Here is a 72,089-nt window from a genome sequence, read left to right on the forward strand (position 1 = left end):
GTTGATAATTTTAATCTTTAATTGATATTCAACTTAAATTTTTATTTTCAAATTTTCAAATTAAAATTCAATTTTTTCTAATTAATATTAAAACATAATGAAATTTTACCAATCATTTTGAAACTTCAACTTAATATTTAAATTTTTACTATTAATTTTTAAAGAAAAATTAAATTAATTTTTATAATCAGTAGTTTTTCATATTTCACTTTGTTGTCTTTGACTATACAATAATCCCTCCGGTCCATTTTAGAAAAAACAAAAGTATCAAATTTTTTGGTCTTTTTATAAGAAATTTTGACCAATTTTCAAATACATTGGATGTTCAATTTCAACGGTGCCCTTATTTATTATAAAAGAGAATATTAAAAGTAAATAAGTTGGTGTAATCAAGACAATTAATATAGGGGCACTAATGAAATAAATATAAATTTATATGAGTATTAAATGCAAATAACTAGTTTTAAAGTGTTTCCTTGATCTATGTGATTTATATACTTTGTTTCTTGTATAAAGGACTGGAGGGAGTATTATACAGTACCTACGTGTAGTTAGTTATTCTAATTAAGAAGTTTTCAACAAGACCAAAAGCAATTTGACAAAGACTCACTCTCTTTCTTTTCCCACTTTTAGATTCCTCACTTTGTTGTAAACATTCATATATAAATACACAAAGAAGAAGAAAAATCACAAATCCCTTCTCTAGCCACTCATAGAAAATACCATATAGTTCAATAATTTCATAGCATCAAATCTTATTAGTCTCTTCAAGACAACCTTACTATTATGGAAAAACAAATTGAAGTAGAAAATCAACAACAAAAACCATCACAACCATGTTCACACCAAAATTCACAATCCTCTTCCCCTTCTCATGAATTTTCCTTCACAATCTCACACAACTCCTTCAACACAACATTCCCTCATAATAACAATAAGTCCAAATTATCTTCACATAATTCCTTCACAGCACTTGATTTATCACCAGCTGATGATATTTTCTTCCATGGTCATTTACTTCCTCTCCAAATCTTCTCACACTTCCCTTCATCGATATCGCCTCGCTCTTCGACAAATTCCATGGATAGTTTCACCCTCCCTATAAGAGAATTATTCTCAGAAGATGATGATGAAAATCTCCCCACAAAAGACAGTAGCAGCAGCAGCAACAGCAACAATAGCAGCAAAAATATAGAATCATCAAAAAAGGTAGAGGGTAAGTCCAAGTTTTCATTTTTATCATTAAGTTCAAATAAAGGGACAAAAGGGTGTATTAAAGAGAAAGAAGATAAAGTGAAGAATAAGAAGAAGCTGAGATTTGATTTTGATGTGTTACATGCAGTGAAAAAGTACTTAAGAAAGGTGAAGCCATTTTTCAAAATAGAGAAAATTAGAGAACATAAAAAGTCTTATTCTTATTCAGGAAATGTAACACCTAGAACTAGAAATAAACAAGAATTGATGAAAGGTTGGAGTATGAAACTAGGACAATATTATTCAGCACCAGCATCAATGAGAACTTCTCCATCAAACAGTGGTGTTCTTTTTGCTACTGCACCTCTTACTCCTCCTAGTGATAGTAGTATGGAAGAGTTACAAGCTGCTATTCAATCTGCAATTGCTCATTGCAAAAATTCATATTCAAAAGAAGAGAAACTCAATTGCTGATTTCATGAATCCTCCTAGAGATTATTATTATTTTTGTCCCTAGAATTATAATTTCCTTAATATTATGTGATATTTAAATTATTGTGTACATAAAAATGTGTTATCATATAGACCAACTTGTATTTATTTAATTATTTTAATATATAGTATTTATGAATTCCTGGACTCTTCAGCTAGCTATGCATGTACTGTTTCTATTTAGACCAATGTGATAGAAGAATTGATATCAATCCAGAATGCATGGTCAAATAAGAGAGATATATCCGCAAGAAACAATTTTATTTTATTTTTTATTTGAAATAATCCTAGTGATTCTATATGTGGTAGTTTTGACATGATTAATGACATAGAAGTCAGATATGTGTCAGAATTTTTCATCTTTACCCTTTAATGTTATCTCTGACATTGTCTTTGGACATCCATCTACAAAAACCCGAGCATTTGTGCGGCTATGTTATTCATTTTCTTTCATTTTCCTTTGTGGTGAGATTTTGTTCATCTTCAAAACCATATCCAATGCTAGTCCCACTAAAACACATTTGGACCAGGTATACTAGATTGAGTAGATTCCTTTGCCAAATGATGTGTTCTTTTCTGTCACAATCATGTCTAGAAAAAATTTATATAGGTAAATACGATTTGGACATACACCACTCGGAATTTTGGATAAAGATCAAACAGCTCATATACAAACTCGGAATATTAGCTCCCAAACTTTTCTCTAATCATTAAATGCAGTGACTACATTATTTTGTCACTATGAAATTTAGATCTATAAAGTTATGACTGTTGGTGACAATTATATGCATAAAAGGTGTGAACAAGCTTCTGACATATTTAACAGTTCTGAAAGCTCAATCTATACCAACCAAATCATTTGTCCAGGGCAGTCTAAAAGTAGTCAAATAGGAGTATCATCTTTTTTTATTTTTTAAATGGAAATAAATGTTGTTTTCGGAATAAAATTATGTTTGAAAATGTTTATTTTATGAAGAAATTAGGTTGAGTCGCATGCTAAGTCGTTCTCTTTAAGAATTGTGTGGTCATTATCTAAAATTGTGCAAACAAATTATCAACCACGAGGTTTCAGGATAAAACAATTTAGTCCAAAAATTGTATCGAAGTCCCACTGCACTATAAGATCCGTTTTAGAAAAGTGATGGTTGAACACTTTATAAATGAGAGCATCCATAAATCCATTGTCTTAAGGTTTTGAGTGAGAGTGTGGTGTCTCTCTCATTTGTGTGGTTGCTATGGCCGAGATGTGCGCTGTCCCTCAGTGGTTGCTCTGGCGTAGATGTGGCCGGTTCCCCGAGCTCCCCTCGTGACTGAACACCCACTCCAATATTGTACTATGACCACCCAAACTTCTAAAGGGACATATTTTTTTTGAAGGAATAGATTCCGATGAAACAAAAAAGAAAATGGATGACTCAGACCGCATGAACATTGGGAAATGACAACTTGATTGAGATGGACGGACCCGAAAAAATCGAAGGACCAAATTCCAAAGGGACATTTTTTTCGAAGGAACAAATTTCGGAGGGACATATTTTTTTTTTCCGAAGGAATAGATTCCGATGAAACAAAAAAGAAAGTGGATGACTCAGACCACATGAACTTTGGGAAACGACGACCTGATTGAGATGGGCGGACCCTGAAAAATCGAAGGAGCAAATTCCAAAAGGACATTTTTTTCGAAGGAACAAATTTCGAAGGGACATTTTTTTTGAAGGAATAGATTCCGATGAAACAAAAAAGAAAGGTGCAAAGTGACTCCGAAATGTGTCCAGGAGAGAAGAGAAAATGTGGAAATTAGTCAAACTTTGATAGAGATTAGGGATTGTGAAATGACTTGAACACTCTATTTAAAGAGTTGAAAATCGTAATGGTAAAAAAAGTTGATGACTCAGATCGCATGAACTTTGGAAAATGACGACCTAATTGAGAAGGGCGGACCTTGAAAATTTCCATTCATGTGTGATTTTCTATATATTTAAGAAATCAATGACCAATTAAGTATAAGTCTTCCAATAGGAAAAAAATTGATTATGTCAATTCATAATTAATCTAACATTTTTTTTTATCTTTACCCTCCCGTTTTTAAAAGGAATATAGTAACATCGGTTATCTCGAACGAAGCTCGTTAACCATTTGAACATGATCATTTAGACTTTGTTCATGTTAGTTTTATTTTTAACAAGTTGTTTATGTTAGTTTTTGGTTTTGTTTCAAAGTTTTAAATAAAAAACAAAACAAGGGTTTAGTTTTGAGTTTCAAATCTTAATTTCATATCTGAATTGAGTTTTTTTTTGTTTTTTTAGTTAAATCACTATTTTTACTTCATTTCACTATGAATTGTCCTAATATAAAAAAAAATTAAAACATATAACTAGTTCCTTAAAAAAATATAACTAGTCAAAATTTTAGTTTTTCATTTCAACTAAATGTTAATTATTTGAGAAGGTTACTCTTCAGCCTTCTAAAATTTCTCCAATCCACCCCGAAATTACCATTTACCTTCAACGGCAATTAACTATCGTTCAAGATAGTTTTTAAATTGGTTAACCCGATTTAAAAAATGATTCATCTAATTTAAAAAGTATTAAACGATACTTAACCATTGTTGGAGAGGCAAACAACAATTGAGTGCTGTCCGACCAACAACAATTGCAAAAATAAGAAATTTTAAGAATAAATCAAGTAATTTTCATTTTTTAAGGGTTAATAGGAAACCCAGTGGCCCAACACACGTATGACTAAACTCACTGAGCTCTACAAGCCAATAATTTGATTTCATACCCCCATTTATACCTTACCTTACCCCCTAATTTACTTGAAGCCTTGACCTATCCAAAATTCCCATTATATTAACAAATTTAAACTTTTTTTTTTTGTCAAAATCACATATGCATATAATTCCAATTTCAGATGTTTTTTTTGTTTTCAAAACTTCCGGTTTGAATATTCAAATCGGATCTTTTAAGTTTTATGGTAAACTTAGATTTTTCCCGTCTTACGGACCACAAACGGAGTACATAATTTTTTTATAAGAAAACCATTTTTAATTTGTTTAAATTAATGGTACTTTTGGAATATCAAATATTTGGGAGGTATGTGTGTAAATTCAAATTTTGCCACAAGCGATGACTTAATTAAAAGTTTTTTAATACTATTGTTCAAGTTTTTTAATACTCATGTTCAGGTTTTTTTAACAGAGGTATGGGTATGCTTGTTTTTCCAACATTGCTCATGTAAGGTTCATCCTGCTCAGTATGACTTATAAGCAGTGTCAAGTGGGCAGTAGGCAGAGACGAGCAAACATAGCGAGCTAGAAATGAAAGAGTGTGGATGGTTATGAGAGTGCGAATATGTTAGTGGCGACAAGTTGAAAAACATAATAGAGTTGATTAATAGAAAGTGGATGCTCTTATCACATATGTCTAAAAGTGGAGCTAGGAAGGTGGAGCTGTTCACCTTAGAGACGATGAAGCGTGCAAGATTCGAGGTATATGTTCAATTCGTCTTAGGATGTTTTGACAATCTTGAGTTCCTTACAAGATTTAGGTATGTTCCTGAACTTAAGCGAAAATTTGTTATCCACACACAAGTTTTACGGATTAGGCTTTTGTACTAGAATTGAGCATGAGATGATGGAAATTTTGCATGATGCAAATACTATAGATAAAGGTACCAACATGTATGAGTTGTACATAGTATATGGTTCTCCTATTATTTTGTCATACATATTTAGCTAGTTAAGATTCACGTGGTAAAACCAAACTATGGGATATGGGGGTTATAACATGTCAATGAAAGTGGTTTATTTGAAACAGGAACTAAACTAAAAGTGTTAAAAGACTGAAAATGGTCTGTGAGTTTGTTTTAGAGCATTTTGATGAGTTTTGCACAAAGTATTAAGAGGTATAAATGATATACACTTTTGGGAGTTGTGTTGCCTAAGATTTTCTAGGGGTGAATGAAACTATGAGTATTGCGTCATACTTGATCAACAAATGTTTGTTAACATGGATAAACTTTCAAAACACCTGTGGAGGTTTGGAGTGGAAAACCGACATACCACTATAATTTCAAGCTTTTCATAGTTAGCATTTGCACATACCAAACTAGGCAAGCTTAATGCTTAAGCTGTGAAATTCTCGTCAAGAGTATCTATCAACGTGACATACCACTTGACCACCACTGTTAAGAAGACTTTCAACATAATGAATTGGTCAAACCAAACTTTGTTACCACCGTGTTAAGAAAAGACAAGATTTAATTATCTTTATAATGCAAAATATTTTTCCAACCAATGCAATTAAATAGACGATCAGAAAAATACAATAGCAAAGACCATCATCATCTACGGTAAAAATCAAACAATAAAACAATATTTCTACAAAAGTGAGTATACCAAAATAATTAACCTAAAGAGAAGAAACAACTACCGGTAAAATATATCTAATTACTAGCTCAGTGATAAAAATAAAAACAACATTTTTAGGGGAAACCAATCAATATTGCTCCACTACCAACCAACTATCACATGGAACCGGTTACTGGTGTTGCTCGGCAACACTTGCAATTTTGATTCCCTTTACTTTTTGCCACACACCTCCCATTTTTCTTCCTTTTTTTCCCTTCTTTTTTTTAAATTATTGGTGGGTCCCACTTAAGGAGTGATCTCACCCAACAAACAGAGAGTTCGTTCAACCGGATTGTGATAGGACTTGTTGGATAATGATGGTGGTTTAGGGGATAATCCGCATTGAATTTCGAACAACTTCATAAGTAAAATTTGGCATCATATTTTTGCGCAAAACCCTAAATTGGTGAGGGATGAGAGTGAGATCTTGGTGTTGGACCATTGTATCAAAAGTCTTTCTGACGGTAGAGTTATGAGGCGTGTTTCGTTGGTAATAACAGTGTTGCAAGTATAAAATATTAGAGATTCACATTTGAAGGGGGAGATTGCGAGGTTCAATGTCTTATACTTGGTTTAATATATTGTTAATCCCTAACAATATATAAGCGAGAAGACCTATCAATCTAATGATTGAATGTTTTGGGTTAAGATGTGATGTCTAACTCATTAATGTGGTTACTCTCGAGCCAATGTGATAATCCCTCAAGCTTCCTCACGGCTCAACAAATTCAAATTTGATTCGTCATATTGTGATAGTTTAGTCCTTTTCACTAGATCAAACTAACTTCTTCAGATACCCTAATCTATTTTCTATTTTCCTTCTTCAGATACCCTAATCTATTTTCTATTTTCTTTCGTCTATAGACAACGAATCAAAAACCACCTAAAATCCACAAACACGACTCCAAGAATTCGAATTTGAATTTAGAAGATGTCACATAACAATATCAATATCCTTAGTTGAGCCACACCTAATAATAATATTAAAACCATAGTTTGGATATTAATTTAATATCTCATCCAAAACATATATAACTCTTATGTAACAAAGAAAAAGACATGTTATAACTCTCTTTCGTGGTAGAAAAGAAACCTCTTTCAAAATCTCAAGGAGAAAAACCTATATGGTAAAATCTTCAATTGAAATTCCGCAACGGTGGTGGTAGCGGTGGTGATTGGTTGCACGCAAACAAACAAACAAAAGACAAAAGTGTCGTCGTTTTCCTCTTCGTGTTCCTGTTGCTTTCACCGACGTAGCTTCCTTCAAAGGTTGTTTGGTGGGTCCCACCATCTCCCACGGATATTATTTCCCACTTGTTCATCTCATCTCAAACAAATATTGACAATGATTGTTACTTGAAACCTTCCTTCATTTTCCATTATTAATCATTTATCAGTAAGTATTATTATTTATTCAAATTATTCAAATTTAATTGAATTGGATTAAGAATATTCTCACATGAATGAATTATTGTTGATCATTGTGTTTCGAACATTCGAATAATTCAAACAGAATATGCTTTCATCGTTGGTCCCTTTTCATGTCTTCAGATCTCTAATAATTCATTTTATGTTGTTTTCGAAATTTGGTTCTGTTTTGTTTTTTTAGGTTTTGAAGATTTTAACAATAATTAAGAAACAAAACAACGTTAATTTTAGAACAACATGCAAGCTTGGGGGAGATTAGGAGGTTACATAAGACGTGGTGTTAGCAGTTTTTCCGGGCCGTTTCTTCCGTTTGGCGGTGCGGTTGATATAATTGTTGTTCAACAGAAAGATGGGAGCTTTAAATCATCTCCTTGGTATGTTAGATTTGGGAAATTTCAAAGGGTTATGAAGGCGGCGAAAAGAGAAAAGGTTAAAGTTAGTGTTAGTGTTAATGGGGTTGAAACTGATTTTCATATGTGTTTGAATCCTAAAGGGGAAGTTTTTTTTCTTCATGCAAATAACCAACATGGAGAAGAAGAAGAAGAATTGGAAGAACTAGAGGAACGAGAATTAGCAGAAGAAGATGAAGGAGACAATTTGTGGTCTTGTGATGATATTCAACTTAGAGGTAGTAATAAGAGGCAATTCAAGTCAAAAAGTGCAAATTTTAGTTTAGAGGATCGTGTTATAGCTATGAATGATTCTCGGAATTCGAGAATAAATAGATTTGTATTGGGGCCAAGGTCCAGTGGTGATGCAGATTCAGCGGAGCGTGCTGAGGTTGCAGCCAAGTTGTTGGATTTAAGGTGGTCTACAAATCTCTCTTTTGATGAACTTTCCCATACGGAAAGAAAGAAAACTCAGGGTGTTAACTTGGACAAGGAGAAAGTCAAGTTTGAATCTGGCAAGGTTTTGCGCGCTACAACTGTGCAGCTACCTGAGGTAAATGATGTTTGATTTTATTCTTGGTATTGTTAGAGTATTTGCTTAATGAGAATAGGTACAAGACTGAAAAGTGTGTTCTGTTTTGGTTTTTGATACTGATATGTTATAGTTATTGTTTAGGGTGGAAAAATTGAGGGAGTGATTAAGGGTGTTGATCTAGAGATACCGGTAAAGGATTGTGGTAATTTTGATGTTGCGGATGTTGGAAACATAGCGAAGTTCCAAAAATCTCGAACTGTCAACATTGGTCGAAGGGATTGTTCTGTTAAGAAGGTTAGTGTAAATACTCCAACTTCTGAACAACTGTCATCCTTGAATCTGAAGGAAGGGAGAAACACAATAACCTTCTGTTTCTCTACACCTATGATGGGGATGCGGCAGGTTAGTAATGAATAAAATTCTTCATTTTTATTGTTGTTTGGCAAAAGTACTTCTCTTGGGAAATAAAAAAAATGAATATGTGAAGAAGAATGGCGTCACAGTTTAGAATGTGAAAAACTATCTTAATCAATGCGAATAAGAAAAATCAAGAGATCTTATAATTCAAACAAAAATCTCCACTGTATAAAGTAGGATTACAACGACACTCTTAATATGGGAGAATTGGCCTCGTTTTTATCTAACTAGGCTGGTTTACAATATCTCTCACCAAAAATGATGAAAATCTATATAATATTCCTGAATCCAAATTCAGTGTTGTCATGAAATCATTCAATCTCTGCAATCATTAAATTGGAGCTGTTGGATGAAGATCAGGCAACTCTAATTCCGAGTTTTGAATTCAATTTGTTGAAGTCTGAATTTGAGCAGTCCGACATTGATCTTACTTTTCTGGTTGACTGATTACAATGAGTGCATGGTTTTATGACTGTCATAAATCTTGTTCCAAGATTCACTTCGTTAATCTTACCTTTCTCTCGAAGAGGTTTACGAGAAATCACTGTCACTTCTATTATTTTTGGAGACAAACTTCGTTGCTTCTTTTAACTCCTTATAAGTCCATCATGTATTGTGGAGGGATGTGGTTTCATACTTTCATACAAAACTGAGATAGTAGACTTTTATTTGTTTTCACATTTCCTAGAAGCTTTGAAAGTGTAATCTTCATTTTTTAAGATAATGCGATAATCTTCAAAAATCTAGGATTAACTCCTAGACCTTGGAATTTTCTATCTTTTATTTCCCATACTTTGATATGATCAAGATTGTATATTTGCATTATGGAGGGATTTCCTATAACTTCTCTTTCATTTTCTTGTTGTTTATCTTATTGAAATCTCTTTTATTATTGTTTCTTTTATATTAGATTGATGCTCGGATATTTTTGTGGAAATGGAATACTCGTATAGTGATATCAGATGTGGATGGGACTATTACAAGGTGAGGATATATCTTATTGAAAAGGAATCTGTTTGCAAAATAGATTTTATATTCGGACAAGGCACTTGTTAATATTTATTCTTTAGATAGTCACTTGCTTTTTCATAGTTAGTTTGATCTTATCTTGTAATTTGTTAGATTGTTGAGATATCAATCTTTGAGATCATGAGAACAGGGTAAATAGGGAGAATTGAAGAGTAAAATTCTGAATTGTATTGATCAATTTGTTTCTCTTACAAGCACAATAGGGAAGAGTACAAAGCTAAGCTACTCACTACTCTGTCCTAGATGAGAGCTGTCAGTTAGGAAGTTACAGTAGATTCTAACAGAATCTAACTGACATAAAATAACTGAGTTACATTCTCTAATACAATTTATTCATGCTTTGAAAGTTGGTATATAAAGAAAAAAAAGTTCTACAGCAGTCTTGTTGAAATATTGACACCGAGTGGATCAATGGTTCCTTAGAGTGTGTCATGTCTATTTCAAACCCAACAAGGAATATCCATGCCATGATGAATCTCTCTAGAGCTTCCTGATTCATTTTTAATCAAAGACAGTGTATCTATCAACAGATACATTTTTCTCACATATGACACGGTTGAGTCTTAGAGAGAAGACCCGTAGACGCCGTGGTAAGAAGAGTAGATCAAATGGAGGAGAGTCAGGTTAAAAGAGGTAGAGGAAGACCTAAGAAAACTATTAGAGAAACCATTAGAAAAGATTTAGAGGTCAATGAGTTGGATCCAAATATGGTCTTTGATAGAACATTATGGCGGCATTTGATCCATGTAGCCGACCCCACTTAGTGGGATAAGGCGGTGTTGTTGTTGTTGTTGATGACACGGTTGAGTCTTAGTACTTCTCTTATCACTTGAAGAAAACTAGACATGGTTTCGACAGTCTGTGTCTAGTTTATAGTGCTAATGAGATACTGAGGTCTGAGCATCTGCGTGTTTAGTATTCCCTGCTCTTAAGAGAATCGGATATTCTTTATTAATTAGTTGCTTTTTTGTTTCACTTTCTGTCATGATTTTCTGTAATTGGATGGTCCTAATTGAGGAACTATGTAAGGTAAATACGGTACAAGCATAAGTGTGTTAAGCTTGGAGTATATATGCTTTTGGAAAACTGCACTTTGCTTTGTATTTTCACCATAGGATAGAGTATCAAACTTAGTCTGGAATTATCTTTGATATTAATGTAGCCTGTTTGCGCAGTGCTTGGTCTCATTCACTTATACGCCGACTTCTTTGTTTAATAAACTTATGTTCGAAATGAAGTTAGAGTTGCAGTAGTCACTTTCTTATAAAGATAAACTTTATGAGGCCATACTGATGTCAATTAGATTCTTGTAGATGGAGTTTAACCTTTATTCGTCTGTAATTATGTATTCCTGTTGATTTCTTTGCTAAACTATTAATTGAGCTATACAACCTAAACTAGCCAGTAGCATTCACTGATAATGATTGGACATGAAATATTTTTAGTGATAAAGAATCATCCTTTTATCGTTCCATTCTGGAGGTGATTAATGTAAAATTTGGCCAAAATTCACCTAATACTTCAACTATTATTGTCATACCTTTAAGATCGAATTGATTGACAATTTATGAAGTACTATTGTGGGAAATTCATGTTATTAGAAATGTCTTGGTCACTTTTAAGATGATAAGGTAGAGTTTGACATATGTAAGACTGGTTCCCCAGAATTCAATCTGCATGATGATAGATGAACTCCGGATAGTACACTTGTAGAATTTAAAATTTCTTTTCTTTCTTCCTGCAACCATTTTTAACATCCAGATATATGCCTTTGTTCTGGAGCTTAATTCTATGTCATGCTGCGATAATGTTAATTTTTCTCTCTTGTTTTATGTGTTGCAGGTCAGACGTTCTAGGTCAATTCATGCCTTTAGTTGGGATTGACTGGTCACAGACAGGAGTTGCTCATTTATTTTCAGAAATCAAGGTATGTTTATCTTACTTGCATCTTTAAATGTTTTGAGATTACTATAATATGTAATATTTTGTTCTGTTGTTGAATCTTGAATACATTGTTCATAAATCACTGCGTGTTCTTAAAACACGTGGTCTCAAAACAACTAATCAGTTGTTTTATCTGTTAAGGCAAAAAATTGTAAGACTTATATTTTGCATATTTGATCATTCTAATTATTAATTGATGTTCTAGGACTTTTAGATTGAAAACTGTCCTTTACCCTGCCCACACCAACAATCTTCTGGTTTTTATTTATATATCTTGTGCGTATTTATGGAATTTTTCCTTGCCTATTCCACACATCACAGGAAAATGGCTACCAGATACTTTTTCTCAGTGCTCGTGCAATTTCTCAGGCCCATCACACCAGACAATTCCTATTCAACCTTAACCAGGTGATACATAAATTTGAAATATATTTATATGTCAACATTGTACAAAACAAGAAGACAAAAGAAGGAAGTTTACATTCTCCTGTTTGTTTTGTTATGATGCAGGATGGGAAAGTCTTACCAGATGGTCCTGTTGTAATTTCCCCTGACGGACTTTTTCCTTCTCTATATAGAGAAGGTATTCAGTCAACTTTTCTTTCTATTAGTTTTCCTCACTCTTCCCCTTCTATAGTAGTTATGTTTTTTCAGCTCTAGCAATCTTTTCCTAAACATACTGATTATATATATTTTCTTTCTATTTTCAGTTATCCGCAGAGCTCCTCACGAATTCAAAATTGCATGTTTAGAGGTTTGGTTTCTATGTTCACATTTGACATGATTTAAATAATTTGAGTATCGTCATTGCTAGGTTAAAAAGTTGAATTTAATGCTTCCAGGACATCAGGGCACTTTTTCCTCCTGATTCAAATCCTTTTTATGCTGGTTTTGGAAATAGAGACACCGATGAAATCAGTTACCTTAAGGTTGGAATCGCTAAAGGAAAAATATTTATAATTAATCCCAAGGTAATGAGTCTCTCATATTATTTTACAACAAATAAATACTAAAATTTCTTGAATATGTTCTGCCAAACTTCCGTTCTCATGTAGTCATGTCTAAGGTTTCAGGGTGAGATTTCTGTAAACCGACGTTGCTTAGACACAAAATCATACACTTCTCTTCATGCTCTCGTGAACGGAATGTTCCCCCCTACAGACTCATCTGAGCAGGTCTCTCTCTCTCTCTCTCTCTCTCTCTCTCTCTCTCTCTCTCTCTCTCTCTCTCTCTCTCTCTCCATCTCTCTCCATATATATGACGTCACAAGGATTTGTTTATGATTTAACCCTTGTGCTTGCTGAACATTGGTTGCAGGAGGATTTCAATTCCTGGAATTTCTGGAAGTTGCCCTCTTTCTAATAAATTATAGGGATTTTTTTGTCATTAATTGCTCAATCATCTGTCTGGTGAAGGTGGAAGCATGCTGTGCTGTTCCTAGTAGAAATATATAGGTAAAACTGATTTTCTGCTTTACACTATGTCTAGACCCCAGCATAGGAGTTATTAAATGCCTGATAATTTTTAATGGGTTTTTCTTCCTTTGATTAATCAGAATATAGAAGCTCTGTTAGGACTTTTCTTCCCTTTAGGATTTTTGTAGGAAAGATGATTGAATCTAGACCTACGTGGTTTTAGTATGTGTGGAGGAAATTTGTAGATTCAGTAGTAATAATGAGTAACCGAGAGTAGATCAAATAGAGCGCAGCCCAATTGCTACAAAGGAAGGCTAATATGACAAACTATAGGCGAAATTAAGAAATATTTAGATACTAATGGCGTGGTTATCAACATAATTTATGAAAAAACATTATGGCGACGTTTTATCTTAACCATCTGACCTCACTTAGTAGGGTAAGGCATGATTGTTGTTGATATGTCTGTTTGGTGTGTCGTGTGCGACTCATCTTCAAATGCAATACAACAAAATATAACTTTGACCATCAAAGATTATTTTCAAGTATTGGTCTCAATGTCTTGGACTACCTCGTATTACCATTAGTATAATGTTAATGTATTTGTTTGTTGGTCTATGCGAGCTTTGCATCTGTGCGCATGTTTCTTCATTTTGATAAACATTGTTCATACAGGTAACGTGTTGCTACGCCCCATGAAAAGAGCAACATTCTGATGTTAACTTGTGTTGGTGGATTTATTTATTGGCAATTTGAATTGCATTACAAGGATAGAGAATTCATGGAAGTATAGGATAAATTTGTCTGCATATTGCTTCAACATTAGAGCTTCTTCTTTTTGATACAAACATTAGAGCTTCTTCAGAAAAGCTTGATGCTGTGAATATTAGATACAATATAACCTTTAGTTTTAGTTTTTTTCCTTTCTTTTCACCATGTAGTTTGTTAACCATGAAGAATATTTAAACAAGTCCAGTTGCACCGGATGATTACCACAAAAATCTATTGATGAGATTTCTACAAATTTAACACCACCTCATGATTACCAACGGTTCCAAGCTCTGTATAAATTTGTATAAATGCATCAAATCTTGAATGACACTTCTCTTCAGTTCCATTTTGCCAACATATAAAAATGCATCTGCTCCTATTCTTTAAATTACTTATATGTTTATTTTATGTGTCAATCCTTTATGAGGACTCCTCACGTGTAAAGGTTAGTTAATTAGATTGACCGTTGAAGTTCACTAATGTTTGTTTGCAGAGAAATAGGGAAGAGAGAAATAGGGGAGAGAGAAATAGGGAAGAGATAGTGTTTTTCTTTTGTTTGGTGGAGGAGAGAAGTTAAGGAGAGAAATTGGAGAGATCAAATATCACCTTTTTGCTTTCTCTCCTATGCAGCGAAGAAAAGGTGGACAAAGCTGATTAATTATGACAAATACAATTTTGCCCCTGCTTTCAATTGGAAAATAATGATGTTTTTAGTTTTTTTTTTTCAACGTGGAAATGAAAGAATGAAACAATTGGCAAGCTGCTTCACGTTGTGTTTTTTTTATAAGCAAGAAAATAATATACTTACGTTTATTAAAACAAAGATAATAATATATTTACCAAAAAGTAAATTAAATTTGACAAAAGACCTATTATTTAAGTTGAAATATATTTTTGATTAGATATGTTTTTAAACAAGGGCTTATTTGTCATTTCAAAAAAATACTATCTTTCTCTCTTCTCAATTTCTTCACTCTTTCTCTTATACCAAACCATACATCAAATCTACTCTATTTCTCATCTATTTCTCTATTCTTATACTCTCTCTTACCAATTTCTCTCTTCACAACTTTTCTTCTAAACCAAACACACCCTAAGAAACAATGTACAGTAGTTCTTTTTAGACAATAATATACAATAGTTTGAAAACATGCATTGCATTTTGTTTATATTAAAACAACAAGTTATACATGTTTAATAATCCAGTTAGATGCAGGCAGATAATGAACTAAAGTATGACTGACAAAAGTTAAAGAATTTCATCAAAAAATTAAAATATTTACTTTGTTTTTCTTAAACTGACAACCTTAAAGTGACACATAAAAGAAGTTGAGGATTTCCTCACCTTAACTGTGTCATGAAGTTATAGATTTTGACCGTTTGATCTAAATCAATAGTCAAGATTGTTTAAAATTGATTCGCTAATAGTGTAATAAGAACTATTAGATCTTGAATCAATGACTGATTGATTGCTGAGTGAATCTCTCTGGTGCTTTTACTGCGGTGAATCCGTTTCTAAATCGGATGAAATCTTTCTAAACATCGATTCTCTCCTCTAGTTAAAGAAAGTAAAAACCATGACAATATGGAAAGTTGGAAACAGACCAATTTTTTTTTTTTTTTTTTGAGAGAATATTTTTTTTTTTTGACAAAATGAAACAGACCAAATTATTCACATTTTCGGTCAGTTTAGTTTACCACTTAAGATAGATGATGTACGTTCAAGATTATGAATTAAATAATGAAATAAATATTCAACATATTTAAACAAACATTTTTCACCTTTGAGTAAATGTTGTACCAGCAAATAACAATCAATCAAATGAAATCATACATATCATCAAATGCATTTACAAGAAGACTTTAGACCCAAATAGTTCGGACAGATGTAAATAATTTAATGTAGTAGTATATTTACTAAAAAGAGCCATTTATAATGATTCAAAACTTGTAAAAACTTGTACAGTAATTAATCGAAGCTGAATTAAAACTCTTAATTGAGAGATTTGTTGCTCATGTTAACCTTTCTCAGGTTTGTACACACAAAATAATCTATTTTGTGATTCTTATGTTCAAGTGCTTCTCTGCAAAGTGTGCAAGGTTAATGAACTCTTTATCATCAATGTAACCGTCGTGGTTGGCATCGACAGATTTCAAGACCTTGTTACTCTTCCATGAAGCAAAGAGGCCGCCGGTGATTCTCAACACCTCGCGCAGCTCATCTTTGCTGATTCGACCGTCACCATTTGTGTCAAATGATGTCTTTAACCATTGTTTGAACTGTTGCAGAGTCATCACACGCTTTCCATCGCTCGACACATTACGCTCTATAAACGCCATAGAAACAACAGAGTTATTTTTCCTAGCTGCGTTTGAATGTTTATGTTGTCTTGTTGAATGAAAGTTCCAACAGTGACATTGGCATTTATAGTATTTCCTTCTCTTACTTTTAAGTTTTATGTATGATCTACACGCTTTGCTCAAAATAAGTATGATAAACATGCACCATTAGCAATATAATTATAATCACAGATACATACTCGGAAGGGAATAATTAACATGTCCATTTGCAAACAATATACTATATACTATTTTTACAAGCATCATAATTATTATAAACGTACAGTCGAATAACATGTCTAGTAGCAATGTAACATGCTTTGTGGGAAAACAAAGAATAATGCTTTGCATAAAGTTTGGTCGAAACATTAAATTTAAGTCATTATATCTTAGATAAATACAAAAGTTTTTTTTTTTTGTTTTTTGAGGAAATCTTAGATAAATACAAAAGTATTAAAAATAAGGTTTAAATTTGATACCAGTCTCATCAAATATGCCACTTTTTACTTTTAAACAATAAGAAAATATTTTTAATCCTTGCATATATACCCCCTTTTACTTTTGGTTCTAGTTTATTTTTAGCCCATGCATTATTTTTTTAGTTTGGAATTGATTTCTATAATATGTATCAAATTTATTTTAGTCGATCCAATCCATTCAATATGAGCTACATTGCCATCCAACGCGGTTCTACTTGGTTTGAAGGATTAACTTATGTAGTTGTGTGAGATGATATCCGATTAAAAAAAGAAGAGCATTACACATATTACATGAAAGGTTACACTTACGGGACACCACATTTAATATTGATACCTTAGAATGAAAGTAAAAAAATGGAATATTATGAAAATGAATCGGCTCTTCATAAAAAAAGAGAGAAAGGAATCGGCCCTTTCAAAAAACTAATATTGAAAAGTAATGCATGGATCAGCTAGGTTGATAGAGAATTTCTTTTTCTATCTTACAAGCTTTCGAGCAATTTATTTTTGGATTCTAAAATTCAAAAAAAAAGGGGTCCTGGACATATTTTACGTGTTTGGAAAATAAAATTTGAAAAGTCGTAAAGCGCACGAGAAGTTTGGATGGTGGGACAATAAAGCAATCCCATATTTATCGGTAGTTTATTTCCCATCCCTTTTTTTTGTTTATTTAAAAAAATGCAAAATGTATTAGAGTTTAATTTATATACATCGTCAGTGTAAAAAAAATGTTACACATACATTTAATGATGTGTTGTCACATCAATTAATGATGCATGACCAATTATGTGTTTTAATCCATTAAATAATATGACAACACATCATCAAATATATGTGTAGAACTCTTTTACACCGACAATATATATACAAATTAAACTCAATGTATTAATAGGTATTACAGGCTCATATTTTATGTTGCAAGTTTTTTTTTTTTTTTGAAAGAAAGAATTTTATGCTGCAAGTTACTTACCTATGCCTTTATATAAAGACAACTCCACATTTTTTTTAAGATAGACGAGATGACAAAGTCATCATAAACTTACACACATAAAGTGGAGGTACTGGGGTTTGAACCCCGATCATAACGTTCGGCCTAACAATTTCGATATTTTTTTCAGTTGAGTTAGGACTTATGAGATAGACAACTCCACATTTAAATATTGATTAACTATTTTTTTGGCCGAGCCTTTTGTTGGACAAAATTACCTTTAGTAACCTAATTATTTTTAAAATTTAAATCTAAATCTTTTTTTTTTTGGTGGTGGTCGGGGTTCGAACCCCGGACCTTGTATATTTTATGTATCGTCCATACCAACTGAGCTAAGCTCACGAGGACATTTAAATCTAAATCTACGTCAAAATTATAGGAAATTTGAAAGCTAACTACATTTTCCCTTAAACATTTTTCTACTACAAATTTGCCTTTAACAATCTCATCTTTATTTGAATTTAAAAAACATAAATTAAAATAAATATAACTAAATATATTAAAACATGATAAATATATACACACACAATGAAAAACATGTTAGTCTTTCCTCTAGTATTTTATAAAAGTTATTGGGTTCATATACTAAAACGAGATTATATTTGAACACCTCTAACTTTCTAAAGGGAATGGTTCCTCTCATGTGACATGAGAGTATATTGAAATCTCTACCATTCATTGCAAATGAGAAAGATATTTGAGGAGAAAAAAGTTTTAAAGGTGGAAAAAAATGGATAGAATCCATTCTCATTTCTAATATCCATTTAACACTTCATTTTATCTCTATCTTTCCTTTGTGTGACATCATCAACACATCACATCCCAACATATTTGTACACCTTTGATTTTCATACACCAATTCTACATCGCAATTTCTCCCTATATACCTATCTATTCCTATCCACATCACTTATCACATATATCACATCATTCTTTATTTCTATTTGTGACAATTATCTCTCTCATATTCACATTATATTTTTACTCTCTCTCTCTCTCTCTCTCTCTCATAAGTTGTCATGTAAATGTTTGTTCAAATAACACACATCTTTCTATTTCTTTCTCTTGATGTAGAATGGATAATGGGTGTACAAAAATAACTTTCCATCACATCCATTGTATCGTTCTCTCCATTTATATATCTCAAGGTGTTGATGAGGTCTTTGATGCCCAAATATAATTTTTCTTTACAAAATACTATCTTTCCATTAACTTTCTTTTCAATTCCATTCATTCTAAAGAAATAAAAAATTATCTTACTTTTCATTTACTTTCTAGTCACTTTCTTTCCTTTGACATTAATTTCTTTCATGTTCTAAGCGCTCCATCATTAGTATTAAGATGAAGAACACCATACAATGATAGAAGAAGGTATCGACAATCAAGTATCGACATTTGGATTATGGAGCTCGAAGAAAACACTTGTGTCCTTGTCTTAAAAATACAACAATATTAAAACTCTTAAGGTAGAATTTTGCCGCTCCTATGGTCCAATTTGACATGAGAGATCGGTCTTCCCTGTTTAATGTAAGGATACTTGTTTTATACCAAAATCATTTCCTCATTAAAAAAAGGGGGAGATTAGTCACTTTAGTCCCTGAATAGGAAAGGAATCGCCACTTTAGTCCCTGAATGCAGATAAATTGCAAAATAGTCCATGAATGTAGATCATATTAGTCAATTTAGTCCCTGAATGCAGACTCTGTTAGTCAATTTAGTCTCTGAATGTAGACTCTGTTAGTCAGTTTAGTCCCTGAAATTGACCAACAAAGTCTACATTCAGGGACTGTTTTGCAATTTCTCTACATTCAAGGACTAAAGTGACTACTCCTTTCGCATTCAGGGACTAAAGTGACTAATTCCCCTTAAAAAAAGAGAAATGTTAACGAGTGTCCTAAGCACACTTGTTAAGAAGACTAAATAAAAAATTTTGTTTTAAAAATGATGTATTCAATACATTGAACTTTAAAATGTAACTTTTTCTATTTAAAATTTATCAATTATTTTTATTTCTGTATCCTTAACAAGTGCTTTTAAGACACTTGTTAACAAGACCTTTAAAAAAACAACAAGGAAACGTTTCATATTTTATGAAAGAGTGGTGCATTGGGAAACTCGTGAAATTTGTGAGGAGACTATTCAGATCATATAACATAGCTGATACTTTAATTAGTTTATTAAGTACAAAAAATTAAAGACATTTACAATGAATCAAAACTTGTAGTAATCACAATAACAATGTTAAAATTCTTGAGGAAAAAACTACTTTGTAACTCTTATGTTCAAGTGCTTCTCTGCAAATCGTGCAAGATTAATAAATTCTTTATCATCAATGAAACCATCATGGTTTGAATCAACGGATTTCAAGACCTTATTGCTCTTCCATGAAGCAAAGAGGCCACTGGTGATCCTCATTGCCTCACGCAGTTCACCTTTGCTGATGCGACCATCACCATTTGCGTCAAATGATGTCTTTAACCATTGCTTGAACTGTTGCAGAGTCATCACACGCTTCCCGTCGCTTGAAATATTACGCTGTATAAACGCCATGCAAAACCCTAACAAACCCTAGTGTAATTAATTTCGCTAGCTGCGTATATGTGTTTGTTTATGTATTGTTGTTGAATGAATGCAAGTTCTAACAGTGACATTGGTGTTTATATAGTGCCCCCGTTTAGTTTTAAGTATGATAAGGATGGTTCTAAGAAAAGTGTATATGATAAACATGAACTGATATAATAATATTCACGTAGATACATACATTTAATGGAATAAGTAACATGTCCAGTTGCAATAGTATATAATATAGTATTTATAAGTATGTATATAGATATAAATGTACAATGGAATAACATGTCCAGTATCAATGTAACATGCTTTGTAGGAGAACAAAGAATATGTTCGTTACTATATTATTACAATTGGATAGCTTGTTAGGCTAATTGTTTGGTGTAGCAGACGGTGCATTCACACATAAATTCAGAGCAGCCACTTTTGGCTGGACAATGTATTATACTACCACAAAATATTCAGGAATTCTCCTCTTCTTCCAGTAAGTTTCCCTTGCGCCCAGCTGAAATACTCAAACTACCCCTGCGTTAGTTAACTAACGCAAGTGCAAAAATGTGCTCAAGTTAAGTTGCACTTAAGTCACTTTTTTTTTTAAATTTATTTACTATATTCAAATTATTTTATTTACTTTATTCTAATTTATTTTATTTACTTTATTCTAATTTATTTATTTTCTAATTTATTTTTTTCACTTTATTCTAATTTATTTATTTTCTAAATTAGTTGTTCACTTTATTCTAATTTATTTACGCATTTACTTTATTCTAATTTATTTATGAACTTAAAATAAATATTGATTCGAATTTATTCATTAAATAAATACAAATATAAATAAAAGGAAATGAACTAAATTAATATTTATTCATTAAATACAAAATTAGAAAATAAAAGCAAATATAAATAAAAAGGAATGAACAAAATTGAGGCATATAACAACATCTCATTTTATTAATAGAATTCATACAATAATTGATACAATAAGTTATTCAAATTCACTAAATCTACTTATTTTCTTTTTACCCTCTTGGGGTAAAAAATGACCAGCCTTCTTGGGTTAAAATAGTGAGCAACCTTCTTGGGGAAATACATCATCAACCCTTGGGCTAAATTTAAATCTGGTTTTTTATACCCCAAGAAGATTCTTTTTACCTACGGTAAAAAGTTTCTGGGGTAAAAAAAAGCAAATTTAAACTTATCCCAAGGGTTGATCACTTTCCCAAGTCGGCTACTCACTATTTTGCCCGAAGAAGTCTGATCTTTTGCCCCCAAAGAGACTATTGAAAAAAAAGAAAGAAGAGAAATAGAGGGAGAGAGTGAGGAGGGAGGGAAAGTGATATGGTGTGAGGAAATAGGGAAGTATGGAGGGGTATTTATAGGTGGGAATGGTAGTATAGGTTATAAATACCATTAATGTGGTAAAAAAAACATGTAAAATTGGTAAAAAAAAACGTGTAGATTGAATATTGAAAAATTGACCAAAGACCAAAAAACGTTTGTTCTTCAGCTCTGACCACCGGCCAACGTGCGTGAGTTAACTCACGCACATGTCAGTGGTGCGTGACTTAAATCACGCAGAGTTTATAAGGTACGTGAGTTAAGTCAAGCAGCGTGACTTAACTCACGCAGGGGTATAATTGTCTTTTCAGCTGAGTGCGAGCGAAAAGTGCAGGGGAAAGAGCAGAAATCAATATTCAGACGTATCAGATTATTAGTCTTGTTTGGAGGATGATCAACACATTTGGTTGAATTAAGGAATTAAATGGAGTTATTGAGTCAAAGGTTTATGGTTCGAATGCCGACAAAAGAAAAAATATTATCCTAAAAATTAACATTATAAGATTCACCATCAAAAGAAGACCATTACTCTTGTTTGATGATTGGGGTATATATAAAAGAGACACATTGTAAAATAAGTTTTTTTACATCATTACTTCGGTGTTTAATAAGTAGAATATGATAATGTTAGAAACTAACATGATAACATAAACAAATTTTTTACTTCAAAAAAAAAAACATAAACAATTTTTTCTCGGTTTAAAACAATAAAGAAATAAATTTTTCTCTTGTTCAAAATTGAAAAAAGTAATTTAAAATTCAATAAGAAAATATAAATTATCAAAAATTAATTTTAGATATTGAATTGTTGTAGGTATGTTAACAATTGGAGTGAGAGTAGGAGGAATGTCTTGATGGGAGACGGTGAATGGAGACGACGAAGCAACCATAAATACAATAGCCGAGTACTTGCAAGAACTTCAACGATCAAATAAAAAGTTTATCAATGAAAGGAAAGAAATGAGTGCAAAATGACTTTTTTTTTTTACTAAAACTTGGTCTACTTTGTTTTATATAATAAATGTCGGTTGAAACATAATCCATTACAATTAATTTTTTTTTGAAGGATACAATTAAAAAAAAAACTTTCTTCTTCTTTGAAAAAAAAAATGAAAGTAACTTAAGCTTTTATGTGTGGGGGTGGCGGGGGGATACACTTTTCTTTTTTAACTGAATTAAACATTGATATGCTTCCCCTAAAAAAAACATTGATATGCTTGTACAACAACACTATAACAAATGAAATGTTTTTATTTTTTATTATGTATTATTTTTCCATTGAAGACAATTTTATTCAAATTACAATCTAACTAATGTAAACATCTTTTTTTTTTTCCGTCAAATAAGCAAGTGGCTAGAATTCATTTTATAAGGTGAATAAATGGTGTCCAAGGTTCCAACCCCATCTCTTCATATAACAATGCATTGTCGTCTCTGCCAATTGAGTTATGCTCAGATAACACATTTCTTTTTATTTTGAGGGGAAAATGTGAATATTTCTCTTATCTAAAAGATTTGAACTGATTTGTTTATATTGCGATGGTTTATTCTTTTTTATACTCAATCTCGTTGGTGACTTATTTATTGAAATGTTATTACTTATTACTATCAAACTTGAAAAGAGTATTACTTTTCCCACCCTATGGCCTCCTCGCGCGCCCTGTAAAAATTCCAAAAATACCCCTGGTCCGGATTACATTTTCCGGACAAGATTGTTAGAGTTTCCGGATTATACAATCCGGACCAATTCGATAGGCATATTTTGTGTCTTTCTTTGATGTCAAGTGTCTCTGTTGACCGTTATACGACCCCCGCATAAGCTGAAAAGCAATTGCAGGGGTCGTATGAGCGGTCAACAATGACCATGACACCACAAATCTCGTAAAAAACTAAATACATACGACGAAAATTGAAGAAAAGTGGTGAAGTGTGTTCCGGAAAACAGAATCCGGACCAGATGCTATACGCTTTTTTGTGTCTTTCTTTGATGTCAAAGGTCTCTGTTGACCGTTATATGAACCCCACACAAGCTGCAATGCAACTGCAGGGTTCATAGGAACGGTCAACAATGACCATGACACCACAAACACTCCTACAAAACTTAAAAAATTTGAAGAGAATGGAAGAAAATAGGTGAAGTGAAGAATGATGGTGTTTGTTGAAGATGGAAGCCTATTTATAGCCTTAAACAAGTCCTAGGTCATTAATACAGTCAATGAAAACGTGTTAGTGGTTGTAACCGTCCAACCACTAATTGATGGCACTCTTTCAAAAGAAGCCAAGCAATCTTTCAAAAGAAGCCAATGCTGAAGCATTCCGGATTATACAATCCGGAATGTCCTTCGCCCTACAAAGAAGTGCAAACGTTCCCCTCGTTCACCATAAGAGCACCATAATCGCACTAATCCGGAAAATATATTCCGAAATTTGATGGATCATTCCGGATTGTATATTCTGGAACGCCTCAGTGCCATGGCCGGTGGTCTGCCACACGCGTTTTTTACTGTGGTCAAGTCAAAAACGTGTTTTACCACGTTTTTTGACTGCATTTATTCCTTCCCAACCGTTTTTCACCCACCCCTCCCTATAAATACCCTTCCAAACCCCACCATTTCTCACACCATCCCTCTCCTCCTCTTCTTCCTTCTACAACCATGGTTTTCCATCGTTGGCCTTTCATAGATAAGGGCCTCGTTGAAAACTTTCAGGGTTTGTATGAACGGTCAATGAGGATGGAACCGCGCTGCAACAAAGCGCGGTTCATCTGAGGGTCATGTGGGTCAGTGTGGTTATTAGCTTCGCATGCCTGGGCGTAAGTGTGAGCACCCTCTTCCCTCCTCCTCCGATTTTCCTCCAATAGCCAAGTTACTGCTATGTCCGATCACATAGCAGTGGTTAGGCTCTTAGGAGATTAGAATTAAGCTCTTAGGAGATTAGAAATAGGCTTTTAGGAGATTAGAAATAGATTTAGGATGTTATGTAATAAGCTTAAAAAGCTTGAAAATTATTGTAATGTATTGTTCATATATTAATAAAATGAGTTGTTTTTATGTTTGTGTCTTTTTATTAATGTTTTTTATTTTATTCGCATTTTATTTTACGAATTGTAGAGCTTAAAATTGCAAAAGTTCTGCTAAAATACATATCCGGATTTTATAATCCGGAGACATCTGAAAATTACTAACAATAAATTCCGGATTACGGAATCCGGACAAGGGGTAAAATTGGAAAAAAATAGGGCGCGCGAGAAAAGCCATAGGGTGGGAAAAGTAATTCTCACTTGAAAAATATGAAAAGGAGTTGGACTCTTGTATTAGTAAATGTATTGTTCAACTTTTATAACAAACGAAAGAAAAGAGTAAGACATTTTCATTTCCCACTCTCCTAGTTTCTTGTGTACGCTGTTCGAGTTTTCTATTTTACCACTATTTAGATTATATAATACAATTTTTTTTTAATATTTTGGATTATATAATTCAAAAAACACCCACAAATTACCATGGTTTCTGTAATTTTTTTCAAACGATTCAGAAAATATAATCCAATAAAGATAGTATCAGTTCGGATTATATAATTCAAAATATGTCAAACTCTCCATCAGACTAGTTTCAAAGAACAATTGGAGCACATATGTTGTCATGGTTCAAATTATATAATTCGAACTCGTAACATAGATGTTCAAATTATATAATCTGGATTGTATGAACCAAGGTTGTCAGACTCGAGTTTTTACCTCGACTTATTTTATCTAAGTAAAATCAACTCGTAAAATCATACAGGTTTACCTAAAATTAAAATTATTATATACATGACATATATATACAATAAGTGAAACAAATCATCATGCTCAACCTTGTATCGAAATAAACAATATTATTCCACAAAATCATAAAAACATCCAACAAACAATTAAAAAATAAATAAATGGGCTTATGAGCCATAAAGAGAAAAAATGGGGCCAGGAAAAAAGAGACTTTTTAAAAGTGAAATTTTATACTCGCTTGAAATCGGATGATTTCTTCCGATTTCATCGATTTTGTTGCGAGTTAAATCATTCAAACTCAGTGTAAGCCCTGATTTCTCAAAAAAGAGTTTACCATGGAGTTAACATTAAAATCACACCTAAAAACATAAACTCAAGCGACTTTAGTTAACACTAGAGTTTGAGAACACTGAGGTCAGCACAAAGATTGGACCCTTTTTGTGATAGTAACACAATTATTTTTTGGCAAATTGACATCGAATTGCTTGCAACATACACCAAAACAAATTATAAGTACAAACACAACGAAAACATACTATTATGCATCTAGTAACCAATATTCATTTTTTTAAGAAGCAATATCCAATGTTATAAAACAAATTACAGACATAATATCCAAATCAAACAAGACATCAACACAACCTAGGCATGCCCACCTTTAGCACCCCTTCCTCCTCCAACAATACAAGAACCCTCCATGAACCTCAACCACGATCCACTCTAAGCCTTGCCACGATGGACTTCCCTGCTCCACTTAGCCGCCAATTGTTATCTCCAAGGTTATGTCTCTGATGTGACCTAACCGTGGTATAATATCTGCATATTTCCCTCTTGTTCAATAACAATCTCGTCAAGGGGCTCCTCCTTAGGTGGCCTCAAAGCATCTCCCACAATTCTAGGACCCCCTTTAATAGCACTCATTTAAGCGTTTAATAGCGCTTGTGAAGCGCTAAGAAAGCCCCCCGCTATTAAAGGTCAGAATCCTATAATAGCGCTTTCTAAGCGCTATTAAATATCACAGTTTCAATAGCGCTTTCAAAAAAGCGCTAATAAAGCCTCATTTTTGTGCTATTTTTAACTAATGTTTCAATAGCGCTTTCAGAAAAGCGCTAATATAGCCTTATTTTTGTGCTATTTTTAACTGATGTTTCTTAGCGTTTTACATAAAGCGCTAATAAAAGTCCCTGTTTTTATTTTATTTATTTAAATGAAATCTATAGCCAAAAGCATTATAATAAGCAGACAATACAACAAAATACTGATTAGAAGCACTAGTAATCCATTAATCCATTGATAGAAATAAACACTAGTAATTTGTTGATCAGAAACTTAATTACAAATGTCATAAATATTAATCAATCCTAAATGACATCTAATGTACACTTGCATAAAAATGGAAAGTTCGTGCACAATACATATATATGAAAAGCAGCCACAACCACAAAAAAAACACCAAACATTGAGAGGACTCGCGACAAGCGATCCAAATTACTCAATAGATCTACCTGGAGCATATTCTCCTGTGTCGTATGGAATGAAAAATTAATCAAGTATCAATCTATTTCCAGCATAGCCAACAGTTTAAAATAACTCAAAGGATACTAAAGTGCATATAGAATCCACTTAAAATCAAAAGAATCTCAGTTGACAAACAATACAATACAATACATCAAGACATTATGCAATTCATTGTTTGTCTATTAACCTGTCAAACTATCCAGTTCCAATACAAAAATTCCAACAGCCTAATCTTGTGAAATCTAACTTAATTCTTAACATCCAGGCATAACAACTATTTCAAATTACATTAAAAACGAAAATGATGAAAAATAAAAAGAAACTCACTTATATAGTTGGCCATGAAGGAACAAGGAACAAGTATATAAAATCAAAGAGACATAAGGCCATTAGGCCTAGTGGTGATAAATTTCAAACAATTCGGACAGGTGATGTTTTATAGTAATATAGGCAGCTAGCACATGTGTTTTATCTAACATAGAAAAATAGCAAGTCCCACATCGGAAGGTTATCTAACATTGTGAGGTAAGTAATTCTATAAATACGGACAACACATTCTGCCTCTAACACACCTGTCCACTACCAAATGTACTGCAATACATTAAATTGGTGGGCTAGATAAATTAGTCTAAATTTTTACATTGTTTGTTGGTGATTGTATGGTTCTCTGGTGCTCACTTTTCAGTGAAATTCATGTGTGAATTATCACGTACCAATATGAAAACGAATTGCGATTCGGTTAGAAAGAGAATTAAGAATGTATACCTTGAAAAATACATTCACCAAAAGCGCGATTGAGCGGTAGGGTGGGATAAGTCGAACATCAACCAGTGAACCGATTCAAGGTGATCTTTTTTGTGACCAATTTGCTGCTCTGTAAATGATGAAACAATACACATTATTCCCCTATAACCACAAGTAACATCCACTCAAATCTGGGACAAAAAGAAGAATGCAAATGGAAAAATATATAAGCTTGAGTATCAATCAATGGTAACAAACATGAAAGCACACAAATGAAATGCATTCCTGAAAACCGGTATCCAGTGCCACATTTCAGTGTTATTAAACTTATTAGAAATAATTCAAGCACTGCACTTATCGGAAATAAAAACAAAGCGCACAAATATAGCATTTAAGATCCTCAAAATCGAAGCAAAATAAATGAAAGAGAACAAAATCGAAGCTAAAACAAAAAATATAAATATTGAGTAGAAAAATATATGAGTTCTACAAAGACAATTAAAACTCAAACACTAGAAGAAGTTATAAATTTCAATAAAACCAAGCATAATTCATCAACAGGAAGAAACATGAATATTTGTTGAAAACCATTATAGTTGAATTAATGCCACTAACTCAAACACAAATCAAAAGTACCAAGGAAGAGAATAAGCTACCTGTTAGGAACCATGAAGTCTTCAAGTGTAGCACATACTCCTACATCAGGAAGCACATGTTGATTAATACAATATCAACACCCTTGTTAATACTAACGTTCTTTTGAATAAACATTGACCAACTTCAAGAGCATGGTAAATAACATCATACCATACACTTTGAAATAGCAAAGAAAATTCATTAAATTATTACTAGTGATCCATGACTACAATTTTGTTGTGGTAGTACTTAGCGTGTGTTTGTTATAGAGTTGAATTTGACGCAACTGTGCGTTTAAAGAGAAGCTTGCATTTCTAGCTTCACAAAACCATGACAATAGTAGCATTGGGACTCAAGAAAGTTAACTTGAATGCAAAACTAAACTAATTAAACAATTTGATTTTATTTTAACCTTTGGCATAAAATTGTAGTAGTGTTTCCTTCCTCTTATCCTTCATGTTAGTAGGTGTTCTACTTACATAAATGACCACTTCCTTCCCTTTTTCTTTGCTTTTTATGGGTGGACTTCTAGTAGGCATAACCACAACCTTCCCTTTATCATTCCTTTTGTTTGAAAATGGTCTTGAAACGTAGATTAAAGAAACACAGCCACATGTCCCTCAGGTCCCCTGTTTCATTTTTGCCCCATTCACCGTCAGTGCCACACTTGTTTAATTAATGTCACATATACTATTACTACTACTGTATTAAGAGTTTCCTACAAAATCTATCGGCCATTCAGCACTTGTTTCCTAATAAATTTGCTTACTTGCTAAATGTATTAAGATATGTCTTAACATGCATATGACATAAGCGATCAAATGAAGTGAGAAGAAATTTGAACATGTAACCAAAGAAAAGGGGAACCTTTGCCAACAATACCAGAAACAAAAATCAATAACATTTACTTTTCTCTTCATCAAAAGGAATGGGAAAATTCAAGTATAGAGAAAATAAACAACTTACAAAATCCAAGAGCATAGACTTGCATCATATTGATTTTAACAATCTTCATGTTTTTGGATCCTGTTTCAACCAAGACCTTAAAGTAAATTTAATTGATTAATTATGTGAAAAAAAGGTAAGTATAAAATCAAGATAGTGAGAATTCCTACGATCCTAGTATCAATGTTCAAACATGATTTGTAGAAACTACCTATACTCATGGGTGTTTTATTGATTTTTGGCTGCACAATACTTAACTCATGAAACTCGATAATTAATGACGTATGCAAAACCAATTGAAGGAAAGCCAATTGTAAATCTTCAACTGGAGTCCACAAGCATGCTTCTACTTCTACAATTTTCTACATCATTATTCATTTCAAACTACAATTCCTTAGCATCATAAACTACTTTTCGTTCTTAACCAACTTTCAACTCTTAGCAGCATTAAAACAAACACATTCCTTATTAGAATCACAAATGAGTAATGAGTTAAATTAAATTGTGTTCAAGACATAAAGAATATTCAACAAATTGTCTAAACTTTAAAAATGAAATTGAAATATTCATCCTAATCCTGATTCCTATTCCGTCATTTCCATATCTACTTTCCCTTAATTTAAATTCAGTTATTTTCTTTCCTAAATTGATAAATAACCACATTAAATTACCTTCATGAGGTTCCCACAAACTATTTCACATAACTTCGATCTAGTCAAACAAATAATGTTACCCTATTTCAAGCTTCAAATTAATTCATTTAGCTCATTATTCTTGTTATAATTTTTTCTCACAAATGAATTAGACTTACAAGTTTGAGATCATATTACTATCCTTAGCTTGTTCTTCTTGTTATCTTCTATTCAATTCTCAAAAAATTTGTAGTAGCATAGCCGAGCAAAAACATAAAAGTCACTAAAACTTGTGCTTTATGCCTTTTCATCTCTAAAAATTAAACTCCCTTGGGTAGGCATGGCAATGGAGCGGGGTGGGGACGGGTTTTAAATTCCCCGTCCCCATACCCGATTCTCATATACTTACCCGTTACCCTACCCATACCCAACGGGGATGAGAAATTGAACCCCATCCCCGTCCCCAACGGGTTCGGGTATCCCCGCTCCATCCCCGTCCCCGCATTGAATAAAAAAATTTAAGAAAAAATAGAAGATTTTTTGCAACCCCTAGAAAAATATTGTAATGCATTATCCAACAATATGTTCACTTTAACATTTGTTAGACCGATTGATTTAGTCGCTCCTTTAAATATCAATGGTAGTTTTTATAACACGACAATTATCAAATAAAATAACATGGCATATCAACGTAAAATAGTTTTATGCATTCGGGACGGGTTTGAGTATGGGTTCGGGGTGGGTACCTATATACCCGTTACCCGTCCCATACCCGTGTTTTGAAATCGGGGAAAACCCAAACTCATACCCAAACCCAGTCAAAACGGGGAAAACCTGTCAAATTGGGTTTGGTTCGGGTGGGTAACCACGGATATGGGTTTTGTTGCCATGCCTACCCTTGGGGAACACTAAAAGTAACAAATGAATGAGCATAGTAAGCAATGGCAGTTAGATTGGTAAAAATCACCAGAGCAGTTAATTGGTGCAGCTTAAATGCCACCAAACCAATCCCCTTGTCTTATTACCATTAACTCAAACTAAAAGATTTAGCTTATCTAAAGTAACTAATTCACATATAATCCATTTATAAAAAAAAATTATCAGTTGATACTTTAATACATACAAGACAACCATCAATTTAGTCCATCAAGTATCACTCTTACTCCTATCTAGTTCCTAAACTTTATGAAAGTAATAAATAGTTCTTAAACAATATGAAATCTGTCAAGGTAGTCGTTAAACTATACAAAATCAGTATGTTAACAGACAAGAAAATCCAAATGATCAAAAACAAGTAGTTTCAATGATATTAGAGAGTCAAGAGTTATGAGCTGCAAGAGTAAAAAAAATATTATGAACAAAGATATATGAATCGAGTAAAAAAATATTATGAACAAAGATATATGAATCGATAAAGAAAGTACCAATCAATAAATATTACCAATTTCGCCCCTGCCTTTTTCAGTTCCAATTCCACTAACGCAGAACACACAACTTTCTCCTTCCATACATCTTCCTCGGGAGCAATTTGTGCTTCCGCTTTCAATTATCGTGCCGCCTCAATGTTTGCTTTAAAGTGTCCCTCCATGTTCACTGTATTGCACCAATCCGGCGTGGAGCTTGCCATCACATGTCGACCGGCGTCGGGCGGCTGAACATCATACACAAACCAACCTCATAAATCAAACCAGAACACAAAACCACAAACTTTGAAAAACATAACATTAAGCATCGCAAATACAAACAAACCCATCTCAAAAATCAAACAAAAACATAAAAAAAAAAGCTAACATTTTTCGCAATAAAACTCAGTTTAAAAGGGAAAAGCAAAGTTAGTTTGATAATGAAACAGAATGAGTTCAAACTAAACAAAAAATCCATACACAACAGATGACTAAAGTTGGAAATTTCTTACTTTGAACGAATCTTAGGGATGAATGGCTTTAATCGATTCTGGGTTTAATCAAATCTTAGGGTTTTAATTGATTTTCAGGAGAGATTGACAAGATAGAGATGGGTTCGTAGAGACCATGAAGGGTTATGGGTAGAGATATATATGGAGGGTTCAATCGATAGATTTGACGGAGAGACGTTGGTGAGATTGACGTAGCTGAGTGAGACGGCGGTGGATGAGTGGGTTCTACGGTGGTGGTGGTGAGAAGGTCAGAGAAGAGTTTTTATGAGTGAATGAGTGGGTTTGGTGAGAGAAGTGTTTTGTGCGCGTATATGAAATCTTATCCGCCTTTTATTTATTTATTTTCATAAAGCCAAACAATAGCGTTTGGAAAAACGCTATCTATACCCCCTACAACTATAGCGTTTTCTTAAAAGCGCTATTAGTGTGAACCAAAATAATAGCGTTTGCAGAAGAGCGCTATCTAGTCCAATTTTTAACAAGTTTTTCTTAGCGCTTTCTGAAAAGTGCTATAACAGGTCTATGGGTTGCATTTTTAATAGCATTTATCCAGAAGCGCTATTGAAATTGTGCTATTAAAAGCCAAAATTGTAGTAGTGGTTGCAAGTACGGATGTTAATTGGTGAAATATCATCTCATGTTTCCAAATGTCGTATTAATACCATGCATGTCAAGTGCTCTCAAATCCAAACTGGAGATACCACATGGTCAAGAAACTAGGTATAAAACTCAGACACCTACAGTCAGATCGTCACATGAGAAGCAAATTGATGTGGATGCTTAAGAAAGGTTTGGACCTTGTCAAACAGGCACAACAAACCTTTAAGAATCACGCAAGGTTGTCGGTCTATATGGCTAGATGGTTACCAAGCTAGAGGGGGGGGGGGGGGGGGATAGCCTTTTAAAAGATTTTCGGAGATTTGATAAAAACGGATTTTGATGAAATTGACTATTGGAATTTTTGCTCGAACAATCACAATCAATGAATCAACAAGAAGCAAATATATGTGGTATAAGATTTTATCTTAGAATTGAGAGATTCACGATACAAATCTTTTTACACAATCAATTATTAATAATCCTTGAACAAGGTACAAAACAATACACAATTTCAAACCAAACCTAAGCAAACTGTAAGTGTAATTGAAGAATTGAATTGACTTTGCAGTCAATTGATCTAACCAAACTGTGTGAAACCTAACTCAATGAATTAGGTTAATTTTCAATGAAAAACAACTTAGATCAATACTAGCAATTATCCTATCAATTATTCAATTAATCACAAGCAATATCAAAAAGTAAAAGGATAAGGAAAGAGAGAGAACATCAGTGTTTATAGTAGTTCACCCTTTTTCGTCCTCGCTTAGGGCTACGTCTACTCTACTTGATGAAGTACGCCTTCCCCAAGGGCGTCCACTATGTAACAAATGTTGATTACAATGTTTACAAGAGTTCCTTCAAATTAAAGCCCTAATTCTTCAACTCCTATGTAAACTACTCCCCCAAACTTCAAGTACGCCTTGAATTTGGTGCTTCTTGAATCTTCGGGTCCTTGAATTACCCGTGCACTCCTTCGAACTCTTCACTCAAGTCTTCAATGCTACGCCCGGCAAACGAACCCCCTTCGACTTCAAGAACGGTTAGAAAGACCCCCAAGTCCTTTGGAGGTGGAATGAGATTATTCACTTCCTTTGAAGCCTTGATTAAGCCCAATCAATCTTCTTGAGAGAACCAACTTACAATCCCTACTAGCACCCCAGAGAATCTATACACTCAAAGAACAAAGTGATTCTAAGAAAAAGTGTTTAATCTTGAAGAATATATGAACAATGAGTTTTTGAGACCTAGAGAGAATAGTTGCAAATGATTCAATGAATTGAAGTTGAGAAGAAAAAATATTTATATAGTAGAGGGTGAAAAGACATAATTTTTGCACAAAAACAACAGATTGAATCGATTCATTTACCTATTGAATTGATTCAGACATCAGGAAGACTAAATCCAGATGAAGGAAAGTATATGAAGATTGATGCAAGTCAAGAGATATATGAAACGATTCAAGCTTCCCAGATGGATGTTTGAATCGATTCAAGATAACAATGAATCGATTCAGAGAGAGTCAGAGAGTTTGATGATGTTGGAACAAAATGTGTTTAACAAAGAACCTTAAAGAGTTTTGATGATAACAAGGTATTAAAAATTGTAAATTGGACTAGCTAATATTTGTTCAAGTGTACAGGACCATAATTATAAAGTTACATCATCATTGGTTCTGAATGAGCAGATAAAGAGCAAAAGGAAATGAAGCTTAGATGATTCTGAAGGCAAAGCGCTCCTGAAGTCAAGCTGCTCCTGAAGAAATAGCGCTCCTGAAGTAAGCTGCTCCTGAAGAATAGTGCTTCTGAAGACAAGAGGTCCAGAAGCCACATCATCAGAAGCTGCGTCATCAGAAGCTGCAGAAGTCATATCATCAGAAGCTGCATCATCAGAAGCTGCCTCATCAGAAGCTATTTCACCAGAAGCTGAATCTCAACTGGATTTGCAAAAGATTCAAGAATTGAAGAATTATCAATGCAAAAGCTGTCTATTGGATTCGAAAACACAAACAAAGGATTAGTGGAATTTTGCAACGGTCATTTCAAAGGTGTTTGAAGGCTTGTGCTTGCATTTTGGACGAAAGCGTTGACATTGTACTTTGTACGAATTGTACAACCACGTTCTCCACTACTCTGTTTTGTGTCCACGCTTCAAGACAAGAAAACAGCTCCAGAATACGGTCTCGCCTGCATATATGTTCCTTTGGATAAGGAATGGATTTCAAATTGGTTCTTCATAGGACAACAACCAAATCAGGCAAAAGATCATTGGTGAAAGATCAAGCTTCAATAACGACTCTTTGGTGCGCTGGCAATTTCACAACGTCTCTTTCACACCTCTATATAAAGGAGTGAAGACCTAGAGATTTGGTAATGCAAGAACGCTGAACGAAAGACTCACAAGATTTTCACAAGTACCAAACCTCTGCTGAAATTGTTCTGCATTCACTTAGAATTTCTGTGTCTCAAAGTCATATCTTAGAAATTCTTAAGTCCATTGAGTCTGTATCTGATTTGTATTGTGAGCACCTCTGATTGTATATCAAGTGTTCAACCTTAAACAATTTTCTGTGTAATTTTGTTTAGTTAGGAAGTCTCTTGCAGTTGTGCTTGAGCAGGAAGTCTCTTGATTGTGTTCTTGAGCAAAGGAAGTCTCTTGCTTGTGTGCTTGAGCATTGGAAGTCTCTTGCTTGTGTGCTTGAGCATTTGTAATCAGATATTACTCATAGTGAAATCTCCTTGGAAGTGCAAGGGGGACTGGACTACTTCCGGATTGTGGAAGGAACCAGTATAATTGCTTTGTGTCGTTCTTCTTCTCTCTCTCTCTGTTTTATTCCGCTGCATTTAGATTCTGATTATCACTTCAGAAGCTGTCTCACTTAGCTTCTGATCAGTGTGTTCAGTTTTTAGGAGAAACGAAGAATTTTTCAAAACACAATTCAACCCCCCTTCTTGTGTTTTTCTCACCTTCAATTGGTATCTAGAGCCTTGGTCTGTTGTGTATCACTTAACCGTGCAACAGTCAAAGATCTGAGAAAAACATGTCTACTTCTCCTCCTACTGGTCCTAGTGATACTAGCTATAAACATGTCTCACATGATTATAGTGATAGTAAGAAAACCAGTGTTGGAAAAGTTCCAAAGTTCAATGGAGATGCTGAAGAGTTCTCTTGGTGGAAGACCAACTTTTACAGTTACATCATGAGCCTAGATGAAGAATTATGGGATATTCTGGAAGATGGTGTTGGTGATTTAGTCCTTGATGAAGAAGGAGCTGCTGTGGATAGAAAGAAACATACTCCAGAACTGAGGAAACTTTACAAGAAGCATCATATTATCAGAGGAGCTCTTGTCACTGCCATACCCAAAGCAGAATACATGAAGATGAGTGACAAATCCACTGCTAAAGCTATGTTTGCTTCTCTCTGTTCAAATTATGAAGGGAGCAAGAAGGTCAAAGAAGCAAAGGCTCTCCTGCTTGTACATCAGTATGAGTTATTCAAGATGAAGGATGATGAAACTATTGAAGAGATGTACTCAAGGTTTCAAACCTTAGTTTCTGGGCTACAGATTCTAAAGAAGAGCTATGTTGCTTCTGATCATGTAAGCAAGATACTCAGAAGCTTACCTGCCAGATGGAGACGAAAAGTGACTGCCATTGAGGAAGCTAAAGATTTAAACACTTTAAGTGTCGAAGATCTTGTTAGTTCTCTCAAAGTTCATGAGTTAAGTCTTAATGAACATGAGTCTACTAAGAAGAGTAAATCAATAGCTCTTCCATCCAAAGGCAAGTCATCAAAAGCTCTCAAAGTGGTTGAATCTGAAGAGGAAGAACAGTCAAGTTCAGATTCTGAACCAGATGCTGCTGAAATGGCCATGCTCTCAAACATACTTCAATATCTGGCCAAGAAGAACAGAAAGTTTCTCTCCAGAAGGGGTAACTCCAGAAGCTCAAAGAAAGAAGATCAGAAGGGATGCTTCAACTGTAAGAAGCCTGGACACTTCATTGCTGAATGCCCTGATCTTCAAAGAGAAAAGTCAAAGGACAAGTCAAAGAGGTCTACATTCAAACCAAGCAAACTCAAGAAGCAGATTAAGCAGAGTTTAATGGCAACCTGGGATGATTTGGGTAGTGAATCTGGATCTGATAAAGAGGAAGCTGATGAAGATGCAAAGGTAGCTGTTGGGTTGGTAGCAACAGCAACTTCAGAAGCTGGATCAGATTCAGACTCAGAAGATGAAAACGAGGTATATTCCAAAATTCCCAGAGATGAACTTGTTGAGTCACTTAAAGAACTTCTTACACATTTTGAAGTAAGAACCAATGAGTTGAAGGATTTAGAAGAAAAATATGCTGATTTGGTACAACAGCAAAAATCAACTCTATTGGATCTGAAAGCTTCTGAACAAGGACTTAGGGGCTTTGACTTCATGTGTAAAACATATGAAGATCAGCTCAGGTTCTTATGTCAGAAGCTACAAGAAAAGTGTAATGAAAAACCTTTAAGTAACCATGAAATTGCTCTTGAGGATTTTATTATATCTGGCATTGACAGAAGCAGAGTGGCTTCTATGATTTATAGCATTTACAAGAACAACGGCAGAGGAATTGGTTTTCCAGAAGTGAAACTTGAGAAAACCAATCTAAAATCTTGTTGTGAATGCATCAAGGAAGGTCTGAAAACATTCTTTGTGCCAGAAGGGGCTGAGTTGGAAACTGTTGTTCAATCAGAACCTGAAGCTTCTAGTCCTAAGGCTAAGATTACTTCAACGCCAAAGAACTCTAAGTTAAAGGCTATGATCAAATCTGATTCCAAGACTTCAAAGGTCAGGATCCTGAAAAGATCAGAACCTATTCCTCAGAGTCTGGTGAAACCAAAATCTGGGGTTCTGAAGTCTAAGTTTCAGAAGAAGATAGTTACTGCTTCTGAAGTACCAAAACCTAAGGTGATGGTTAATCAGAAGCAACCCAACTCATAGCACAAGGTACAAGAAGTGAAGAGTAAAGCCTTAAGTACTAACCTTCCAGGACCCATAGAACAATGGGTACCTAAATCAAAAAATGTCAATGATGCAGGTATGTCTAAGAGCAGTGCCAAAGCAAAGATCATGGTACCTAGACAGCGGTTGCTCAAGACACATGACAGGAGACAAGTCCATGTTCCTCAGCCTAACAATGAAAGAGGGAGGAAATGTGAAATTTGGAGGCAGCCAGTCAGGCAAGATCATAGGTACAGGAACTATTGGTAATTCCTCTACCTCAATTAATAATGTATGGTTGGTAGATGGTCTTGAACATAACCTTTTGAGCATTAGTCAATTTTGTGATAATGGTTATGATGTGCTTTTTGAAAAACCCAACTGTACAGTAATCAACAAGGAAGACAAATCCATTGTGTTCAAGGGAAAGAGAGTTGACAATGTCTATAAAATCAATTTTTCTGAACTGGCTGATCAGAAGGTGGTTTGCCTATTATCAGTGAATGATAAGAAATGGATGTGGCACAGAAGGTTGGGACATGCTAACTGGAGGTTAATCTCTAAGCTTAGTAAGTTACAACTTGTGAAAGGGCTACCAGACATTGACTATCATTCAGATGCACTCTGTGGTGCATGTCAGAGAGGGAAAATTGTGAAATCATCTTTTAAAACCAAAGACATTGTTTCAACCTCAAGACCTTTAGAATTACTCCATATTGATTTATTTGGACCAGTGAGTACTGCATCCCTATATGGAAGTAGATATGGATTAGTCATTGTTGATGATTACAGCAGATGGACTTGGGTGAAATTCATAAAGAGTAAAGATGTTGCGTGTGATGTATTCAGTAGCTTCTGCACTCAAATTCAATCTGAAAAAGAATCAAAAATTTTGAAAGTCAGAAGTGATCATGGTGGAGAATTTGAAAATGAGCCATTTGAAGCTTTTTGTGAAAAACATGGAATTTTCCATGAATTCTCTTCTCCTAGAACACCACAACAAAATGGGGTTGTAGAGAGAAAGAATAGAACTTTACAAGAAATGGCCAGAACCATGATTCATGAAAACAATTTACCAAAACATTTTTGGGCAGAAGCAGTGAATACAGCATGCTATGTTCAAAACAGGATCTATATTAGACCTATTTTGGAGAAAACAGCATATGAACTCTTTAAAGGAAGAAAACCCAATATCTCTTACTTTCATCAATTTGGATGTACATGTTACATTCTGAACAACAAGCTCTACCTAAAGAAATTTGATGCCAAGGCCCAAAGAGGAATCTTTTTAGGTTACTCTGAAAGGTCAAAGGCATACAGAGTGTATAATTCAGAAACACTCTGTGTTGAAGAATCTATGCACGTTAAATTTGATGACAAGGAGCTTGAAGATAAAACTTCAAAGCAAGGTGAAAGTTTTGCAGAGATACAGGTTCCTGAAGCTACTCCAGAACCTGATCAGATAGCTGAGTCTGAAGATAGTCCAGAAGCTGAACCCACATCAGAAGCACAAGATGAAGCTGCTTCTGATGAAGCACAAGATGGCTCACATCAAGCAGATCCTCCCAGAAACACATTCAAACACAAGTCTTCACATCCTGAGGAGCTAATCATTGGAAACAAAGATAGTCCAAGAAGAACAAGATCACATTTCAGACAAGAGGAGTCAATGATTGGACTAATCTCAATGATTGAACCTACAACAGTTGATGAAGCACTTTCAGATGATGGATGGATCCTAGCTATGCAAGAAGAGTTGAATCAATTTCAAAGAAATGATGTGTGGGATCTGGTACCCAAACCTCAGCACAAGAACATTATTGGAACAAAATGGGTATTCGAAAACAAGCTGAATGAGCAAGGTGAAGTAACAAGAAACAAAGCCAGGCTTGTTGCACAAGGGTATAGTCAACAAGAAGGCATTGATTACACTGAAACGTTTGCTCCAGTTGCAAGATTGGAAGCAATCAGGTTACTTCTTTCCTATGCAGTTAATCATGGCATAATATTATATCAAATGGATGTCAAGAGTGCATTTCTAAATGGTGTCATAGAAGAAGAAGTGTATGTCAAGCAACCTCCTGGATTTGAGGATATTAAATATCCTGACCATGTTTTTAAACTGAAGAAATCACTATATGGCTTGAAACAAGCTCCCAGAGCTTGGTATGATAGACTAAGTAATTTCTTAATCAAAAATGATTTTAAAAGAGGACAGGTTGATACTACACTCTTCAGAAGGACCCTTGAGAAAGATATTCTTGTTGTGCAAATATATGTTGATGATATAATATTTGGTTCTACTAATGCATCTCTTTGCAAGGAATTTTCTGAGTTAATGCAGGATGAATTTGAAATGAGCATGATGGGAGAGCTGAAGTTCTTCCTGGGCATTCAAATCAATCAATGCAAAGATGGAGTCTATGTTCATCAATCAAAGTACACAAAGGAGCTTCTGAAGAAGTTCAAACTTGAAGATTGTAAAGTGATGAACACTCCAATGCACCCTACGTGCACCTTAAGCAAAGAAGATGAAGGAGCTAAAGTAGATCAGAAGCTGTATAGAGGTATGATTGGTTCTTTGTTATACCTCACTGCATCTAGGCCAGATATTTTATTCAGTGTATGCTTGTGTGCAAGATTCCAATCAGATCCTAGAGAATCTCATATGACTGCTGTCAAGAGAATCTTCAGGTATTTGAAAGGAACAACTAATCTTGGACTCCTTTATAGGAAATCCTTAGATTATAAGCTAATTGGATTCTGTGATGCTGATTATGCTGGTGATAGGATTGAAAGAAAGTCAACCAGTGGCAATTGTCAATTTCTGGGTGATAATCTTATATCCTGGGCTAGGAAAAGACAAACAACTATTGCTATGTCTACAGCAGAAGCAGAATACATTTCAGCTGCAAGTTGCTGTACACAACTACTTTGGATGAAACATCAGTTGGAAGATTATCAGATAACTGCTAACAGTATTCCCATTTATTGTGATAATACTGCTGCTATTTGTTTGTCTAAAAATCCAATTTTGCATTCAAGAGCTAAGCACATTGAAATCAAACACCATTTTATCAGAGATTATGTTCAAAAAGGAATTTTAGATATACAATTCATTGATACTGAAAATCAATGGGCTGATATATTTACTAAGCCTTTAACTGTTGAAAGATTTGATTTTATAAAGAAAAATTTGAACATGCACTTTGTATCTGATTAAATGCTTGCTTGCTCCTGAATAGGATTTTAGGTTCTGAAGTTAGTTCAGAAGCGGTAGTCCATCAGAAGCTCTTTATTGAGGTTCTGAGGAAAACTCGCTTCTGATGATGACGTCAGCATCTGAAGTCCAGAAGCTGGATTTGTTGCTTCTGAATAGTTGAATTAGTGGAAACGTTGGAAGTTACCTTTTAAAAAGTAACTTCTGGCCCACTAACTTGGTAGTTACTCTGTGAACTTCTTACGTGGCCTGTATGTGTTGGTGTATAACTAAAAGGGCAATGATGATTTAATAGCTTTGAAAGTACTTTTCACGCGCCCCCAATTTTGTCATTAATGTTATGTTTGTTTGTCTCTTTTGAATTGCAATCGTTTTACTTTTAACACTTTGACAATTCACACACTACTCACTCACAACAAACACATTTGCTCTCAAACCTCTTGCGAAGTAAGCGCATTCTCTCAAACTTAGAACCCTAAAATCTTCATCTTCTTCAAATCTTCGTCAATCATCAAATGGCATCATCAAGCTCAAAACTTTCAGAATCTACATCAAACAAGCAAAGCGTATCAGAATCTGGGTCCATCTACAAAGAGAAGACTATGGATATTCCATGGAAATCCTTAATCGTCCAAGTAGAATCACCAGTGGACTTCACTTCACTCAAGAAGTACGAAGTGGACATGGAAGGCTACGTAGAAACTCAGAAACTGTCTGGCTACTTCAACATGCTAAATGGGCCAACATATGTGAACTTGGTCAAAGATTTCTGGTTAAGGGCTGAAATTGTCAATAGAAAGCCTGTGAAGGCAGCAGATAAACCAGCTGGGTCGAAGAAAGGAAAGAAGGAGATTGAGTTGAATCCCACTTCCTTCAGTAGCCTAGAGATAAGGTCTGAAGTGATGGGTATTCCTGTAATCATCACAGAGGAGATAGTTGCTAAAGCTTGTAGAATGGATGCAGAAGGAAGGTTTCAAGAAATTGTTAAGAAGGATGATGTCCTGCTGCAAAACTACTACAACACTCTTCTGGGTGGTAACAAAGATGCTAAGCCTTCTGAAATGGAGATTCACAATAGAATGTTGGTGAAATTCAGCAACGATTGCTTCTTTCAAAGAGCAGGTGGGTCTGATCAACCCAACAACCAACAGAAGCTAGCAATCTATTTCATGACCAATCTGGAAAAGATAAACTTTCCAAGATATGTATTGGATCATCTCTGCTGGGCTATTAATGAAAGCACAGTCAAAGGAAGGAAACAAGTGCCCTATGGAAGATTGTTCTCTGAGATCTTTTATCAAGGGAAAGTGCTGGATTTGTTGAGAAGAACAAGGGATGCTTCTGATAATTGCTTCGAAGTTTCTACTGCAGAGAAGACTATCAGTAGCAAGACTTTGCATTCAATGCACTTTTTCAAGACAGCTCCTAAAGATGAGAAATGGTTGGAGTTGACCACAGAAGAATCTGAGATTATCAGGGACTTTCCTTCCATAGTTAAGGAAAGTAATCCTGAACACTTAGCTAGATTAGTAGCTGAGTACGTCTTGGAGGAAGATGCGAGGTCTCAGGAGGAAGCTGCTCTTGCTAAAGGGAAAGGCAAGAAGGCCAAAGCAGTTGCTGTGTCAGAAGCTGCTGTTTCAGATGCACCTAAAGGGAAAAGGGCCAGAACTAGTTCAGAATCTGATGCTGCTCCTACTAAAGGAAAGAGGGCCAGAACTAGTACTGAGTCAGAAGCTGCTATAGCTAAACCTGTTTCTATCAAGGATAAAGGAAAGATGCAGAAGATTGGTGCTGCTTCTATTCCTCAGAAGAGAAGAAAAGGTAAGGCAGACTTGGTAATCACTCAAGAGCAGCTGGAGGAAGCTCTTGAAGAAATGGAGAAAGAAGAGGCTGATCCCAAGCTGAAGAAGAAGAAGGCTCCCCTTCAACTTGTGAGTCCTATGGTTGAGATGACTCCAAGAATGAAAAGGATGGCAGTTGAACGTGCTTCTGATCTTATATCAGACAGAAAGGAACAAAAAGCACAATACATTCATCAAAGAGATGAAAAGCTCAAGGCTTTGGGATTGGAAGACTGTGATAGGTTCTACAAAGATAAATTGGCTGAAGTAAGAGCCATTGCTGGTAAGCCTACTGAAGACAATGAGGAAGACGATATGATGCTCATTTTTGAAAATGCTCCAGAAGAGGGAACTTCAGAAGTAGTTCCTCAAGCTGCTGATCCACAAAAGATCACTTCTGAAGCTGGCCCTGCAGATCAGGTAATTCAGATTCCAGTCACCTCTATCCCCATTTCACCTTCTTCACCATCTGTACCTGAACCAATAGAAGACACTTCTGTCTTAGACAATCTTGCTCTCCACTACTCAGGTGAGTTACCCATAGACAAATCTACTTCAGAAAAGGCCTCTGAAGCAACTCCAGAAGCAGCTGCTTCTGAAAATGTTGTTTCAGAAAACCCCCATCAACAAACACCTGAACCACATAAACCCACAACACCCCCACAATCACCAACAGCTACCATTGACCCCCAACTCAACACTCAAACATCAACTTCACCACAACAACCATCAACAGAAACTGACTTTCAACCTTTACCTGAACACTCCCCAGAACCAACTCCCATGGATGTTGACATCTCTCTAGTCAATGTTCAAGCCTCAACCTCTACCACTCACATTGCCTCTGACCAGCCTTCATCTTCAAACACACAAACACACTTTACCATTCCAGTTCCTAACCCTGTTCAAGATTTGGAAATCAGTGATTCTGATCTTGAAATCCTTGAACAACCACCCTCAAACATCCTGGAATCTGGATATATTAATTATGAGCTTCTCTCAATCCTGAGTCAGATGCATAATCTTGTGGATCAACGAAGGACAATTGATCTCACAAGTGCATATGAAGACTCCTGGGCATCTCTTCAGAACCGGGCAACTGAGCTAATTGGAAGCATAAGGGCTAAGTGCATCAGAAGCAAGGAAGCTTCTGTCAGGAAGTTAATGGAGCATCTGAATCAGAGTCTGAGAGTAAGAAGTTCTACACTGCTCCTGGCAAACCAGCCTTTCTTCTCAGAAACGGACTACTTGACCAGAGAAGCCAGGTTGTGTAAGCTTCTGAAGAAACAGATGGCACAGCAGCAGCAAGAAGCTAAGGAAAGGGAACAGGCTCTTCTCCAGAGGCAACAACAGCTTGAAGAACTGTTGCAGAAGAAGATTGAAGAAATGGAGAAGATGAAGAAACAACAACAAACCAACCCTTAGCTGCACACATTTGTGTTATTTTTTTGTTGTTGTTGTTTGTTTTAAATTCCCAGTCCTTGCTTCTGAAACCATTCTGTTTTAATTCTCTTTGCTTCTGAATGCTTACTGATTCTGACTGTTTAGCTGCTTCTGATATTTTAGATATTCATGTTCATATATTTTTGATCTGATTAATTTCTTGTATACTCTCTTTTGTTTGAGTTTTTCTCAAATCTTTTTGTCTTTTATGCTTTTTTTTTTTTTTTATCTTTTTTGATAATGACAAAAGGGGGAGTATATGTGACAAGTATTTAAAGGCTCTGAGCCCCATTAATGGCATTTGAAATTTTTGAAAAACTTCTATCATTTTTTTTTACCTTATTGGTATAAGCTATGAACGAAAGAAGGAGTATCAAAATTCAAGTAAAATTAATTGAACCATTCTTCTTATCTATAAGTTAATTCTTTCAATGATTCAATTTTTTTTAAAAAAGCTCTGATATTTTTATTGTGCGAAAAATGAATTTAATTAACCTGGATAGAACTTAGGGGGAGCTTACAAACCTCACCTTAAAGACTATCAGACTCAGGGGGAGTTTGAGCTTACAAACCTCAGACTCTGAGCTTACAAACCTCAGAACCCCAAAGTCAACTTGTTAATTAGATTAACAACAATTGATCAATTTTAAATACTTTTGTTTGTCATCATCAAAAAGGGGGAGATTGTTGGAACAAAATGTGTTTAACAAAGAACCTTAAAGAGTTTTGATGATAACAAGGTATTAAAAATTGTAAATTGGACTAGCTAATATTTGTTCAAGTGTACAGGACCATAATTATAAAGTTACATCATCATTGGTTCTGAATGAGCAAATAAAGAGCAAAAGGAAATGAAGCTTAGATGATTCTGAAGGCAAAGCGCTCCTGAAGTCAAGCTGCTCCTGAAGAAATAGCGCTCCTGAAGTAAGCTGCTCCTGAAGAATAGTGCTTCTGAAGACAAGAGGTCCAGAAGCCACATCATCAGAAGCTGCGTCATCAGAAGCTGCAGAAGTCATATCATCAGAAGCTGCATCATCAGAAGCTGCCTCATCAGAAGCTATTTCACCAGAAGCTGAATCTCAACTGGATTTGCAAAAGATTCAAGAATTGAAGAATTATCAATGCAAAAGCTGTCTATTGGATTCGAAAACACAAACAAAGGATTAGTGGAATTTTGCAACGGTCATTTCAAAGGTGTTTGAAGGCTTGTGCTTGCATTTTGGACGAAAGCGTTGACATTGTACTTTGTACGAATTGTACAACCACGTTCTCCACTACTCTGTTTTGTGTCCACGCTTCAAGACAAGAAAACAGCTCCAGAATACGGTCTCGCCTGCATATATGTTCCTTTGGATAAGGAATGGATTTCAAATTGGTTCTTCATAGGACAACAACCAAATCAGGCAAAAGATCATTGGTGAAAGATCAAGCTTCAATAACGACTCTTTGGTGCGCTGGCAATTTCACAACGTCTCTTTCACACCTCTATATAAAGGAGTGAAGACCTAGAGATTTGGTAATGCAAGAACGCTGAACGAAAGACTCACAAGATTTTCACAAGTACCAAACCTCTGCTGAAATTGTTCTGCATTCACTTAGAATTTCTGTGTCTCAAAGTCATATCTTAGAAATTCTTAAGTCCATTGAGTCTGTATCTGATTTGTATTGTGAGCACCTCTGATTGTATATCAAGTGTTCAACCTTAAACAATTTTCTGTGTAATTTTGTTTAGTTAGGAAGTCTCTTGCAGTTGTGCTTGAGCAGGAAGTCTCTTGATTGTGTTCTTGAGCAAAGGAAGTCTCTTGCTTGTGTGCTTGAGCATTGGAAGTCTCTTGCTTGTGTGCTTGAGCATTTGTAATCAGATATTACTCATAGTGAAATCTCCTTGGAAGTGCAAGGGGGACTGGACTACTTCCGGATTGTGGAAGGAACCAGTATAATTGCTTTGTGTCGTTCTTCTTCTCTCTCTCTGTTTTATTCCGCTGCATTTAGATTCTGATTATCACTTCAGAAGCTGTCTCACTTAGCTTCTGATCAGTGTGTTCAGTTTTTAGGAGAAACGAAGAATTTTTCAAAACACAATTCAACCCCCCTTCTTGTGTTTTTCTCACCTTCAGATGATACGACTCAAGAAGGAATGATACGATTCAAACATGAATCAATTCATACATAGTGTGAATCGATTCATACAAAGTCAGAAACTTTTTTGAGACGATTCAGACAGGAATGAGTCGATTCATGTGAATACAAGACACAAATGAAAGAGTACCAACATGAACAGTTACAAGTTGCTTCACTAGGGTGCTTTAATATAGTCTAAACAAAATGAAAAGCTAGACTAACAAGATCTAAACTAAAACAATCAAAGATACAAAACCAAACATCATCAAAACTATAGCTAGAGGCTTCAAAGGTATGATTCAGATTTAACAATTAATCTAGACCGTTTTTTGTTGTTGTTCAGATTATATAATTCAAACTAAGATAAAAACAAAAATACAGAGGATGTCCGAGAAGCCTGAAGGATTAAAATGGAAATTCTCAAGGAGTAATGCACAGATCGACTAGGTCAATTTTTATTCAATGTTCGTTGTCTAATCCAATTTAACATTATTTCAAGGTACACAATTGGGTTTAAATCCTCGAAGATCCACTTAAATATATGTACTAGCTCCATTACCTCTATCTACCACAAGTCTCGATATCCATTACAGATTAATTAGAACCACATTTCCTTGCATGGTGGTGTGCAAATATGTTCACATATGTTTCTACCTAAAGACTTTAGCATTCAGATATATATGTTCTTCAATATTTTCTTTTTGACCAGAGCACTTGAATTTTCTGTCTTTTTTGTCTAACACCTTATTAATTTTGACCAGTTTAGTAGCTACTCCCTGCGTTGTGGTCTTTGAAAAAATATTCTCCCTGAATATAAGACCACAGGCAATTTACTAGGTGCAATTTTTTTTCTCCTCAAATATAACTCTAATTAATACTACGAGTTTATCCTAAAATATGAAAAATTAAAATTTGACATTAAAAGACAGAATATTTTATGAAGATTTACATATAAAATAGACATTGAATTCGCTAACCACTTTTATAAGTATATGTGAGAAAAAGTCATAGATACTTATGAGAAAAGGGATAGATGGGAGTATAAATAATGCAATAATTGACCCTAGAAAGCACCTAAGAGCATTACTAATAGCCATATCGGTACCACTGTCCATGGATACAACTGTCAATTTATATAGCTCTCAATATCAGCCCACATGTTTGGGAGGCCAAAAATACTCCAAAGCTAAAATGACCTACATGTTTAGAAAAAATATTGTTCATGAAGCCATATACAATAACAATATTGTTTGGGAGGCCACTTTTTTTAATAGAAAATTACCTCCAAAAATTGTTGATTGACAAAAAAAAAAAAATTAGGCCATGAAGCCTCATACAACTGTCCACAAAAAGATTTTAACATAATGATCTGGGGTTATACAAAAGTTCTCTCAATAGAGGCTCATAATTAAAGGATTTAATAGGGGCTTAGTGGCCCTAGGATTTTGAGACTTATTTGACATCTCTAGTTAGATGATGATTAATTAGTAAGAGCCTAAGTATTTGACAGGAAAATTTGTAATTTTTTTTTGTCTTTAACTCTCTAGATTTTGAGAGAAAGAGACCTAATAATTTAAAATTTAGTTGAGAGGTAAGCAAAGTTTGATCCAAGATCTTGATGAACTTCCTTAAGTTCACTATTTTTTTTTTGAAACAGCCAATATATTAAGCAAGGTTAGTATTGTATCTTATCTGGCGGGATGAACACACCTGAAGTATTACAAAAGCATAATTAATTTGGTCATGATCTCACTATATATTATTGAAGAAAGTACAATCTAAGCTACAAATAATTGGTACCATTAAAAAAAATGTTTCACTTTAGTACAAAACTTAACTCAGTTAATAATACAGTCAATAGTAGGGGTGGAATTTGTTCTTATATATCTGCATGCAAGACACTGACAAAGAGTATCAATTTTTTCTGGTAGCTACTCACAAAGAGTATCCATAACAAAAGTGGTACGTAAGATGATTTTGTCATAATATTTCGTATTAAGACATTTTCATAATAAAACTCTATGAAACTATAACAAACACATGGCCTTCGTTGATCTTAATATAAAGATTCACAAATTAATTGAATAAGGGATGACTAGACAATTGATCAATTGATACCGTCATTGTTAAGCCAATTTTGGAGATAATGTATATCTTATATCATTGAGTAGAATAATGCCTGTTGTCCCTTGTTAAAGAAAAAGAATAATGATTTGTTGTCAAATATAATGTGGCACGACCACGAATAAGTTTTATGTTTTTTCCTTACAGTACGTTTTAAGTTTTCTCAAGTCTTTTCCTTCAAAAAAAAGAAAGTTTTCTTAGGTTTTGGAAATATATATATTCGATTTAGATACACAAGAATCACAAATTGAGATATTTTTATGCATAGGGGTCAAGTGTCGAATGCAACAACGGATATACCAAGCATATTAGGAAATGTAACTCCCTTTCAAAAAAAGAAAGGAAATGTAACTATTAGAAAATATTTTTTTTGACAAAACTATTATAAAATATTTTTATACAAATGATAGAATCATTATTTTTTGTGAAAATACTTTTTAGAATCAAATTTCACAATTTAGATATTTGTATAAGTTGTATTTTAGAAAATAAATACATGACCTGCTTCAAAAAAGAAAATATTATATGACATATCAAAATGAGATTTGATTAAATAATTGTGTAAAATTATTTTATTTTGACGGTGTATAATGTTGAGAAGCATGTAGAGTCCAACAAATAGAGAAAAATAAACTAAGAGAAAGATAAACTTCAGAATTAAATGAATGAAAAAAAGTTGATTACAATTGATGTAGGAAGCACTTTATATAGTAATCCTACCTAAACAAACAAACTTCAACTAATTTGCAACTAATATTAACCTACTTGTAGCAAAAATCTAACATTATCTAGTAATTCTCTAGTCATTTAGATATACAAATTAAACTTTGAAACAATATTATATAGTCTTTATATCCCCTCAAAAAAATATTATTGTCTTTACATAACACATATATGAAAAGAAAAAAAAAACTTAGCTTATCCAACAAGTCAAGGATATATCATGTATTATTTTTGCTTTGTTTGTTTTTCAAAATGTTTCAAATCAAATACCCCTAACACTATTCCATATCACAATCCCTAATCCACTTTGCTTTTTTTGGTGGACACATGCACTAATCTCTTCTCCTAAAACATACAATCATGTTGTTATTCTTTGTATGTTGGAATTTTACTTTTATGTGTTTGTGTCACTTTTATTTCTATTGATTTGATTTTAGGTGCTTCTGTTGACCGTGGTTTAGAAATTTGTGGTTATGGATGTATTGTTATACTCGTGACAAATTGACAATATGCCATCAAGGAAGAAGATGTGAGACCAAATCATTGTAGGGAGAATGGGAGATAAAAGGAGGAAGAATAATGACTATTTATAGTGTTACATTTATTCGTAATTGATATGACATCAATAAATTACTATCTAGAGCATATAATATGATATGTGATCTTTCATGCATTTAAAATGTGTGGTTCATGTCAAATTGTTTTTTTTTTTTTTTTTGAGAGAATGTCAAATTGTTAAATGGTCTTGTATTTCATTTTCAAAAACCAGCTAATAAGACGATGTTGTCCAATCTCATATCTTAACAATTTGGGAATTTTGGTTAGGACTATTCAACACTCACTCTCATCTTTAGTGTGGTTTACGAGTCCAATCATATTATCATGCTTAAAGAGACTTTATTCTCGTGTTAACAATATGAGATTATAGACAAAAGAAACATGAGAAAGCAAAAAGGAGCCTAGATATGGTTTCAATAGAATGCAAATTCTTAAATAATTATCTGATACATAGACTTAACCATAAATTAAGAGTAAATCATAATGATAATAAATAATATAAAAAGGTTTTTTTTTTTTAAGTATATAAATAATATAAAAAGGTTGTAAGCACCCTTTCAACTTTTAGGCATGCACCGAAACTAAATAGTTTGGGTGCAATATACTTTTTTTCTTCGTCAAAAGTTTGGGTGCAATATCTAAAATAACATTTTTCAGCTTTTTTGGGTTGGTTTTTTTCTCTTTCCCAAAATGCTCTCAAATTTTAATATAAATAACACATATAACAAATAGATAAGAATAAATTTAAATATTAAAATAAAAGTGTAACAAACACAAAGGTGCATTTTTTTCTTTATCATTTAAAAGTGTAACAAACTAGATGAATGTATCTATATTTACCTTTTAATTATCCCAATTACACCCTTAAACAACAACTTTTTCTATAATAAAGATTATTGTTGGTGTCATTAAAAAAAATAAGAATTTACATTAGATTTTTTTGTTATATTGTTGGTTACATTGAAATAGATAATCAATCATGATTAGTTTGATCTATTATAATTTGAAAGCAAAAAAAATTTATGTTTTTTCTTTTAATCAAAACCAAAATTTCATAAATAAACATCGTTCATAATTTTCAAACGTTAGCGCAATAAAAAGAGTGGAACGACGGACACGTGAGTGCCCGTCTTTTCGCTAGTACTTAGTATGAGATGGGTCAAGTTTCAACCCCATTGATTTTTTATTTGGTTAAATATGTTTTTGGTTCTTATAAATATGTTAACTTTTTGTTTTAATCCTTCTAAAAAATTTCTTCAACTTTTAGTCCCTTAAAAAATTTTCATCTTCACTTTTGGTCTCTCCTTTAAGGTAAACTCGTATGAAGAATTCATATTTTTGAATAAAATTTTGCAGAAAAATTTATAATATTATAAGAACCTGTCCAAAAAAAATTAGAATTTTTAACAAAACATGAATTTTGTCAAAAAGAAAACAAAACATGAATTAAATATGAATTTTTATATTTTTTATTTTTAAAAATTCATATTTAATTTATGTTTTGTTAAAAAATTCTACTCCCTTAGTTCCCTTTTAAGTGTCTTTTTAGGGTGAATTTTTCATTACTATTTAACTTTCTTTTGGTATTTTAAGAGTACGATTTATCAATTATACCCTTTGTCAATTACTCTTCTCTTTTTAAATAAAACTAATTAATGTTATCTATTTAGAAAACTAAAGTTGATTTCTTGTTATCTTCAAATTTAAGCAATTATTTTTTTACAAACAATGGTTTCAAAAAGAGTTAAAATTCTATAAATAAGATGAGTATCAATTGTTATAAATTTCAAGTGTAAAGTAAAAGAACAGAATTGAGAGAAGAAAAATAAAAGACTACATGAGTGTGAGTTGGAATAATTTTTATATTGACTTAAAATAATTAAAAAATGTGCAAAATATTTAGAAAATTAACAATTGTTCGTTAAGGTCCGTTTGGTTCGAGAATTAGGAGGGGAGGGGAGGGGAGGAATTTTAACGGAGGGGAGGGGAGGGGAGGAGAGATATTTTAATTAAAAGTGTGTTTGGTTCACAAGGGGAGGGGAGAGATTTTAAAATTATTTTACTTTTTTACCCTTAAACTTAATTAAATAAGGATAATAAAGTAACGAAACAATAACGATGTAATCGATAACAACACGATATAGACGATGAAATAATGGATTAGTAATAGCGTTGTTGTTGTTTGTTCAAAAAAAAAAAGTAATAGCGTTGTTACAATTACGAGTAGTGATAAAAGTTGTTACAAGAAAAAATTGTTAATAATATGGAATAAAAGTTGTTACAAGATAATATAACCTATAACCTAATAATAGTAAAAGTTGTTTCAAAATAATATAACCTAATAATAATAAATGTTGTTACAAGGATAATATTGAGATTTTAAATTAATATAAGGATAATTTTGGTAGTGCAATAAAATTTGCTCCCCTCCCCACCCCTCCCCTCCCCTTTCTAAAAATTGAACCAAACACTTCAAATTAAAAATCTCCCCTCCCCTCCCCTCCCCTCCAAAACTCTCGAACCAAACGGGCCTTAAGAGAGAGATAGTGCACAAAAAAATAGGAATTTATTGGACAAAAAGATAATAACTGACAATTATTTGTTACGAGAAAAATATAACATATTAAATTTATTAGAAAGATAGTGTGTCTGCAAAAAAAAAGGAATGTATTGGTGGATTAAAATGAGGGTATAATAGGAAGAAAATGTGCAAAAATACACATCGATAATTTGGTGTTAATTTTCTAAAAATACTTTTTTAAATAGAGGAAGTACATTTGACCGTAAAAACAAAACTATCCCCACATATTTGTTCATAAAATCCACAAAATTTAGGAAAACAATCATAATCTATCCAAAGTTCAGCAAAAAAAAATCATAATATAAAGTTGAGAAATCATTGGCACAAAACAAATCTTTTTTATACGATAACCAAAAATAAAAAATTCAACCGTCCAAGTAACGCTAACAACTACTAAAGTAACCTTCCGAAATTTTATGAAAACTAGTTGGACAAAGTTATCTTCCGTAAAAATCTAAACCGCCAAAACATGTCAATCTCAACTATATAACAACTCATAGTGTGTTACTTAATTCATTAAAACAAAACTTTAGTCGCTCTTTATTTCTTCGAGATTTGTGAAACCATGAGTTCGACGACAATGAAGAGAAGAAATTACAAGTACGGAGATAAAGTGGAAGTATGCAGCAAAGAAGAAGGGTTTGTGTGTTCATACTTTGAAGCTACAATTGTTTCATGTCTCTTTAATGGACAATATTTAGTTCGTTACAAAAATCTTTTGCAAGATGATAAGTCTAGACTTCTCTTGGAGACCGTTCATCCACATGAGCTTCGTCCATTACCACCACATGTTTGTAGTCCTCGTGAGTTTCAACTCAATCAAAAAGTCGATGCTTTTGACAACGATGGTTGGTGGTTAGGGCAAATCACTAGTGAGAAGATCATCGCGGAAGAAGGTCATTACTATAAGGTGTATTTCGACACTACCTATGAGACGATTTGCTACCCTTTTGATCGGATCCGAGTTCATCATGATTGGTTTGACGGAGAGTGGATCTTAGAAGCATAATTCATATCACAATCATGATTGTTAATCAAGACTTTTGTTCTTTCGCTCAAATTATGATACGTAGGCCTGTAGATCGATTATATTGCATTTACAAATTGTAAACTTTGGTCCTGTTTTATGTATTTTAAATTGTAAACATTTATGTTATTGGCAATAAAGTTTAGTCTTTTATTTTCTTTGGTTAATTTTGTAGAATATTTTTTCTTCCAATTATTTGTGTTTGCATCGATCTCTTTGTTGTTCTTTAATTTAGTTAAGTGTGGATGGGTTATAATACCGTTAATTAATTGATCAATACCAGTGCCTGGTTAGGTATAACTTGTAACTTGCGAGAAAAAGAAAGCCTTTTGTGCTAATAAATAGGTTAATTTGTTATTATTATTATCTACTCTAAGCTATATCCCCATTAAACAAGCACATGGAACTGCTTTGAGCTTAATTTGATACCGTGTTAAATTTGCATTCCATCAATTCCTTTCCTTTTTTCCAACAACGGTTGAAAGGATTTCGGGAAAGATTTTCTTCCCTTGAAATAGCAGCGTTCCTAATCAATATCACTATGTAAGACGTAAAAAAATCACCAAATTTTTTTCAGTTCGAAAAAACGTGAAAAAAATGACTAAATTTTTTTCAGTTAAAAAAAATGTTTAAAAAATACTAATTTTTTGTTGGGAGAGATTTTAACAATATTCTACACATTTCATTATAAAATACAAATATGTATTTAAAAATAGGGACTAAAAGTAGTGATTGAAAATTTTATAAGGACTAAAAGTTGAAGGAAAATTTTAGAGGGATTAAAACGAAAAGTTGATCTATTTATAAGGATCAAAAGCATATTTAACCTTATTTTTAACTAAAAACCTCATTGAGTTTTTTTTGAGAAAAAAAAAACCTCATTGAGTTATTTTTTATGTTTGCCTATTTTTCCTTCATTAGAAAATTTAATTTTTGTTATATAGAGTAGTTTAATTTGTTAGGACTGTTACCAATTTATGTTATAAGCGATCTACTTCACATTTCTTGTTTTCTGTTTTTCAATTTATTTTGTTTTGCTTCTCCAAAAGAGATTTGCTTTGCTTCTCCAAAAAAGGAAATATGCTTCTCCAAAAAAGGAATTATAGAGAAAAAAAAAACCTCATTGAGTTATTTTTTATGTTTGCCTATTTTTCCTTCATTAGAAAATTTAATTTTTGTTATATAGAGTAGTTTAATTTGTTAGGACTGTTACCAATTTATGTTATAAGCGATCTACTTCACATTTCTTGTTTTCTGTTTTTCAATTTATTTTGTTTTGCTTCTCCAAAAGAGATTTGCTTTGCTTCTCCAAAAAAGGAAATATGCTTCTCCAAAAAAGGAATTATAGAGAAAAAAAAAACCTCATTGAGTTATTTTTTATGTTTGCCTATTTTTCCTTCATTAGAAAATTTAATTTTTGTTATATAGAGTAGTTTAATTTGTTAGGACTGTTACCAATTTATGTTATAAGCGATCTACTTCACATTTCTTGTTTTCTGTTTTTCAATTTATTTTGTTTTGCTTCTCCAAAAGAGATTTGCTTTGCTTCTCCAAAAAAGGAAATATGCTTCTCCAAAAAAGGAAAAAAAGAGATTTGCTTTGCTTCTCCAAAAAAGGAAATATGATTCTCCAAAAAAGGAAATATAGAGCATATTTTTTTTGGTAGTGGCTGGGGTTCGAACCCCGGACCTTACATATATTATGCATTGTCCATACCAACTGAGTTAAGCTCACGAGGACAGAAATATAGAGCATATACAATAAGTAATGTCTAACCTTAAATTGAATTAAAATAAACGGTTAAAATTTGGTGTCAAATTTAGTTTGAAACTATGGTATCATTTGATCCTATCCTTCAAAACAGAGAAATTGATCCAAACTTGAAAGAAAGAGAAAGCAATAGCTTTTATTTATGCCTAATGCTACTTGTAGCGAAACATAATATAATGGGATCATCGCGACTTGTATTCCATCAAATTTTTATGGTCTACTTACATCTTTTTTCAATCAACAACCCGTGAATTCCACAAAACTCTAAATTTCATTAGTTAATTTCTCTTTCGCGATCCTTTCGTTATAATTAGGGTTAATGGTGCTTTACCCCCTGTAATATAGGTCATTTCCAGGTTTACCCCTGTAAAATATTTTTTTTATTTACCCCCTGTAAAAGTTAATTTCTCTTTGTTGTATTTTATCATGATTGGTTTGACGGAGAGTGGATCTTAGAAGCATAATTCATATCACAATCATGATTGTTAATCAAGACTTTTGTTCTTTCGCTCAAATTATGATACGTAGGCCTGTAGATCGATTATATTGCATTTACAAATTGTAAACTTTGGTCCTGTTTTATGTATTTTAAATTGTAAACATTTATGTTATTGGCAATAAAGTTTAGTCTTTTATTTTCTTTGGTTAATTTTGTAGAATATTTTTTCTTCCAATTATTTGTGTTTGCATCGATCTCTTTGTTGTTCTTTAATTTAGTTAAGTGTGGATGGGTTATAATACCGTTAATTAATTGATCAATACCAGTGCCTGGTTAGGTATAACTTGTAACTTGCGAGAAAAAGAAAGCCTTTTGTGCTAATAAATAGGTTAATTTGTTATTATTATTATCTACTCTAAGCTATATCCCCATTAAACAAGCACATGGAACTGCTTTGAGCTTAATTTGATACCGTGTTAAATTTGCATTCCATCAATTCCTTTCCTTTTTTCCAACAACGGTTGAAAGGATTTCGGGATACATTTTCTTCCCTTGAAATAGCAGCGTTCCTAATCAATATCACTATGTAAGACGTAAAAAAATCACCAAATTTTTTTCAGTTCGAAAAAACGTGAAAAAAATGACTAAATTTTTTTCAGTTAAAAAAAATGTTTAAAAAATACTAATTTTTTGTTGGGAGAGATTTTAACAATATTCTACACATTTCATTATAAAATACAAATATGTATTTAAAAATAGGGACTAAAAGTAGTGATTGAAAATTTTATAAGGACTAAAAGTTGAAGGAAAATTTTAGAGGGATTAAAACGAAAAGTTGATCTATTTATAAGGATCAAAAGCATATTTAACCTTATTTTTAACTAAAAACCTCATTGAGTTTTTTTTTTGAGAAAAAAAAAACCTCATTGAGTTATTTTTTATGTTTGCCTATTTTTCCTTCATTAGAAAATTTAATTTTTGTTATATAGAGTAGTTTAATTTGTTAGGACTGTTACCAATTTATGTTATAAGCGATCTACTTCACATTTCTTGTTTTCTGGACCTTTGCTTATATTATATTATGCATTGTCCATACCAACTGAGTTGAACTCACGAGGACAGAAATATAGAGCATATACAATAAGTAATGTCTAACCTTAAATTGAATTAAAATAAACGGTTAAAATTTGGTGTCAAATTTAGTTTGAAACTATGATATCATTTGATCCTATCCTTCAAAAGAGAGAAATTGATCCAAACTTGAAAGAAAGAGAAAGCAATAGCTTTTATTTATGCCTAATGCTACTTGTAGCGAAACATAATATAATGGGATCATCGCGACTTGTATTCCATCAAATTTTTATGGTCTACTTTCATCTTTTTTCAATCAACAACCCGTGAATTCCACAAAACTCTAAATTTCATTAGTTAATTTCTCTTTCGTGATCCTTTCGTTATAATTAGGGTTAATGGTGCTTTACCCCCTGTAATATAGGTCATTTCCAAGTTTACCCCCTGTAAAATATATTTTTTTGATTTACCCCCTGTAAAAGTTTTTTTTTCAAGAATACCCCCCTAATAGGCCATAAAAAAACCAAAATTTTTGTAAAAATAAAAATAAAAATTTGTTTTTGTATGGCCTACCTATTAGGGGGGTATTCTAAAAAAAAATATATTTTACAGGAGGTAAACCCGAAAATGACCTATATTACAAGAGTAAAACACTATTAACCCTTATAATTAATTTCTTTTGCTTGATAAAACATTGTTGTTTATTTATTTAATATACACCACCACAACTCGGCGATAAAATCCTTCCAAAAAAACATGGGGATATAAAATGAAACTATAGATTTATAGACAAAGGTCATACATTATTTTGGTATATAAACCAATGTATGTCCATGCATAACTGCATAGACTAATTTTTTTCAGATAGTTGATATTAATTTAAGGGATGACATCTCCATATTTTTTTTCTTATTGAAGAAACATTTCCAAAATATATGTTTGAAATACTTTTCTGTCAGAGATCAGATCATTAACCAATAATAGAGGTTCAATATAAGTTTATACATTATTTGATGAGCAGTTAATATACTACCACATATTGCACACAACACTAATTCCTCCGGTTTTCAACCTTACATGATATATAGAGGGTCATAACTCATCATTCACATATATTACTAGTTACTTTCCAAACCCTTTGACAAGAAGATAATCAACTAAAGTATCAATTTCCTCACCACTAATTTGTCCATCATTGTTGGCATCAATATTGACCATACAACGCATGGCTCTCCATCCAGGAACATAGGAACGTAAATCTTTGAGAGCTTTCTTGATCTCACTCTTTGTATAACAACCGTCCTTATTGCTATCTGCTTTTTCCAATACTTCCATTATTTTCCTTTCTGCTTTGATTTGATCTTGAGAAATTGTCTTCTTTCTATCAGGGCGTAGTATAGGCATTGTGAAATTATTAGTATTGCTCTCTAATCTCAAGTTGTTGTTGGAGTTTATATGTGGGTATGAAATTAATGATTATGGTTTAAAAAGTGTCACAATGAGGGGGTTAAATAGAAAGTTGAGTGATGACTTTAACCTTGGAGCATCTAATAAGGTCAGAGAGATTCTAAATACTCCGAATTGGAATTTTTTTTTTTTATTGGGGAGTAGTGTCACTCACTATAAATACTTTTCATGACTTATATAGGAGACTTGAGTTTTTTCTAATACAAACATTTACTACTACCATTAGTACTATTAGGTTTGATGCATGAATAGACTCGATACTATATTATATTTTTATATTAAGTGTAATTTATTATTTACGGAGCTAGTTTGCAATTAAAATGAGAAGTATTTATATATTTTTCTTCTTCATATTTTATCTTTTTAAAGTGAGACCTAGATTGACTCAGAAAGAAGAAAGACTTCAATTTTTCCAAATTTATATAGTTTGTGTTGCTTATATATTTTGGACTACAAAACGGTTTATCATTACTCAATCAATGAGTTTTATCTCTATCAATCAAGAGATGAAAGGAAATCATTGTGCAAATGCTTTACTTCGTCATAGTCACACAATCAATGACTTTTGTTGGTGGCCTCATTTACCTCATAGTCGTAGGTTAGACTTATTTAGAGATGGTTAGGGTTTTTTGAACTATCATTTCACGTAATCTTTTTTTATTGAATTTCGGTATAGTTCCCTCATTTTTTTTTTGTATTTATTCTTTCTCTTCAATGAATTTATGTAGTATTTGCTTGTGATTTTTAGAAGTGTGAAGTGTCAACATAGTTGAAATGTCTCACTTCTAATATGATGCTTATATACAATTTAGCTTATTAAAAAATGTAACAAGTGAAATTTTATTATTTTCTTAATATGAATAACTTGTTTGTAAAATTATGAACAACATTAGTTTTTAAACTAATTAATTTGTTAGTATCAAGTTTGTTTTATGGAGACAAGGTGTATAATACTTATATTCCTATTTTAGAGGTAGCTTTGCACATTTTGTGCTAGTTTACTCTTCATTAACAAAGGCTTACTTTTAAAAAATGAAGTTTATTATTTTTTGAAGAAGCAAAATGAAATATATTAAAAAACGGTGAGAACGATTCGAGCATAAGATGTGCCTAATATATACTCAACAAAGTCGAAGTATAGACAATCGAATAAACAAAAAACAACAAGCAAATAAACCGACTTTAAAATATGGAATAAACCATACAAACAGTCGGGTAGACCACAAAGAGTTAAAATCTAGAAAATAAATTGATTTTTGTGCCTTCAACCACCACGAAGAATGAAGCTTAATTTTATCAAACAAGTGATCAAGAGACAATTTTTTTGACGGAAGTGAACTAAATATGCATACAAATAAAGTGTTTAGCATTAAAAAAGTAAAATTAATAACAATTTTTTCTATAAAAAAATAACAACAATTTTATATATATATTTTTTTTTTGAGATTTAGCTCCATAATTTATTTATTGAGTATCTGGTTCAACCGGCTTTATACGGCTCAACCGGTTGGACCTATCAAACCGAAAACCGGAGATGACAACAGTTCGACCTCCGGTCCGGTTTTAAAAACATTGGTTTTGACGTGTAGATTTATTCAAGTTAAATGATCCAACCTGCATACCCACCTGTAATTGTCACCTCAACAACATTAAGGACGCAAATTAAAAAGAAAATGTAAACTAAATCCAAAATATAACTATTATTTATTAAGTCTTGCTAACAAGTGCTCTAAGAACACTTGTTAAGGATTTAAAAATGAAAATAATTTATAAGTTTTATGGAGAAAAAGTTACATTTTAAAGTTTCAATTTTTGAATGCATCATTTCCAAGTCAAAGTTTCCACTTTACACATCTTAACAAGTGTTCCAAGGACACTTGTTTAGCATTTCCTTTATTTATTTGGTCTCTAAATTAAATATTCGTTCTTATTTATGCATGGTCATGAAACATCATAACAACATTACATAAACGACATATATATTATGAACATGGATTGCTTGCAATTACACATCGCACACATTCACATGGTTATGGGAATCGTGATTGTTCGGTCGAGATCAAACCATATCTCAAGCAGGTTTTGTTTTAATTTTCTATAAAAATTAAAATACTAAGTTTAAAATTTGAACTATTCGACCTTGATCAGTTGACTATGTGACTACGTGCTGGTTGCAAGAAATCTCAGTTATACACACACACACAGAGACACATATACATATGTATAGTTCTTTTCTTTCGCTTCTTTCCAAACCCTTGGTCAAGGAGATAACCAACTAAGCTGTTGATTTCTTCCCACTAATTTGGCCATCATTCATGGATTGTACAAACCTAAATCTTTCAGAGCTTTCTTGATCTCCTCATCATCCTTCGCGTCCTTATAATTCATCTTTGATTTTTCTAATATTTCCATTACTTTTCTGTACAAACCTAAATCATTCAGAGGTTTTTTCTTCATCGAAGACTTGAGATCCATTTTCAAATAATAAGTGTTGATCTTCTCACCCTCTCAAGTGTATATATGGGTTGAAATATGGTTTTCCAAGTGATGTGAGGTGGGGTTTTAAATAGAAGGCACGATTGGTTGGTTTTGGTGGAATGAGGACTTTCTCTACTTCTGAAATAAAATGCTTTTTTAAATGAAAAAAATAGGGTATGTACTATGTAGTACGTTGTAAAAAATGTTTTATACGGACATATGATAAAAAAAATTAAGTATTGATAATTATCCTTAAAAAAAATTATAAAGTGAGTTTACGTGAAAATTTGATACGCATCTAATGGATGTCACTCTAAAACTACTTTATACCGAATGTGCATCATTCACCATTAATCTCTTTCTAAATTGTAACGCGCTATTTTTTCAAAATGGATTCCGTGTAGAAAGTTTCATTCATGCAATCAATGTGTTCAGAGCCGTCCAATCTTAATTAGACATGATTCCAATTCCAATGGCTTTTTATAAATTGATGGCATGAATAGAGGGTTGAGTAGCTTAACTCGTTTAAACTAATGGTTAAGGAGTTGGTGGTCTAAGGTTGATTCTGACTAAGAGAAAAATTAATATAACAATGAACGCATTAACATCTGTCATTAAGAAAACGATTACACTTATGACCATGTCATTAATTCATGACATTTATTCAAAGACACCATAAACTTCTAAGACCATCTACAATGGGGAGTCCTTCCCCTGTTAAGCACCATTGTAAATAAGCACCCCCTTTGTGACACCAATGAATATGGTGTTTGGTGGGTGCTTGTATAGGCACCCTCTCACTCCTATTACTCATGGGTCCCACATGTACAATTAATTCTATTTTTTTTATATATTTAATTATTGTATTATTTTGATATTAAAAAATGATGTTGCAAGGAATGAAATACATAATGGTCCTCATCCAAATCTTGTCATGTACCTACAAAGGAGAGCACAAATTCAAGATAGACAAACTCATCTTCAACTTCAACATGATCTTGTGGAGCATATTTGGCAACGTTTTGGGAGTGATAGTCAACAAGATTAGTTGTTATTTAAAATATGCAATTTTTCATCATTCATGTTATGTTTTTTTAAGTTTTAACTTTTTCTTGATTATTAATAAAAATAAAATAAAAATGTTCTTTTTTAATAATTTATAATTAAACTTTTTCAATATTTTAAAATTATAACTTTTTCAATATTTTAAAATTATATAATTATGAATGAGTATAAAAATTATTGTTAAAATGTAATGATATAGAGTTAGTGTTGGGACCCAATTAATAATTATTTTGAGGTGTTGCGTTGGAGAGATTGGGTGCTTATTACGTATTAATTATAAAACGAATGACGTGTACAGTCGGGACCCATTTAAGCACCCAAATGAAGTGCTGCATTGTGGATGGTCTAAGTACTAATTTGATTGAAGACATTTATTTACAGGAATGGTTAAAAAAATGGCAAGTTTTAATTTATGGATCCATGTATAACTTAAAGCTCCTCCTAAGAAATAGAACCTAATTCAGATTCCAAACAACACCATTAAATTTCATAATTGGTTAATGGATGCCGTCAATGATTAGGGTATCCAATAGCACTAGTAGCGAATATGAAAACGAATAACGTCGTCTACACGTTTTAAATTAGGTTCTTGAAAAAAGATATATACGCTCTATAGAATATAGATATCAAGCTTATTAGGATATATTTTCAAATGTTCTCAAATGAAGATATTCTTTGTGGGTAGGCTAATATGTATTACGTGGTTAGTTAAATCATCATCTTCCAAACACATATCACACAACAAGAACATATAAATATTACATATCTTAGGAATCCAATAATGCAAGTACACATAGAATAAAATAAATAAATAGAACATGGGATAAAATTTTTGATATTTGAGTTTAAAATAAAGATTAATGTAGTAGTGTGACTAAAAGCAAAATTTTCTAAGAAAACATGTTCATGTCAAATTCACTATGCCAAAAAACAGAAGCATGCTTGCTAGACAAATTTCTTACGCTATCCAAAGCACTCACCTACAAATTAAATATATATATTTTTTAAAGAAAGTCAAACTAGTTCATGAACATGGAAGAATGAATGAAACCATTTAAACTCAACTAGGTTTCTCATTAAATTAAATTAAATAACAATTTAACTCTAAACCACCATTTTGAATTGTTGGGAGTCCGGGAAGCCCCGGGAACGACAATGGGTCAAACGTCCAGTATCATAAGAGACTTAAACACCACACTCTTACCCAAAACCTTAAGGCAGTGGGTTTATGGGTTCCCTATCTTATATATCCCTTGTTTCCTCCATTCCGATGTGGGACATAATCACTCACACTTGATTACCCAACAATCTCCCCATCCACACTAGGATCCCGCTCCCGCTCCCCATTGAGCCTAACCACGGCTCTGATACCACTGTTGGGGAGTCCGGAGAGCCCCAGGAACGACAATGGGTCAAACGTCCAGAACCATAAGAGACTTAAACACCACACTCTTACCCAAAACCTTAAGGCAATGGGTCTATGGGTTCCCTCTCTTATATATCTCTTGTTTCTTGCATTCCTAGTTGATGTGTGACATATATAATCACTCACACTTGATTACCCAACATGAATTCCAAAGATTATCATTTTGTAATTTTGAACCCCATAGAGTGTTTACTCTTCCTCACAAATTCATAAACTTTTTTTTCTACCAAAACACAAAAATTTCGACTTTCAAACTTTTATTGCATCAATTCATCACTCACACTAGTTGGCTAATTTCTTTGCACTTTCAATCAAGTTATTCATCATCACCACTCAACAAGTATGTAATTTTATTGATTTTAAAAAATGTGTAAAATCTTTTTTGATGGGAAAAAATGGGTAAAACTAAAACCGTTCTCGTGATTTGTTTACTCTACATTATCTTGTATAAAAAGAATGAAACGTGAAAAATATGATGATTAGAGAAAGAATATGTTTGCAAGTTGATGATGAACCCTAATATTATATTTTGAACCCATTAATTGGAAAGCCATCTTGATTAGAAAAATGCATGTTGATCTTTATGAGAAGATTTAGGAAATATTTTGATTCCCTTCACATATCTCCTTACATAAATCTGAACCCTCAATTCAAAAATACTCCAAGGCGTTGAATCTCTCTAATCGCCTTGGATCCCGCTTACTCTGCAATCACTAAACATTGTTTATTTAGTACAGTAAAAAAAAAACACACTAAAGCACCGAATATGTTTTTTAATAAAAGTCTAAAATACTTAAATTGATTCCTTCAGCAACAAAGGCTCTTCCCAATAAAGAACACGTGAAGCTCTCTCCCTAATCTCTTCCTCAATCTCCAGCTAAATAAATAAAAAATGATATTGCGCAATCACCGACACTCATACATTAAACCATTCACAATTAGAGTATTCTAACTCCATAAGCATCTCTATCTAATAGGGTTATCGATAGAGTGTCTCAAATAAGCATATGTATCTTTTTTTGGTAGTGAAATAAAATATGCATATGCATCTAATATGTACTCTTATTATGGAGAAAAGAATGCATAAGAGTGTCTTAAATAGATACTTGAAATGTAATGATATAGAGTTATCGATGATGATAGATAATAAGTGAGTACTGTTTAAGAAGTTCGTGTTAAGTACCGAGTAGAAGGAATTGAAAGTTTATTAAGTACTAGATTAGTTTTTTTTTTTTTGAAAAAGCTAAAATGAAATTTATTAAGATAGCAATGAATCTTAACCAGCACAAGGAGTGCTAGGCTAGGAGTCTTACAGTAGCAACAAACAAAGGATGATGGGAAGCCCCCAATGGAAAACCCATACACCCGTAAAAATAAAGAAAAATCCAAAAACATATAGGAAACGCCTCCTAACAAAGGGCTATCTCCGAAATCAACAAATAGAAACACCAAAACAGAGCTAACACCACGATCAACGAAACAACATAAACAAAATCCTCAAGCATCGTCACAACTGCCACAGAAACAACTTCTACCACCCACATTCCGCTGCTCGCACACAACCGCTGAACACCAACTTAAAAATCATAAATGAACGATGTGGTTAAGAAAAAAAAAAGTGTTTTTACATTTTGGATGCTCTTAGCTATTACTTACCTTCGTCTCGAATTATACATCTTTTTTTTATTATCCCAACCTCCTTTTATATGACTATTTTACAATAATCATGAGTATTAAAAAAAGTTGTTGAAGAAATAATTTTACAGTTGTATGTGGCTATTACCAAATCGTCATTTATATATATTTAATGTTTTTTTAAAAAAAAGCTAAACTAGCCACCCAAATTAGCACCAGAAAGAATCAAACATGTGACCTTGAGGAAGAGCACACCTTAAATTCCCGAGTCAACACCATCAGACCAAATCAAGTGAATTTTATTTATGGAAAATGCTAATTAGTGCCCTTGGTTTTTATTTACGGGGCATTACTTAAGCAAACAAATATAGTAAGAATTTTTTGAAACTAAGGTTGTTCATGGTGCGGTTTAGATCAATTTTGAGACAAAAATTCATCCGATCCAAAGATAAACTTATTTGTGGTTTGGTTCGGTTTTGAATGATTAATTTTAAAAAACAGATCTGATGTGATCCAATTTAAAATAGTTTAATTTCAATCGGTTTTTGGATATCCAAATTGCAAATTGTAACTTTTTTAATAATAATCTTATACAAATATGGTAAAACAATAAGTTTTATAAAAAAAAAATATAACTTGTGATTTATAAAAAATTAACAGTACGAAATAACAACGATTGATTATCTCAGAAACATATGAAATAATGACAAAATTGATTAAATTAAATTCATACGTAGTATTAAAAGAATTAAAAAGAAAAAATAATTGCTTAATATAATATATTATACTTATAAAAAATGAAAATATGTATTAAAATAGATATATGCGGTTCGATTCAGTTTCATTCTATTTTGAAAAATCAATCCAAAATCCAATCCAATCTGGACGGTTTCCACAAAATGACATCGAAACACATCCAATAAATTTTGATTTTGTGCGATTTTCGATTTCTTGGATCGGTTTGTGGTTTTAATTTGGAATAGTTTGGATACGAACACCCCTACCTGAAACTTGTGTAATCAAATACTTAAAAAATATTATTTTCAACACAAAACTTTTTTTTTGTTTCCTAGTTAACATGACCCGTTATTTATTTAATGTTAATTTCTTATATTCCTGTATAAAGTTGTACATTGATAGTATTAATACGAGCTATGTCTGAAAAAATATAATTACTAAAATTGTTTTAATAAATAAAATATATTTTACCATTGAAATAAACAGTATCAATATTTTCTTATTAATCATGTAAAATTTAAAAGAAACGCATAGAAGGCGTATTGATCTATACATCTATACTATATATAAAGAAAACAACCCCTTTAAGTTCTTTTGGGTTGACTTTTTCTTTTCAAAAATGTCCTCAATTTTCAATACAAATAACACATGTAACAAATAGATAAGAATAAATTCAAATATTAAAAAAAATGTAACAAACACGATAAGAATACATATATGTTTGATTTTTTTCTTTATCATTTAAAAAGTGCAACAAACTAGATGAGTACATTTATATTGACTTTTTCATTATTCCAACTATACCCTTAAATAATTTTATCTATGATAAAGATTGTTGTTGGTGTCATTAAAAAAAGAATTCAGATTATTTTTTTTTTGTTATATTGTTGGTGTCATTGAAATAGATAATTATGGTTAGTTTTTATGTTTTTAGTTTTAATCAAAATCAAAATTTCATAAAAAAAATACCGTTCATAATTTTCAAATGTTAGCGCAATAAAAAAAGTAGAAAGTCGTCTTTTCGCTAGTTACCATATATGCAACTATTTATTTTAGTAAATTAGAAGTGTTACACATGACATTTATAAATACTAACTTGTGCCTTAAGGGCACAAGTTAAAAAGTTAAAGATAGAAATATTTAATTATTTATACCTTTCAATACAAAATTTATTTCTTATTTCTTTTTTTTTAGTTTCTTAATTTGTGCCCTAAGGGCACAAGTTAGCATGACACATATTTTAATACTGGGAGAGAAACTATATATTTTAAGAGAAATGATATTTGTACAATCATTTTATAATAACTTTCTCTCTTATTCTCACAATATTTTAACTCTCTCTCTCTCTCTCTCTCTCTCTCTCTCTCTCTCTCTCTCTCTCTCTCTCTCTCTCTCTCTCTCTCTCTCTCTCTCTCTCTCTCTCTCTCTCTCTCTCTCTCTCTCTCTCGCTTTGGTTTTAGTGTCAATACATACATTTCTTTGTAAAAATATAGTTGTCACATAGGTTGTAAAACAAATGGATGTTCAAATAACCCAACTCTTATTTTAATAAATTAGAAATGATACACATGACATTTATTTTAATATTGGGAGAGCAACTATTTAAGTGGTAAGGCTGATGCCACAACGAAGCTAACTAAACTCTCATATCATAACAAACGATGGCTTATGTTAAACTCATTCCTTTGGCTGTGTTTTTCATTGCCACATTTTGTAAGTATTACCATTTTTTCACCATTATTATATACCGTTCATTTTCAATTCTGTAAGGATAACTATATTTTTTTTTTGTACCATACCGGGCATTTTTATTTGTACTATTTTAGAAATAGTGAGAAAGAAATAACTTGGAATCTACTCCCAACAAATGAACTAATGATAAATATCACCTTTTTCTTCTCTAAAACTGATTAATAAATTTATTTCTTTCAAATTTAATGGCGGTATTGATTTTTTACAGTAATGTTTCCGATGAAGAAGGTAGAAGCAATTAACTGTGACGAACGTAGTTGTCCAGACTGCGGTGTCGGTTGTACTTGTTTATCGTTGTTTGCAGAATCATTATGCATCTCTGGAATACGTAAAGAGGCTGTGAAGAAAATTGGAGAACATCCTAATTTATGTGAATCTAATGTGGAATGCAAGAAGAAAGGAAGTGGAAATTTTTGTGATCGTTCTACTAATATTGATGGCGATTATGGTTGGTGTTTTGCCTCTAAATCTGAGGCAGAAGAATTTACAACTAAATCTAAATTCACAAAAGACTTCTTAAAGATGTCAGTGAGTGCTTAGTGTCCAATACAATTCATGATATGATGCATCTACTTTTCATTTTATAAATAAAGTCTTTGTTTCCAACCAATGAGTTGGATTACTTAGATATCCCTTCCATATATTGTAATAAATGATGCATGTAATTTGGCGTGGAACTATGGTATGTTGTTACTTCCCTTACTTTGTTCTCTAATTCTTCTCGTATATCTTTCTTTTTGGCTTTGATTATTCCTGTCTTATGAATTTTCGCCTATTTAGATGATGCTCATGCCTGTTTTTGAGATGTTGGTGGTCTTAGGACAAACCTAAAATTTGGATTTCTTTTTGGCGTCATAAGTATATATAAAATTTGAATTCCTAAAGTGATAAAAATATTGTTTGAAGATGATAGTTTTAATTACGTTAAAAAATAGTCTAATAAAAACATCAGATTTCATACAAAACATCCTACAAAACAAATACTACGAAAAAAATTTAGATGCAAAATCACTAATAATTGTGTCTACATCAATATGTTCCATCATATATTTCTCTATATTTCAGTGATATACACACTCAACACCGTTATCATGTTCTTTTAGTTTCTCACTTAAATGATTCTAATCATTCACTCCATCGTTTGATAAAATTAAAGACTTTTTTTTTTGAAGAGTCGTTTGATAAAAGACTTGTGTAGTTGTTATTTTGAGAAGTGAACAATTTACAACAAAAATAATACATTGTATTCACATGTTTAGAGTAATAAGACAATCATTTTCTTTCAAAAGTCTCTCAATTACTCAATTTTCTGAAGAAAAAAAACTAAGAATATGAAAAATGCTCAGAAAATTTGCTTATAGGAAATGTAAGATTTGATTCCCTACTATTAGGCTCCTTTTCAATCAAAATGCCTCTGGTTTTTCAATAAAAAATACCCCAACTTCTACGATCATAGATATATAAAAGAGAAATTAAGTGGTCATCGATGTCTACATATCAATATTTGACCCAAGAACATTATTATTGTCGTTGATGTGATTATCATCATTCAAATTTATCTACTCTCGTTTATAAGAAAATTTATCTTTTGTCCCCTTTTGTGATTTTATTAATTCTACGCTCGTTTTTCTTTTTTCACTACTATATGCATATTTTTGCGACAACATTATACGTTAAAATCTTGAAACAAAATGAATAGAATAATAGCACATGAATTGTCCTCGACCATGAAGTTGTCTCTAGAACAATTTTTCTTCTTTCTCTTTAAGTTGCCCCTACAACTTTGTCTATCTCTCTTGTGTCTTTCTATTTCTCTATAATATCTACTATAATGTTGTTGCAAGTTAAGGATTTGAACTCTCTTTAGTAAAATCACGTGATAAATTTTAAATGGATCAATAAAAAACTAAGCATGTATGTTTTTTTTTCTTAATGGACCCCTAATTTTTTATTTTTTTATATTTTAGGGCATGAACTTTAGACTTATTTTTTAGGCCTAGAAGAGTCGTTTTCTTCGCCATGTCTCAGATGCGGACATGGTGATGCTTGCCTTGGTATGGTGGAGTTGAATGTGGTTTGTTGGTAAGTCTCAAGATATGTTTGGATTTTCTCATTTTATCTACAATCATTTTACTATGCAGAATGTTAACGAGTGTCCTTGAGACATTTGTTAAAATATTAAAATAATTAAGTTTATATCAAAAAGTTGTGTAATTATTGTTAAGGTAAAAGTAAAAACTTGTTTTTCCAAGAAAAATTTCTACTCCCTCCGTCTCTAAATAATACTCCCTCCGGTCCTTATTATAAGAAACAATTGACTTTTTTGGTTCATTGTATAAGTGATATATCTAGTCTATATTTACAATAAGATACATTAATTATTCTATGAACCTAAAAACTCAACTTTTTCTTATAATAAGGACCAGAGGGAGTAGTCGTTTAAGGTTTGTGCACGGTTATTAAGAAAATGATTAATTGTGTTGATTTCAATGGTAAAATTAGTTTCATTTACTAAAATACCCTTATTAATTGTAGTTAGTGGAGTAGTTAAGTTGGATGAAATTCAATAAATAAGGGTATAGTAATGGAAAAAAATAATAAATGCTGCATTGATATTCTAAAGTGACAATTATTTTGAGAAAAAGAAAAAATGGTAAAGATACAATTATTGTGAGACGGATGGAGTATTAAAAAGATTCCTTAAAGTCCTTATAGAATACTTGTTAGCAAAATCTTTTAAAAGAGATAGACATAAGTGAAATAATTAATGAAACATACAATGCAATCCACTTATTAAAACATGTCTCATTAATTGAAGATAGATAAATGAAGAAAATCCAGACAACGATAGCATTAATTGAAGATAGTTGGGGAAAATTCTAACATATGTCAATCTCATGTGGAATGCAAGAAGAAAGGAAAAAAGTAAATAGCTATTTATTTTATTAGCAGCAAGTTATAAGTACTGCATGCATGTTCATATTGCATAACACAGGAAGAATTAATTTTATTCCTCCGGTTCTTCTGCGTTACATATAAGCATAGAGGGTTTTAATATTGATTAACATAAACATAAACTGCATATATACTACACTGCATTAAAGCTATTAGCAGGGTTTGATTATTGATCGTATATCACCTCTTAATAATTAGTTCTTGCCAAAACCACGGCTAATGAGATAATCAACTAAAGTGTCGATTTCCTCGCCACTGATTTGTCCGTCTTTGTTGGCATCAGCTTTCATGAAACAAAATATGGCTCTCCATCCAGGGTAGTAAGAACCTAAATCCTTTAGAGCTTTTTTGAGTTCCTCCTTTGTGTAACGACCGTCTTTATTGATATCTGCCTTTTCCAATTTTTCGATAATGTTCCTTTCGAAGTTGATTTGGTCCATAGGCACCGGCTTTGGTTTGTCCGAAGGGATAAACACAGGCATTTTGAAATGTTAAGAGTTGATTGATCTCCTAATTTCTATCAAGTTGTCTATGATTATCATATTGAGGAGAGGGGTTAAATAGAAGTGAGAGTGAATGAGTATCTTTGAATGTTTTTGAAATAAAATGGATATATTCTTCTTTCTGTAGTTAATTCTTTATTTAACGAATCTCTTTTGCTTTTATATTTTAGGATAGGATTCCAAACTGGTCACCCTTTAGTCAAATATCTTGAACAAGAATGTTTATTTTTTGAGTGTGCTTGGACAGAAAGCAACCTGACATTTAATCCAATTTAAAAGCTAATATCTCATCTTCCTTTTTGTAGGAAAAAACTTGTTCCCAACATCTTTATTATCCATTTCCAATACTAGATAGATCAACTACAACAGATAACTGCATACAAACTAAATAATTTATCCTTCAAGTTCTAAGCAAGCGTTTGAGGGGAGAACTAGATAGAGATGACATGAGAGCTCATGTAGATATAGTGTGAAATAAATTTGAGCTCAAATTAGATAAAAGGAGAAAAGTGGAATGTATTTTTTATTTTAAAGCGACAAATTTATCTCTAAAAGTGACGAGGTGTCAAAATTTGAAAGATGTATTGGAATGTATTTTAGGTGGTAATTAAGTTTTAGGAAATGTTAACGAGTGCTCCCGGGCACTAGTTAAGTAATTATATAAGGAAATATTTTTTTTGGAAATTATGTATTTTACTTTTTGAAATTTGAAAAAGTGTTGTTTTTAATGCTGATTTTGATTTTTCTTTCCAATTTTAGCTGCTTAACTAGTGCCTCGGGGACACTGGTTAACATGATGCGTAAGTTTTATATATAGAGAATATATTTTGTCCTGCGAGGAACATTCATAATATATATAGCGATCAAAGTTCGAATTTTGACATAAGAATTAGAAATTTATCTTATCATAAGATAAATTTCTAACTATTAGACTGTAATCCAAATCACTCACCCACTCGTTCAATGACCATTTAACCCTAAATCACCTTTTTTGAATTCGGAACATTATCAATTTTTAACCCCAACATAGAGTGTTTCCTCTTCCTCACAAATTCATAAACTCCCATTTCTACCAAAACAACACAAAAATTTCAACTTTCACACTTTTGTTGCTACAATTCATAACTCACACTAGTTGCTTAATTTCTCTGCAAGAACACTTGAAGCTCTCTCCCTAATCCCTATCCTTCTAATCTCCAGCAAAAAAAAGTCACGTTAACACGCGTCTAAAAAAACACGTGTATGTTAAGAGTCTATGTTAGGAATCCCACAAATATTAAGTATTTATTGAGATTTTTTTTTTTAGAAAAATTAATAAATAAATTAGTACAATTTTAAATACATAATTTTTTTTTGTGAAGGAAAATACATATTTTTTCAACAACTATTTATTTTAATAAATTAGAAGTGATACACATGACATTTATTTTAATACTGGGAGAACAACTATTTATTTAAATAAATTATAAGTGATGCACATGACATTTATTTTAATACTGGGAGAACAACTATTTATTTAAATAAATTATAAGTGATACACATGACATTTATTTTAATAGTGGGAGAGCAACTATTTAAGTGTAAGGTTGATGCCACAACGAAGCTGATTAAACTCTCCTAACAAACGATGGCTTATGCTAAACTTATTCCTTTGGCTGTGTTCCTGCTTGCCACATTTTGTAAGTA

At 32.7% G+C, this 72,089-nt stretch overlaps 6 protein-coding genes and 2 pseudogenes across 7 annotated transcripts; 5 read left to right on the forward strand and 3 right to left on the reverse strand.

Moving 5' to 3' along the window:
* The first annotated feature begins 642 nt into the window (after window positions 1–642).
* On the forward strand, window positions 643–1,898 carry LOC146952004 (BRI1 kinase inhibitor 1-like). The gene has a single exon (XM_085757388.1). The coding sequence runs from the start codon at window positions 787–789 to the stop codon at window positions 1,666–1,668; it is 882 nt and encodes a 293-aa protein (XP_085613514.1). The 5' UTR covers window positions 643–786; the 3' UTR covers window positions 1,669–1,898.
* Window positions 1,899–7,156: 5,258 nt separating this feature from the next.
* LOC146952005 (nuclear elongation and deformation protein 1-like) lies at window positions 7,157–14,413 on the forward strand. 2 transcript variants are annotated; one of them, XM_085757499.1, is made up of 12 exons: window positions 7,157–7,493; window positions 7,707–8,467; window positions 8,591–8,851; window positions 9,777–9,850; window positions 11,738–11,822; window positions 12,161–12,247; window positions 12,350–12,422; window positions 12,550–12,593; window positions 12,682–12,810; window positions 12,913–13,014; window positions 13,157–13,293; window positions 13,930–14,413. In XM_085757499.1, the coding sequence occupies exons 2-11, from the start codon at window positions 7,763–7,765 to the stop codon at window positions 13,199–13,201; spliced, it is 1,605 nt and encodes a 534-aa protein (XP_085613625.1). In that variant the 5' UTR covers window positions 7,157–7,493; window positions 7,707–7,762; the 3' UTR covers window positions 13,202–13,293; window positions 13,930–14,413. The 2 variants fall into 2 exon arrangements, with proteins under 2 accessions (XP_085613625.1, XP_085613632.1); XM_085757506.1 differs by having other exon boundaries at window positions 7,428–8,467.
* A 1,427-nt stretch (window positions 14,414–15,840) lies between these two features.
* Window positions 15,841–20,510, reverse strand: LOC146952006 (putative calcium-binding protein CML18). The gene is made up of 2 exons (XM_085757544.1): window positions 20,099–20,510; window positions 15,841–16,462 (listed from the first exon to the last, which is right to left on the reverse strand). The coding sequence occupies exons 1-2, from the start codon at window positions 20,380–20,382 to the stop codon at window positions 16,078–16,080; spliced, it is 669 nt and encodes a 222-aa protein (XP_085613670.1). The 5' UTR covers window positions 20,383–20,510; the 3' UTR covers window positions 15,841–16,077.
* Window positions 20,511–52,607: 32,097 nt separating this feature from the next.
* LOC146952007 (protein AGENET DOMAIN (AGD)-CONTAINING P1-like) lies at window positions 52,608–53,230 on the forward strand. The gene has a single exon (XM_085708531.1). It carries the CDS (start codon window positions 52,643–52,645, stop codon window positions 53,084–53,086), a length of 444 nt encoding a protein of 147 aa, XP_085564657.1. The 5' UTR covers window positions 52,608–52,642; the 3' UTR covers window positions 53,087–53,230.
* A 3,919-nt stretch (window positions 53,231–57,149) lies between these two features.
* LOC146952008 (uncharacterized) lies at window positions 57,150–57,873 on the reverse strand. The gene has a single exon (XM_085709404.1). The coding sequence runs from the start codon at window positions 57,786–57,788 to the stop codon at window positions 57,507–57,509; it is 282 nt and encodes a 93-aa protein (XP_085565530.1). The 5' UTR covers window positions 57,789–57,873; the 3' UTR covers window positions 57,150–57,506.
* Window positions 57,874–67,155: 9,282 nt separating this feature from the next.
* On the forward strand, window positions 67,156–67,485 carry LOC146952009 (albumin-1 pseudogene; annotated as a pseudogene).
* A 2,378-nt stretch (window positions 67,486–69,863) lies between these two features.
* LOC146952010 (uncharacterized) lies at window positions 69,864–70,444 on the reverse strand. Its single transcript, XM_085757557.1, has one exon. The coding sequence runs from the start codon at window positions 70,380–70,382 to the stop codon at window positions 70,095–70,097; it is 288 nt and encodes a 95-aa protein (XP_085613683.1). The 5' UTR covers window positions 70,383–70,444; the 3' UTR covers window positions 69,864–70,094.
* Window positions 70,445–72,030: 1,586 nt separating this feature from the next.
* LOC146952011 (albumin-1 pseudogene) overlaps window positions 72,031–72,089 on the forward strand; it is a 509-nt pseudogene continuing 450 nt past the window's right edge.

Source organism: Medicago sativa, chromosome 1, assembly GCF_051527215.1.
Source record: "Medicago sativa cultivar Bolivia chromosome 1, Bolivia_mono, whole genome shotgun sequence".
Classification (NCBI taxonomy): Eukaryota; Viridiplantae; Streptophyta; class Magnoliopsida; order Fabales; family Fabaceae; genus Medicago; species Medicago sativa.

Excerpts from the sequence above, each read along its gene's own strand:
- LOC146952004 (XM_085757388.1), top strand. The coding sequence starts at position 787 with ATGGAAAAACAAATTGAAGTAGAAAATCAACAACAAAAACCATCACAA.
- LOC146952007 (XM_085708531.1), top strand. The coding sequence starts at position 52,643 with ATGAGTTCGACGACAATGAAGAGAAGAAATTACAAGTACGGAGATAAA.
- LOC146952010 (XM_085757557.1), bottom strand. The coding sequence starts at position 70,382 with ATGCCTGTGTTTATCCCTTCGGACAAACCAAAGCCGGTGCCTATGGAC.
- LOC146952008 (XM_085709404.1), bottom strand. The coding sequence starts at position 57,788 with ATGCCTATACTACGCCCTGATAGAAAGAAGACAATTTCTCAAGATCAA.
- LOC146952005 (XM_085757499.1), top strand. The coding sequence starts at position 7,763 with ATGCAAGCTTGGGGGAGATTAGGAGGTTACATAAGACGTGGTGTTAGC. Across the intron at positions 8,852-9,776 it reads CTATGATGGGGATGCGGCAG|ATTGATGCTCGGATATTTTT; the intron begins GTTAGTAATGAA and ends CTTTTATATTAG. Across the intron at positions 12,248-12,349 it reads TCCTATTCAACCTTAACCAG|GATGGGAAAGTCTTACCAGA; the intron begins GTGATACATAAA and ends GTTATGATGCAG.
- LOC146952006 (XM_085757544.1), bottom strand. The coding sequence starts at position 20,382 with ATGGCGTTTATACAGCGTAATATTTCAAGCGACGGGAAGCGTGTGATG. Across the intron at positions 16,463-20,098 it reads TTGAACATAAGAGTTACAAA|GAAATACTATAAATGCCAAT; the intron begins GTAGTTTTTTCC and ends AAGTAAGAGAAG.